Source organism: Parasteatoda tepidariorum, chromosome 11 (genome assembly GCF_982258835.1).
Source record: "Parasteatoda tepidariorum strain Cologne lab strain chromosome 11, Ptep-v5.0, whole genome shotgun sequence".
In the NCBI taxonomy this organism is placed as follows: Eukaryota; Metazoa; Arthropoda; class Arachnida; order Araneae; family Theridiidae; genus Parasteatoda; species Parasteatoda tepidariorum.
Window position 1 is genome coordinate 44,247,343 of NC_141765.1, and position 72,089 is coordinate 44,319,431.

Here is a 72,089-nt window from a genome sequence, read left to right on the forward strand (position 1 = left end):
ACATTAAAATGAATCTAGAATATTGGATCAATAAGTAGAAAATACTTTTCAAAAATTTCGAGTAAAACGGATGCATAAACTTGCTCGAAATAATTGGCTTTATAATCATTTAACTTTGATTTTTTAGGGCTAGAAGTCATTCTATTGCCTCATTTGAATTTTTAAATTTCAATTGCAGGCATTTTTTGACGTCCTTAAAAACTTTCTAAGGCTAGCAGTCAAAAATAAAAAAAATGTTAGGCATTGAATTTTTAGAAATTTGTGATAAATTATCGGTAATATTTCAATCCAGGAACCTTTACCATTATCTTACGTATTTAAATATCGCGTTAGGTATTTTAATTTAATATACTGTGTTACTAAATAAATAATCTCAAGAAATTGAAAGACAAAAACTTCATTGGCTATAGAAAAAATATCAATGGGGTAAAAAAAAAATTCGACATGTTTCGAGCACAAAAGAATTTTAGTCACAAGTCATTTACGCGTGGCGAGTCTTCAGAATGGGCGCCTCTTTTCAAGTGCTGGAAACATGTAGACTTTTTTTTACCATCTGTATATTTTTGAAGCAAATATTTCGTGTCTGTCAATAATTTTTATAATAAATAAAATTTAGTCTGGAACACTATAGATATGTCCGTTATCAAGAATACTATAAAGCATCTATTACCACATATTGTTGGAATCTTCAATATAAATTCAATTTCAATATTGTCACATCATCTTGATGCCCTGGAATCTTGCAGATTCCAGGGCATTTACACTAGTTCCTCACCATCATTCCATAGCGCATGGAAATGCAAGTTGCCCTGATTTTCAGTATTATGCTTCAGTTTTATTTTATGCTCGTAGAGCAAAGATCTGCATTTTAATATTTTAACAGTGTTCAGGTGGTCTTTAAAAAAGGGGGGGAAACATCATCATCATCAAAACCATAGCATCAATATTGTAATTATCTTTAATTTTAAAACTAAACATTTTGTTACCAGATATCTGGAGCTATTGAAATAGAATGGTGTGATGAATATGAATGTAATAAAATGCATTTATTTTCTTAGTTTTGCTTCAACTATTTCAGTTTCTTAAGGCCCTAATGAACATATATATATATATAGTGATGTTAAGCGATGGCTTAGTTTGTAAATAAAAGAAAATAAACAAAAAAATTATAATAGCAATATTTGGTGATAAAGGAAGCTGATCGCAATTGAAGAACATGTTAAGCGACATTTTACGGTGAATTTGAGAAAATCAGTTTCAGAATGTATGGCAACATCAAAGAGCTATTCATCTTTATCCAAAAAGAAGAGAAAGAAATCAACAGCAGGAACCTTCTGCAATGTGGCTGCAAACAACAGTGTCATTGTAAGAAGCTCTCCAATAAAGTATTGCTTTTTCTTGTCAACTGTGATTATGCATGATTATAAGGGGATGACCGTCCTTGAAATAAGTGGCGAAAAATTCTTACCTCATACATAAACACAAAGAAAAAGTCGAAATTCGTTGAATAGCCTATAATAAAATGACCGTTTGAACAAAATCATATGTTTTTGCAAAAATTTAATCTTGTAAAAAATATTTCTAATTAGATATATACGATAGAACTTTGATTAAGTAATTGAGATCAAGATAAATCAAAATATTATTTACTGCTTTTATCAATAAACTATAAAAAAACAGCTTAGTTTTTAATAATAGCACTATCTTTGAAATTTTAATATTATAATCATTTAATTTATGTCTCCCTGTAAAATAGATAAAGATACGTTTTTAAAAACTTAATTTTACAATAGACTTTTACAGTAGTAAAAAATCGATTTTAACTAGCAAAATATCTTTTAATTTTAAAGTTAAGGAGTACAAAAAATGTTTTTTATTATCAAGTCGCATTTAAATATTTTGTTTCCATGTTATTATGTGGGATGCAATATTTACGTACTATTAAATAATGAAAAAACTACATAGGACTATAAATGTAAAACAATATTTATCAAATCTTAATCAAATGGTTTTATTTTTTAAAAAACAAAGTATATTTATTCAAACAGAGTGTAGAAGCATTTTTATCCACACAAAATAAAATTCTAAATATTTTCCGAAATAATTATAATAAATATAAATATTAACAATAGGCAGTCAAACTTAGTTACATAATGCACTACAAAAATTATGATATATGTACATGTATGAACAGTTATAAGTAAATTATTATGAAATTCACAAAAATATACATTTTTCTACAGAGATCAAAAAGTTTTAAAAATAGTGCTTAAAAACATTTACACATACACATATAATAGAGTGTGATATCTAAGCATTGGTCTTTCAAAATGTTACAAAACACAAACATTAACTTAGACATAAATACAGAGCTACTTGTATTGTAACAAAAATTCATAATGTATAAACATAAATAAATGAGGATTACAATTTAAATATAAATTTCAAGAATTCAAAATCAAGTTCATTTGAAGCTAAGGAAAACTTAATACTTTATAAAAGACATAGTATTCATAGCATTACAAAAAATATTAAAACACATTTTTTAAATGGCAAGTATTTACAAGATTCAAGAGGGTGAAAGGAATTTTTAAATATCACAATTCCAGCTTAAACACGGAAAAAAAATTTAAGTACATTCAATTTTGAACATTTTTGAAAAGTCTTCAAATAGTGATAAAATACAATTTTAAGTTAAATATCAAATATAAATAAGTTATGAATGACAGCAATGCACATAAAAAAAACTAAGTGGGAAATTAAAACATAAGAGAATGGTCTCAATCAAAATGACCTTTTGGAAGAAATCAAGTCAAGTTAATTTTTAAATGTTTACACAACATTTAAAAATTAATATATTTATATGTTTTTTTTAGTAATTTTAGAAGCAAAATGCCCTAGTAACTGAATTTAAAATTGTTACTTACTGAATCAAAAAATATATATATAAGCTACAGCTCTATCTAATAAGTTGAAGTAAAAATTAGTGTAAATTAAACAAGTTTCAAAAATAGTTGAAAAATTTAAGGGAAAAGTATCTGATATACGGCAAAAGTAACAACCATTTTTAATTAAAAATCATCCTATCTAACAAAATTAGCAACTGCTTCCACTGGTTCAAAAGCAGATGTGTTGTATCCACAAAAAACTCCTATGAAAATATATCACACTTTTCCTTGATATTAAAAAATACTATAAATCATTCCAGTAGTTTAAAATCATAATGGATAGATAGTAAAAGCAACCAAGAAAAGTTCAAAACAAGAAGTAAAAAGATAAACCAAACAGCAAGTTTTAGAAGAATTTCATAATATGAGAAGAAAAAAAACATTTATACTTAGTATTATGAATTTCTAGAGAGTTTTAATGTTTTACATGTGTGTGTGAGTGTGTGATTATTATTAAATCAAAAAACAAATCCATTAATTTTTCTCATAATTGGTCATAAGCCTCATAAAGTCATTTTCCGCTGTAACAGAAAACCTAAAAAAAGGGAGAAAAAAATAGCTACAATTAATAACAATGAATGTCATTACTACAGTATTATTTTTAATTAACAATTCAGTGCATAGAGAGGATAGGCATAGAGCTTGATAAGTGAAGCCAAAGTCGACACTGCCGAAATCAACTTCAGTGCTTTAAGAACATTTATTTTTGCTTTTGGAGCATCTCGCAGCTCACCAAAATCAAGAAAAAGAAATTATTACCTGACCAGTTATTTAGTGTAATATCTTTAAATGATCGGATGATTTCAAGATTCAAATGTTTGTTTCATGGAAAAAAATTAAACTCGCAAATTTTACAATTTAGGTTCCCATACTTCCTTTAACCATCCATCCTCCCCTGCTCTGCCCATGCCACCACCAATCTGATTTTGTCTCAAAAAGGAAATCCTCTCTCAGACAAAAAGACAGAATAGAAGGAATGTCACAAAAGCTACAAACAGCAACTAAATAGGTCACTTTAAAAAAACATAGAAAAAGTTTGTGTGAGCTTTATAGAGAATAAAATTATCCTTATCTGCTAGAAAAACATATAATGCGAGATTTTCTTTAAAAGGACAGCTTAAAATCTGGGATAATTTAACATTATCGATATTGGCAATTTTCACAGACCAGCAGAAAATTATGGAAGAAGCAGGATAACATATTAAACAGACAACGCAAAACCGAGGTTCCACTATATATATTATATATATATATATATATATTTATATATATATTATATATATATATATAAGAGAGTTAAGTGAGATAAATAAACACACAATAAATACATAAATAACTTATTTGTATTACTTTCTAAGAACGATCAGATTTATCTTCTTTTTCTTGCTCTTCTTTTATTTTTTGCCATTTTTCAACAAGTAATGGTATATTCTTCCTTTTCAAGGCCAAAACTGACAACAATTTTGTCTGAAAATAAAAAAATTAAAAGATTTACAATAAATAAGTATATTGAGAACAAAATGTAAACACGATAATAATAATCTATAAGTGCAATTAATAAGTGTTGTAGATTCAAATTACGACCCAATTAATAAATTTGAGTAATAAAATAATCTCAGATAATATGTATATATATTTAATTGTAAAACAATTAAATATATATTTATACATATGTTACCTGAGATTATTTTATTACTTAAATTTATTAATTGGGTCACAATTTAAATCTGTGTCACCCGGAATGTTTAGAAAGAAAATTCTGAAATTTACTTGAGTACACAAAAAAAATCACTCGAATGCAGTGGACAAAAATAAATGCTTCGTCATCTTAATTTTTTGCTGAAATAAAATTCTTGAAATGAATTTTAACTTTTTAAATAGAAAATTATTTTTTCACGGAAAATTTACATTATGTCTTTAGATGATTATATTCTGTTGGGCTGAATTTTGCATTGATTTCTTCACAAATCGACATGTTTTTTCAGCAATTATTGTTTCAGATTTCAACATGGTTTTTGAAATCCTGATTTTTTTTAATCGGATATTATCATGGCTGGTGAACTTCAAGTCGTATTTGACTATCATAATTTTTCACATACATACACATTCAATTTGTGCCGCTTTCATAGTAAAATCACATGGTTCAATATTTTTTTCCGTACTTATGTCAATGGATTTCTACATTATATTTAAAATTCAAATATTTTTAATGGAAAACTAATATGACTCATAAATCTCGAATTGCTCAGGTAAGCTAGCGCCCATCAATTTTCAATCCCATTCATTAGATTTTGTGCATATTTCATCATAATTCTTGTGGTTTTCAGCAATTATTGTAACAAATTTTTACATAGTTTTATGAAATTCAAATAATCCTAAATTGGATATTATTATGGCTAGTGAACTTTGAATTGTGCATTTTAATACCAAATTTTTCACACATATATTCGATCACTCCTTTTATCGTAAATTCAAGTTCTTCGAATTGCTTTTTTAGCGATTATGCTTATGCATTTCTAAAGAATTTTTAAAATCCGGATATTTTTAATACAAAACTATTATACTAATAAATCTCGAATCCTGTATGAGTTATGATCTATCGATATTTAAATATGTTAGTTCGATTTCATCCTAAATCCTTGTGGTTTTTGAATGATATTTGAATACTTTTATTGATTTTTTCAAATTTCTATTTTTTTTTTAACAAGATATCATTAAAAAACATACAATCTGAAAATTGATGAATACAAATGTGAGAGAAAAGATATGAAAAAAGTTAGATTTTTTTTCTCATTGTATTATTCTCATTATTCTTATTGTATTATTCTCATTATTATTATTCATATTGTATTATCCTCATTATCATTATTCTTATTTTATTATTCTCATATTGGAATTATTAAAAACACAAATGAGAACTGGAAAAAATATCATCATTCTAGATTAATTCTCAAACCAATTTTATCACCTAAATATTAAAATACTAAAATTGTTAATCATATTTAAAAAACAAAATATAGTCACCAGTCAAAATTTATTGGTTGCCATTGGCAACCAGGTGACTATTTTGCAAGCTCTGAAAATTCATATGTAACATTTTTAACCACATTCAAAACAACATTTATGATTTTTTTTTTAAAAAAAAGAGGGAAAAAAAAAAACAAAATTTAAAGTTGAAAAATCTTATTCAATGTACATTTTGCATTCAATGACAAGTGTGATGTATTCTGACTTCATCTAGCAAAAGAGCATAAAAACTGATCGTTGGTGGCTCTTATTTTGGACAGTTTCTTTCCTCTGATTCAAAGTTTTGACAACAGTGGTCAGGGTATTAGAGGGAATTTGTCAACCTAAAAATTCTTTCTCCAAGAAGTGTAACAATAACTGAATGTGTTTCAACACACATTTCTGGTTATCGACTGTCTAAAAAAAATTTAACATTTGTTTTTAGTACGTACTTATTATTCTTGCAAGTTAACACTATTATATTAATACTTTTAATATGTTATGTAAATTTTTACCTTAGAAAAATAAATTGATAATTAATTACAAATTAATTAAATTTTGTAAATAAATTACTTTTTTTAGAATAGGTATTAATAGACATTTTTGTCTATTTCATGATCAACTACTAAATTAAAAAAAATAATGAAGTCAGAATTATTTGACAATATTTGAAATAACAACTAGTGAGTCTAAATTTTTGACCGGTACTGAATGTAAACAAAAAAAATGGCACTCACTTTCTTTTTTTCCTTTTTTGGAGCAGAATTTTTAGAGGTAGTTAAAGTTACTTTTCCTTTATCCTCAGATAAATTAGACTGTATTGAACTGCTTGAACTTTGGCACACATCAAGATTGTTATCAGACTGCAAACAAACAGGCGTTGCAATAGTTCTATAATTTTCTACTTCCTCATTTGTAGTTTTAGATGAAAGTACTTCCGAAGGAAGAGCAAACGTTTCATTAATCGAACAACTTGAAGAAAGAGAGAAAATTTGTGAGTTATCAGAAATTACATTTGAATCACTACAAGAAGTTTGTAATGTTGAAGTAATGCTATCTACTGCAGTCTCAAGATGTTGATTCTCTATGTTATAAGATGAAGATACAGCCTAGGGGAAAAATTGTGGCTGGTAAATGGTATTAATCATGAAAGAAAAGTCTACAAAATGAAATAAATAATATTTCAATAAATATAATTATATGCACAGTAAAAGTCTGTTATGATGACTATCCACAGAAACAGATGGAATTATTATTATAGCGAGCTTGTTGCTCTAAGCAAATACAGTAATGTTCAGTAGATAGGCTGCGGCCTACATGTGTTTAAAAGTTGTGTTGTCATGATGTGCAAATAGGGTCCGATTGCCACTAAAAATGTCACATGAGCTACATGTGACATTTTTAGCGGCATATATATTAGAGCTGCCTGTGTGTCAATGCAGCCTATATGAAGTTGGCCCAAGTTGGTTCTATCGTTTTATGAAAAGGAAAAAAATATCTGTTAGAACAAGGACCACTGCTGGGCATAAACTTTCAGAAAATTGGGAAGAGCAGGGGTGGGGTGATTGTGAGCCCAACTCAAAAATCCTGAAAATTTCTCCAATAAAATCATTAATTACGTATTGCAAAAAATTAACGTCTTTATAAATTTAAATCATTGATATTTTCAAAACATGAAATTCTACATAAACTATATGCAGCATAATTTAAATGAATAATTATGCATAAGTTTACTTTTATTTCTAATCACATTTAATTATGCATAAGTTTACTTTTATCTCTAATCACATTTATTATTCCACTAGAAAAAATATTTACAAATGAAAAAGATGCCAAGTATAAATTTGAGTTCTAATATTTCTAAATGAAACATAAAATTTTTTTTAATACTTAAATGTGATCAATAATTTCTTGAAATTTTTGGACCTCGGATTTCCGGAAACTTCCGCATCGCGTTTACAGAAAAATCCGGAAATCCGGATTTTTTCCAGAGCACAATCATCTCTGGAAGAGAAAAAAAATTACTTCTTGATCTAATTCTATGAGATTAAAATTGAAATTTTTGGCGATGTGTTTACGGGTTCAGCCTGTATGGCGGTGCAGCTTGTCCACGGGATATTACTATACACATATCTCATGTTGAAAAAGAAATAAAAAAGACTGGAATGTAATTGGTCAACAAAAAGCACAAGAACTATGCAGGAAAAGCCCTAAAAATAGCAAAATATTTTTTCTTTTGTAAGAAAGGAGATAACTTGGCCTCTGGTTGCCCACATAAGTTTATTTATTAACATAATGAATTTAAATTGGAAATGAAAATAAGACTAGATATAATGTAGAGTTCCTCACTTTTTTGCATTTGTACTAGTCATAAATAAAATATCTTTTCTTTCATCCTTTTTGCATAATTTTGCTCACTTAAACAGCAAATTAAAGAAAATAAAAAATTTGCAATAGTTAGTAATTAGTAATAGTTGGTTAGTAATTTTTAACTCAATATGAGCATATAATTTCTGTATCTTTAATATTAGCATCTTAACAGTGACTTAGAAACTTGTCATAATAGCAGACTTCTCATAATATACCGTACTTGTTATATCAAGCTTTTACTGTAAACATATAAAAGTTTTATTTTAGAATATAGAATGCTATTTCATAATCATGTCTCAGAAATTTTTTCTTTGTTGACATTTCATTTAAGACAAACAATTAAAATTAATAAAAATTTCAATTTCATGGATTTTTGAAGTTTAAATTTTTTGCGTAAAGGTAAAATATTTTACATAAATTGTGAGAGATTTATACATTATTAATAATCTATTACAAAAATTTAACATTATAAAATATTACATAGAATATTACAAAGAAATTTTTCTCCTATGCTAACACTCAAATTTGTTGAGCAGTGTTGGAAAAAATTAATTATGTGCATGATTGTGCTAAACAATTGTGGCGTGTTCTTAAAAAGATATAACTAACTTTAATATTGTTAAAATGTTAGATTTTACGATTACCTCTAAAATGGTATAAAAATGACTTGGTATATGCAAAACTAACGCTTGATTTATGCATTGATACTAGTTAATTTATTCGACAAAGATAAACTTGGTGACTAAACAAAATATATAAATAGAAAATTTTACTAAGAATATTAAAAAGAAGTTGGGTTCAGTACAATCAAGATGAAACTCAAATCTAGTTAACTTTAAAATTAAGTAATATGACTAACAAAAAACAGACATTACTAAAAGCATAATTTTATGTTAGCTACAATTAAACAAAAAAGAATATAAGGATAGAGCAAAAATTTACTATGGCATGCTTTATGGATTAAAATAAGTTGAATTTTCAAACAAAAAAAGTATTTATTAATGTTTTTGCCATTCTTAAAATAAAAATATAGAAATAATTTGTGTATAAAATTTACTACTATGTTTAAAATCTACCATACATGTAAAAACTTTGTATAAAACTTTTCTCAAAGTATTTTTTTTACTTTGCTAATTATATGTGAATCTTTTGAAAACAAAACATATAACAGTTGGGCTGAAAAGTTCGTAGGCTGACACATAGATGGCACTACTATTATTAAATCCATATGATATTTAGTTAGTTCTAACCTTCGTAAGACACTTGTGTAAATTTGACAGCTATTATTAGTTTACAACCGACTTTTAGTTTGTGAGATATAGTATTTTTAGTGGAGCAACTTTTGTTAGTTTAAAAACAATGGATAAAAAGGAATTTCGGTGTTAATAAAGCATTGCTTTTTAGCAACAAAAAATATACTGTTGAAGCCAAGGCTTGGCTTGATAAACATTATTCGGACTCTGCACCAGGAAAATAAACTGTTGAGAAGTAGTTTTGCAAGTTTAAACGAGGCGAAATGAGCACCGACGACGATTCACATAGTGGATGCCCTAAAGAGGCTGCTGCCAATGAAAACATTAAAAAAGTCCACAAAATAATTTTAGATTGCAGAGATATCTGAGACTTTAAAGATATCAAAGAAATGTATTGGACATATCGTGAATGAATATTTGGGTATGCGAAAGCTCTCTGCAAAGTAGGTGCCGTGCGAGCTCGCAATCGACCAAAAACAACAACAAACTGATGATTCTGAGCTGTGTTTGAAGCTGTTTAATCGTAATAAACCCGAATTTATGCGTCAATATGTGATGAAACATGGCTTCATCATTTCACACCAGAGTTCAATCGACAGTCAGCCGAGTGGACTGCACGAGATGAACCAACTCCAAAGCATGGAAAGACACAACAGTCAGTTGGCAAAGTTATGGCATCAATATTTTGGGATGCGCATGGTATAATATTTGACTATCTTGAAAAGGGAAAAACCATCAACAGCGACTATTACATAGCGTTAGAGAGTTTGAATGACGAAATAGCAGAAAAATGGTCCCATTTGAAGAAGAAGAAAGTGCTGTTCCATCGAGACAATGTACCGTGTCACAAGTTAATGAAAACGATGGCAAAATTATATGAATTGGGCTTCTAATTGCTTCCGCATCCACCGTATTCTCCAGATCTGGCCCCCAGCGACTTTTTCCTGTTCTCAGATCTCAAGAGAATGCTCGCTGGAAAGAAATTTAGCGCCGGTGAAGAAGTAATCGCCGAAACTAAGGCCAATTTTGAGGCTAAAGACAAATCATACAATAAAAATGGTATAGAAGAATTATATGACCACTATAACCGTTGTATCGCCCTTGAAGGCAACTTTATTGAATAATAAAATCAAATTTCATAAAAAAAAAAAATAATTTCTATGTTAGCCTATGAACTTTTCAGTCCAACTGTTGTATGCAAGTACCACATCAGCTGATTAAGCAATTTTAAAAGTGCAATCAGGAGTAAATGTGTAGCTTTAACCATTTAAAAAATGCAAAATAAAACAGTAAATATAAAAACATTAAGTTTGCAAACTGAAAGAACTAATAAAAATTAAATCTTTCAATATAAGATCTGAAGATTATTTTTCAAAAATAATGTCTTTTAGGTTCCCACCATTGATTTAAAAGTGATCTGTAGGTCTTCTACTATAACATCACCCATTACCTGTTGCAGGAATTCATAACTGTTGCAGGTTTTATAAAACGCTTTCAAAGCATACTCATACTGTGCTCCCATCCAGGAGTGCAATACGGAAATATTGCACTTCTAGCCACTAAAAGTTCTCATCAAAGTATTTCTACAAAATTATAATGGAAAATCTATGTAATGCAATTCTATAAATCATAATTCTCCATAAACCACAATAACTTTACAATCTCTAAGACAAACCAAAACTGATAAATTTGTCCGTATTTAGTTCTAATTTTCTTGATAAAAAATTTTTTTCAGCAAAAAAAAACAAATACTTTAGTGCATATAATTGTCTTTTAAACTATTTCTATTTAAAAAGTATTTCAAAGCATAAGTATAGTAATAGGTAAGTGTAATGATACATAAAATAATCTAAATAACATAAAATTCTATATAATGCAAAACCTCCCCTTTCTGGATTTGCTTTATAATGATTCTCTATTGTATTAGAGCTAAAAAAAATTTCAGGGCAAGTGTATATTTTTTCAGGTGTATTTTTATTTATAAGTGTACATTTTTTTATTAACTATATAAAGGCATATTTAATATTTAACAAACATAAATATCCTCATTTATAAATTAGAACATACCATTGATGAATACTTTATCTGATTAACTTCATAAGTTGGGTCATTAGAAATTATGGGGTGGATAATGGAATCATTTGAATTTTCAAGATCCATATCTTCTTGTAAATCATAAACATCTTCTGTGCTGTCTGGAGGAGGAGGAGGAGGGGTATAAGGTGGTGGGCTGTAAGGTGGAGGTGGTGGAGGAGTATCCACTCCTGGAGGAGGAGGCGGTGGGGAAGCATCACGGAATGAGTTGGCAGAAACTTTTAACTCATCTAAAATGAAAAGTAAGAAAAATATTAAAGTTCAGCATGCAAGAGAGTTGTTATACTATTTTTCTTTAAGAAAATGTAATAAAGAGTTGGCAACAGAATCTCCAATAAAAATAGTAGTTACATAAAATTCTTTATAGAAAGTAAATTAAAAATTATATCATAAATACTAAATAATACTTACAAACATTAAATAACTATGTCTGATATATAGGAAATTACTAAAGTTGAAATAGATAAATTTCAATTATTAACAAATATTGCTTAAAATGTCAAATTATCTTATTTTGGTTCAATAAATTAACTAAATGAATAATCCTAAAAACTGAAGCGGAAAAATATACTTGATGATATAAAACTTCATTTGTTTCAAAAGTGGTAATAAAAGACGCCTTTTTCTCGTCACTCAAAATTAGGCACCCATTCTTGACAGGCTAGACATAAATGAGGAAAACAAAATTTATTTGAAGCAGGAAACATAAAGTTACCAATAAAAAAATGGAAAATAAAGGTGAAAAACAAAACTAGAAACACCACAATAGCTGAGAGTGAAACAGAAAAGGAAAAATATTAGGTGGACAGGAAAGTAATGTAGTTTTGGTGGAATTGATATTTGTTATCAAGATTTTATTTTTAATCAATAATGTATTCATTCTCATTCACAAAAACCTTTCAATGCTGGATCAAAAATTAATCGAAAAAATGAATTGGTTTTTAAGACTAAAAAATGTTTAATGTGTCGAAACAACAATACCTTCTGGTTCACCTAATAAATAAAGCAGAAAAGAGAGAAAACAAAATTAAGAAAAACTGCAGTAGAAACAAGGGAACCAGCATTCCTATGAATGAAAAGGCATCCAGATGAGAGGAGGTGGAAGGGTGGAAATGCCAAAATTTTTCCACTTCTGTCATATCAACTCCTCTTGATGCCCTAGAATATTTTTCATTCATATGAATGCAGATTAACTAGTTAACAACATGAATACCTGACCACCTCTAAATAGCGTGTGAGAATGAATTCCGCCTTGATTTGCCTGCCCCTGCTATTTTCTAGTTTTGTTTTTTCACTTTTACTTATTATTCATTTTCTTGTTTCAGTCTCAGCTACTGCAGTTTCTCTAGTTTTGTTTTTCACCTATATTTCCCATCACTGACATTGCAATGCAGTTTATTGTATTGTATACTTGTTATAAATTAATCATATTGACTATCTGGTTGCTTCACGAACAGACAGCAAATTTGGAAGAAAAAGTTTTCTCCCCATATACTATTTTCTTGTATATAAACATGGGGAAACTAATAATGCTATGCAGAGAAGAATTAAGGTCGAGATTTGATTTTTAAGTATAGACTACACTGTGTAGTATCATTAATACAAAAAAAAAATGTGCTGTATCCTTGATGGGCCAATAAATACAAAAATATATAATAATTTTTCCTGATTATCAACTATCATACTGTGATGTATTTCACACATAGAGTTTTTATTTGGAATAAAAATTTCGGAATAGAATTTTTATTATAAATTTTGAAGATTTAATTAACATTTTTCCACATTATTTAATAGCAATACTCCTTTATAGCAATACTCCTTACCTTTTTAAAAAGTATAAGACCTTAATTCAAGGTAAACATTTTAATTCACTTTTATTTTTAATTACTTTAATTTATATTTTTTATTACTTCAATTTTTTTATTCACTGGAAAACCCATTAATGAGCATGCAATATTGTTTACTTTAAAGAAATGGGATACTTCTGAGAAACAAAAGTCACACTCACCTCTGAAAGGAGGGTAGAATGCTTGATACAGAATGTTTAAATAAGGGAGCAATAAATCAAAGAGATAATTTGTATTGTAGTCAGATGTACCTATTCTATGCCAAATTTAGAATAATAAGGGCATAAAGTGGCAAAAGTAAACAGTGCTAGAAACCATGTCTACCCTCTCCCTACCAAAAAAAAAAAAATAACAAAGGGAAAATATGTTTGTTGGGATCATGAAACTCATTCTAATCTATAAAAAAAAAATTAATGGCCTGAACAGCTGCATTTTATGGAAAAGATTGCATTACATACAACTTTTATACAGTTGGATTATATAGAACTCTTTTTACTTTGAACACAATTGGAAGTACATGTAAAAATTGAACAATAAAAATAACTTTGATCAAACAACAAATGATTGTCATAAAGAGTTAATTGCACCAATAACAAAAGTTCTTTGCCAAAATTGTTTAAAAAGAACAAAGCATCGACCAACTGCTTTCTTGAGTTTCTCTAATCTGCTATAAACGCTGGTTAAGTAGTCAAATTAACGTATCATTTGAATTAACTTCCATCCTAAATTCAATGCTTAAGCAGTAGTGATGAAACTCCTGCATAGTGTTAGCTATACTCCTACACCAAAAATCACTTCAATTTTTTTCTAATCATATAAATTATAGAGGCAGCATAAAGAGGAATTTTATTGCTTTATGTTCATAATGGCTGAGTAAGTATATTTTATTATATTATATTTGATTATATTATGGTTATTAAAGTATCTGAAATGATGGATTGATCATTCATCTTAGTGCGATACTTCAATTACAGATTGTTCTCCCTCATTTTTCTTTCTAATTTTATTATATTTGTAACATGGTACCTGAAGTAAGAAATTTTCAAGATTTGAATGATAATTTGAAATTGTAAAATGCTAACAAAAATTAAGTCTAAGAGTTAAAATGGGAAGAAAAAGGTTTTTCAATCTCTTTCTCTCTCTTAAAATTCTCTTGAATAATTATTTATGATGGTACGAGCAGTTGGAAGTTTTTTGAAAATTAGCTTAAAAGGATTAAATAATCTTTCTAAAAATGAAAAGGTATAATCAAAACAATTTTAATAAATTGAAAAATACAAAGACTAAGATTATGTATTAGGTTACTAATTTTAATGTATTTAAGTTACTATTGATGTTTTAGGAGGGAGGTTAACCAATTACAATGCTTTTAATGTGAATTGCTGTACACAAATTTACAGAAATTTAACATTAGATGGTTAACACTTTTCAAAGCAGTAAATTACAAACAATAAAGAGATTGCTTCAAATAATTACAGTAAGTGTTACATTTTATAGATATTAAAATAGTAGTAACAATATAAAAATATCTATCATTAATAGTTAGTGTCCTTTTACTTGACAAGTCGGTCAATGTTCTTCATTCGAAAATAGCAGTTTCAGTAGGCAGCTTAAAATATATTCTTAAGAAAATTAAAAAAACATAAGAGCAAAATTATACTTATAAGAATGTAAGTTTCAATTTCAAAAGTAAATTCTGTTAGAGGTTATGAAAAAAACATAATAGTTGACATCCTCCTTACAATAACTAAAAAGTAGCATAATAGTTAACAACTTTAGTTATCTAACATTTTGTAAAGAGTATAGTAACTATTATTAACGTGAAAATGTCAGTGTGCCAATTTATAGTTAATATTAAAATAGTAATAATAAAATTAAAATGTAATTCTATTTGTTATAGTACTTTATAGTAAGTATCACTAAGAAAATACAATTAGTATTATATGGCTATTATAAAGGAAAATATAAAAACTTCATAAAATTTTATTTCACGCAAAATTTTACAGAACACTATAATAATATTGAATTTAATATCTTTCAATTCCAACAAAGCTGTCAGTACAGCAAATGCATTTTTTTATAGCTGCACATATGTGGTCCCTTTTTCCATTTAAAAACTAAGATCTTATTTTACCTTTATATTTGTTTAAGATAATTTTTTTTTCCTTTTTACCCTAATATTTTTAATCTTTCAATTTTAAAATATTAATCAGGATATATATATATTAACAAAACTTAACTAATATCTGATATATTACAATTGTTAATAATAGTTTATGCACATCTCTCCAATATATATTGCCTACATATGTTAATAAGTTAAAATATTTAAAAAAAAATAGTTATAGCATACCTGGAAAAAATTAAAGCGATGTGAATAATAAAGTTTGATTAGATCCAATCAATTATGCCAAATAAGCAACTCTCTAAAATCTAATTTCAACATTTTAAAATTCTGTTATTTTAATTGACTATTCATAAAAGCAAAAATAAATTTAATAATAATTATAAATAATTTAAAAAACTATTCATAAAAGCAAAAATAAATGTATTAAAACTAAAATAGTTTGACTTAAGGTTACAAAACAAACAAAGAAACACAAAAAATAAGCAACAGCTACTTTAGATGCTTTTTGAAGAAAACAAGAGCAGCAAGATATGAAAAAAATTGCTAGAATACTAGCAGGGCTGTAATGCTTTACATTAAAATGATACAAACAACAACTTAATAGCAAGACAATATACAGCAAGTATAAAGCATGCAATGTGATATAGGAGTGGTATAATATTATATTTTCCTAAAAAACTTAATAGAACAGGATTTGGACTGAACCAAAGTCAGGGAAAAATTGCATCATTACCAGACTTCTTTTGGGACAAACAATTCCATACAAAATTTCCCGGTGTTGTGGTAACCACAAACAAATAAGTTATTAACATATTTTAACATAACCTCCACCACTCATCCATCATATATAAACATTTGTATCTTAGGTCACACTTACCACGAACATTAGAAATATGAATTTGAAAGTTCTCAGAGGGTAGAATGTTCGACATAGAAGAGGAAACAGTAGGAACATTATTATTCAGAACTTCACTTGCTTGTGGCCCAGGGATTTTTGTTTCGACTTGATCACTTGGAGTACATTCCGGAAAAGTTTCTCTGGTGAGTCCTGTTTTTCTATTGAGGAAATAGTATCTTTCATGATAACTAAAAATAAAAGAAAAAAGAAAAATATAATAAAAATATTAAAAGATATTTTAATTATAAGTATTAAATAATTATAAATTATGTTTATATAAATGCAAATTAAGCTATATCATTTGCTTGCAAAATAAAATCTTAGAGTCTATGATTATACAACAATTACATAACCATTAGATCACAGTGCTAAAAATTTTACTACATGAAGGGAACTTAGAAAACACAAGACAACAGAACAGTAAACCTTTACTATATAGTAAAATGTCGTTACTTTTTTTAGTAGAATTTATTTATAGAATAATAAATTTTCATACCTACAAAATGCAATAATATATACTTAATCAAAATATAATCAAGATATCATTTTATTACTTTTACTATTTCAGCAGATACAGTTTTTTAGAAGCAGCGAGGAGTAGGAAAAAAATTAAAGAGGGGGGGAAATATATTTTCAATATTTTTTTTCCTTTAAAAAAGTTGCAGTCTTCCAATCCTCCTCCCTGAAAATAACCTGAAAAGTTCCAATTATTACTTGTTCGTAATAATTTGAAACCTATTACTAATCTTACTTCTACTTGAATGGATATTTTAACACTGATGCAAAGTATTCGGATTTTTTAAAGTTTTAATAGTATAGCTATTAAGTTTTAATACTTAAAACTCTAATAATTCTTTTCTGCATTTTTTAAAGATTAATATCTATTTGAATCAGCAAAATTTTATTGCACTTTGCTACAAATATACAAAACACATTAATTAATCAATTCATATTTTTCCACATTTTGTAGAGTTGATAAAAAATGCAGATTTTTTTCGAGTACAAAACTGATTTTCATAATTGATAAAATATAAGATTCAAATTATACATAAATGGGTGCTCACTTTTCCTCATATATTACTACAAATATCTCATAATTAAAAAAAAAAAGAAATATGAAAGTTCAAAAATTATTTGAATCATTAAATATATAAATAAATAAAAAATATATAGATTATTAATTTAAAGCTAATTAAACTTTTTTAGATGTCTATAAATATGCAATCTTATCAAGAAGCTATATAGAGCATTAAAAAAATAAGCACACTTTTCAAAACATTATTATAATAAAAAAATTGCAAGCAAATATACTTAACATAACATTACTATAAATAAGAATAGCCAATAATACTTAAGAAGCAACAAATTGATTAAACTTCATAATTGAATGTATTTAAAATAAAGAATATGAAAATGTTTAAGCAACACTTCATTATTACAAAAACACATTCAAATTCACTCCTTTTTTCAGCTTTAAAGACCAACTCAGCATCTTTGAAGATATACTTCAGAGTTAACAACTGCATTAGGTTTTTGGTAGACAATGATGCTGTCTCAGATGCTTGATATTATTTCACCTATATTTTCCAAAAGAATTCACAGCTATTTTCTTTATTCTTAACTGCAAGACAAAACAAATAAATATTAGAAAAATATGTTATTCTTATTTTAACAGTAAAGTAGAAAAGCATATTGATTCCATCTCTATATTAATATCTCTATAAATGTAACTTTAAATGTAAATTGAAAAATTTTTTTGATGTTTTTTGCCTTTGATTTTGTCATTCTTTTTTGCCAAAGTAATCATAATTAGTTTAAAAATTTCCAATTGTAGCATTACAGGGCAGTGAAATGATGGGTACTATTATTAGAGCAGAAAACTAAAAAATTTAAAATTTATCATGCTGTTTAAGAAATTAAAGACACTAGAGTGAGATTTTAGACATGTTAAAGTAAAGGATTAAGAAAAATATAACTAATTTTTATTTAGAGATAAATAAGGTATAAATTTATTCTAAAAATCTTATAACAAATTGATGATTCCTAAAAGATTGCTGAAGGTAAATTTTAAAATTGATACCACATAAATAAAATTGCTTTATTTGATTGAATAAAAAGAAAAAGCTTTAGCTGCTCTTATATAAAATGTTTCTCAAAAAAAAGAGAGAACATAAATAGGAAATAATGCTGAAATTTGATAAAATGATAAAATATTCTCTAAAAACTGAATTTTTAATATCTATTTTAAGACGAAAGACCAATGTCAACTGATTGAATATTTGTGGAGTTGTTTCTCCCCTTATAATTAAATTTGAAAATAGTGTATAGAGGACTAATCTCTAGAGAGTAGTAATCTCTATACAAACTTGCCCAAATATGAAATGCTTGTTAAGCTTAGTAATACATTTCATTTGCAATTCAATTAATGTTTATAAGGTAAGGCGAAGTCTCAAAAGCTTTTAAATTGGAAATTTCTAAGCTACTCACATATTATTACTTTTATTATTAAATTAAAAGACAAGCAATATTGCATTGCTTCTTATTTTTCTTCATTGGATTAACTGAAAAGTCATTAGCCAGAGAACGTATTCTCATCAAATATTTTTATTTAAAACCCTTTTACCTGTATATTTTGATTTACATAAATTTAGGCTATGAAAATATCTATGAGACTTCATATGACTAAATCTGTGCTTTTAAATTGTTCTGACTTCACTCTTTTGACTCTTAACTCTGAAGCCAGATGAAGAATCAGACGTTAAAAGAAATTGGCATTATTTACATATTCAATAGAGAAACACTATTTGGCTTACTCTTACATCAAATAAGTCATGCAGTTTGATAAATAATGAGATGTGAAATAAGAATTTCTCACTAAAAGTTTATTTTGTCAAAAGTAATTATATCATTTACGGATGAGATGACACACTTGAAACTGTTCTTAAACTTTTTTTATGAGTAAATCATTAAAAAAAAACCATGGCAAAAAAAATTACCCCGGCAAAAATATTTATATGAATCATAAATAAAAATAGTTAAAACATACAGTTAATTCAATTTAATAAATGAGTATTTTTGTCAGTGCTAATGGACAAAATTAAGATCAAGACATGATAAATTACATTACAATGTAAGATAATGAAAAATAAAAAAAAACTTGGAGGGAGAGAGTGAATTGAAAAATGAACAAATGAAGGGGAAGGTAAATTAAATATCATAGTACAGATGATATTAGTTTATAGTATTAAAAGAGTGCCTTATCTTTAAATGCATTTCATCATTGTTTACAGTATCTGCTTTTGGGTGCACAAACAGTCAGAACCATGAAATTGTGAGTAACATGATTCTTTATAATTTAAGAGCTGAATGACGAAAAGTTTTATCTGGCATTTTAACTTTAAAGTCTATATGTATTTTTTCTTTTTCTCTTTTTGCTTCACTAAATCACTTCACTAAAGCTTGCTTCACTGTTTTTTATATATTTGTGAATATTTTATACATTTTCACACCAAAAACATTATTAATAGTTTCACTTAATACCTTTATCTGCTGAGTTCCTCAAAATATTAAGACATGGCAGCGAAATAAAAAAATAATTGCAAGTCACTTGACCAAAAACACACTGGGAATTTAAAACAAACTGAAATATGGTTTGTTAGTATCATGGTATGGTAGGTACAGATTCTCTCTGAAAGTTAGAACAGTAAGAGATCACAAGTTTGAAGTACACAACGTAGTTGAAACATAGTTCATCAGACTTTATGGTTGCTGATCAAAACAAATAAGCCCTCAAATCCTTACCATACAGTAAACCATACAAATCCTTACTTTGTTGTATGATAGCACAGACTTCCAGAGAATGTCTTACAATAGCTGCAGGAACAAGATTTAAAAGTATTTACCATTTTTTATTTCCCAAATCTGTCAGATCTTTGTTTATATTAAATGCTATAAGCAAAGATGAAAGCATCACTCCAAGTAGTCATACTAAGTTTCAGATCGGGTATTTCTAGATCAAGTACATGTCTGCTAACTTGTTCTGATTAATCAGAACATTTTAATTTTAATATTTAGAGCGGTAATAAATTTTATGAGTTACACATTATTATTGATTTACTTTAAAATGATTTTGTCCATCACTACATACTAAAACTTAAACATATTTATAAGACCTATTAATAGTGCTGTGATTTTTTTAAAAGCAGGCAAAGTTTAACATATTAAGTTTACTTTAACTTGTTATTTGAATATTCTGGGAAGTTAGCACTTGACAGCTATGCAAGTACATAGAAGCTGACCTCAGATAAAATGTCAGGTGTCCATTCAAACTTATTTTAACCCTCACCAGCAGGGTTCCAACGCAAGTGAGGAATTCTAAATTACTAGTCTGCTTACAAAAGGAACAAGAGGAAGAGAAAAAGAGCTCAATATCAGCAAGTATTTGGCCTATCACCAATTTCACAAGGCAACAACAAATGCATAGAAATTAGTTATAATAACTTACTTAAAATTACAAATATATGCTAAATTATAACTCGACATTTAAAGCTAAAACTATGCTCTCTGACAAGTAACCACACACCTACCAAAAGAACTATAAACACAAGATCCCAAAAATACAAACATCAAATTTTGATAAGTTAAATTGGTTGAGCGACCCTTTTGAGTTCATCGATCAATGGAATAGATATGCTACTAGAGATTAAGATTTAAGCATGTTATAAAGTTAAATATCGCAACAAGAATGTATTCCTCTGAAAGTTACATTATTTACTTTGCATTTGATACTTTAGAATTATATGATACAAAAAAAAAAAATAAATAAATAAATACAGTGTTAATGCTACATGGGCATCTCATGCATCCAATTTTCGAGAAGAATGAGCTGCAATATTTATTAAAGTTTGGTATTCAAAAATAAAAGATTGTTTCCATCAACTAAATATAGATAAAGTGATTAATTTGTTTTTGTTTTTTTAAATTCCTTGCTTTCTATTAATATAAATAACTATAAGTCAATGATGATTCATGAATTTGTTTAGTTTGTCTGAAATATTAGGAGGAACTTTTTGAGATTTTCTATTTTTAAGCAGGACTGATACAATAATAATCGATAAAACAATATCCTTCATGGCAACAGCATATATGAATACTATAGAGGCTTTAAACAAAGTCAGTGAGTCAAAATTAACATGAAAATATGAAGTTCAATTGTGAAAAGAACTTTTACAGTTAAATACTTTTAGGGTTGCTAACAGATTTAAAAACAAAAAAATAAATAATTTGAATAAAACTTTACATATTACAGAAAAACGACTAAAGTAATGCAGTAAAGTAATTTAAGAAAAATCTTAGGCATTAGAAAATAGGTATAAGGTATTAGAAAAGTAGAATATTCAAAACTAAATTAAAATGAAAAAAGTAACATACCAAGAATAAAAAGGAAGGAAGAGAGAAAGATACAATACAAGTGGTGAAGACTTTGACTTCTTATTTGTAATGTCAAATATTAGATTTTGTGAGCAAATAAGTATCATTGAATAAGGATAAAAGCATGGGAGTTTCACTGCAATGTGAAAATATTAGAATTATTTATCTTGAATCTCAATAACTGATCACTGTTACTGACATTTCGGAGACTAGTTATTTTCTAGGCATGATGTAGGAGTTTCCCAGTTTTTTTTTCTTAAGTTGCAATTTTACCTGACTATTCGCTACTTTTTAGAAGCAAAAAAAATATTTCCTGACAGTATTCTAGGTTTTCCTGATCCGTGGAAACCCTGGAAATGTCGCAAATTGACATTCATCACTTAATAATTTTACATATATATACATATACATACATATATATATATATATACATACATATACATACATATATATATACATATATATACATATATATATATATACATATACATATATATATACACATATATATATATATATATTGATATAACATTAGATCATATTATATTTACCTAGAAGTTCAATCTTGAAAAAACGAATACATTAGTTGAATTACAGGATTCAGGATTCAATTTCTGCACTGCATCAAACAAAAGAAAATTAGAATGTTTAATTTATATTTAATAATAAAACTTTATATTTAATAATAAAAATATGCTTTATTTAATTTATTAAATAATTCTTACTAACTAGTATTTATATTGTTGTACAGTACGGAACCCGTTATCCGGAAATCAGAAAACTGGAAAACCAAAAAACCGGAACGAATTTTGATAAATTTTCTCGCCATTTTTAAAAAAAAAATTTTTTTTTTCCTCATAAGATTTTAGGATTTTTCGTTCTTTTTTGAAAGATGTTTACCTTACCATCATCTTGAAAATAATCATTAGTGTATTACTTCATCGTTTTTTCTTCTTTTTAAGATTATTTCCAAATATTATTTTTTTAGTTTCGTTAAACAATAAATAAAAAAAAACGGCTTTTTGTAGCGATTCAGAAAACCGGAAAAATCAGTTATCCGGAATAGTGATGGTCCCGATCGTTCCGGATAATCGGTTCCCTAGTGTATATTTAAACTGACATAAATATGCTAAGCTGTGCAGACACATTAATTAAAGGCACTGAGCTGTCATTGTAAAGCATTCATGTTCAATCCTCAGAGGTAGATTGAAGTTCGCCCAGATGCACATAGTGAATGATCTCATTGTCATGAGAATGGTCACAAAATTGAGGGATCTGGGCCTTAATCTCCATGATCCTTTTTTTCCCACAATGGGATGATGCAAGAACTGTCATTTTTTTTTAAAAAAAAATATGCTATTCTTAAAAGCATACCAATTAAAACAATTATTGAGAAACTTCTACACTCTTAAGATTATATTCATTTTATTAAGATATATCTTAAAAAATGAAAATAATGAAGGTCAAAAATTTGCTGAAGATAGAATCACAGATAAATCAAGAGATGGAATTTTTTTTCTTTTTAGTGTAAATAAAAACAATAAAAGATAGGTCATTTTTAAATACTTTCTAGTCAGGTTTTTTAAGCACTATAACTTATATTTCTGACGATTTCCAAACTCATAAAAAATGAGCACTCAAGATTAGTGAGCATATTATTTTGGCCTTCATTTATTTGTAATAAACAAATTTGGCTGTGTGTGCATGTAGACAACCAGAGTGTATATTTCATTTTTAGAAAAAATTCCACTGATTATCTAGAACAACAATTTTTAAAAAAATAGTACACACAACACAATACAACAGTTAAAAAGCAAGAGAATAATATTTTCAGTTTTCCTTAAGTTTTTAATCCAATTTTAAATTCTTAGAATTTAATAGTTTCTACAGGTTTTTCCTGAGACATATGAAGCCTAAAAACAAATTATATGTAAATCTAATGACATTTATTGTTTGTTAAAAATATTCTTAATACTGCTTGATAAACAATATTTAATTACGACAGAAATAAATACTACTGAGATAAAAACTACTTAATACTACATGATACTTTCTTTACTTGATAAAATAAATTGCTTATGATATTCCAACAAACAAATTAGCAAGCATTTATCTTTAAACTTTATGGCTTTTACTTTAAAAATTTCATAGATATAAATGGCAAAAGCAATTGTTTATAAGGTTCCTATTAATAGCTAATCTGAACTTTTAAATTTAAAACACAGAGACATGTCTACCATAAACACTATTCGTCTTCCATAACAATTGATAAAGAACTACTTTATACAGTCTAAAATTAAGTTTATAACAGAAAAGAAAGATAAATATTTAAAATATCTTACCTAATAAAAGTAGAAACTTGACTTGCTCTCAACTTGTATCTTCAAGTAACTATTTAACTAAACAGTTAAAGGATATCAGAGCCCCATGCTTAAGAAATACATAGTAAGTGGTAGACAATTTGAAATAAATTGTCCATGTTCATAAAATTATCAAAAATGCTGAAGAAATATTTGAGTAAAGCATAAATTTCTATTAGAATGTTTAAATAATCATGATTAAAATTACACTAAATTACTAGCATTTTTATTAACGATGTAATGTATTTGTACCTGTCCCAATTGCAGGCCCAATCTTGATTGGAGATACTATTTTCATATTGACATATATAACGGTTAACTTCCTGGAGTCTATCCAAAAAATACATTTCATTGAGGGCTCCGCATTTCCAATCAGAAATACGTGTCTAAAAAGATATAAATACAAAATTAATAAGGTCTCTATAGCACCAAAACGCAAGCTTTAGAAGCCTTGAGTTAAAAATATTATGAGACATTGAAATACAGGCTGTGTTTGAGGATCTTAGAAAAGTCCCCCCTTGTTGGTTTTCCTAGAAAACACAACACTTATTTTTCACCAAGTAAACCCAGGTTCCAACTCCTGTGATGGTTGCTCAATTTGTTTAATGTTACTGCCTTACACAGACCATAGTGCGATAGAATGTAAAATGGATAGACAGATTATGGTTTAGTGTTAAACCGTAACTTTCATTCCCTTTATATTTAGGCTGATAAGTTAAAATTAAAATATATTCCAGAGAAATGAGTTTGTCTGAATGCTTAACACAGATTCCTTGTCTTCTGGGTTAGGCATAGATACATTTTAGCTTTTAATTCAATTTCAATACATCAAATCACAGAAGATTCAGTTTAAGAATGCAGTGTCAATTAAGTTTTATATGAAAAAAACTCATGTTTTAAAGCCTAAAAAACAGTCATGAAATTAAAATTTCTCAATTGTGAGGCTACATTTCTTTGGCACTACTGATTATGCTGTGTTATCCACCAAGCTTGTGATAAATAATAGCAATGAAAAATATTTTCCTTTAGTGCATAAATGTTAGATATTTTCTGGAATATTACAGATATAAAACTAATTTGCAGATATAAGTTATTTTGAATTATAGAAAACTTATTCCTGGACCTCTCAAGCGAAATATTTAATAATAAAAAACACACTTTATTACACACTAAATTTTTTTTAAATAAGTTTTTGTACTACTATATATTTAAACTTAAATATTTAAATGAACATTTCCTTGAAGCATATATACTACAAAAAGTTTATTGAGATACCTTTACACTCTCTTTCATGAGTAGTTATACATATTCCAACATTTACATGATAATTTTAATTACATTGTGGCTCAAAGCAATTTTGTGTTGAATATGAGTCAAAAATTTAAATATATCCAGATGATCTCAATTTATTACGAGCCCCAATTTAACATGATCCGGAATGAAGTGAAAGTATTTTTAAAAAATGATTTATAAGAGACATTTTAAAAATTCTTTTATTGAAGCTGAATGTGAAAAAAGTATGTGCTATTCTTGGCTTCCTTGCTACCCGTTAATATCGTTTAAGAAATTGACATTTGCTTAAATTGTATAAAAAAAAATTCATTAATTAAAAAAAACTGTAATAAGCAAAATACATGAAAAGTTCTAACATTTAAAAATTTCTATCAGATAACAAATGCATCAATAAAAAGATCTTATAAACAAAAACTAAATAGACATTAATATAAGATGAGAAAATAATTAATAAAATTTCACTTTAATATTATAGTTACCTGAGACTGAATAAGAAGATAATTTAATTCAGTTAAACTTGGATAGACATTACATATGAATCTTAATTTATTCATCAAAGTAACAGCTTCTTCTATGGTTCGTTCTCGATCCTAGCAAAAAAGAGAAATACATTTTTTTAAAAAAACTCAACAATTCACAGCATTGAGAGGCCCCTTTTCTTTGTTAATATAAATATGTATATATATGTGTATGTATATACATACATGTATGTATATACATACATACACATATACATATATATATATATATATATACATATACATATACATACACATATATATATATATAATTTATATACATAATTTCAAAGTTAATTTTATACATAAACATTTTAGCATCCATAAGAATCAGGGAAACCATACTTCAGATAAAACCAAAATCACTAGGATTCCCAGAGCAAAATTTGTAAACATTTTACAGGATTTTGTAATATAAGTTTAAAATTTAATAATTTGCATACATGTTCATTAAGAATTATCAATAAATGCATAATCATATCTTCAATTTGAATTTACTCATTGTGTCGCACATAAAAGTTACACTAAAAAAATTTTTTAAAAAAAGGGTAAATGATTACCAATTCTAATTTATGTTTCATAAATCCAATGTTTAATTTTATTAAAATTACTATATAGGTATGAATGGATTTAAAAAAAAAAAAATTTCTATGGAAAATTAAAACAGCGCTGATAACAAGAAAACAAATTAGAACAATGTTGTATAAGTTTTTATACGATGATGATTAGTCAGAAAAAAAAGTCTTAGTGGGTAGTAAATACTAGATTAAAACACACTAATTGTTAACTTGTCTGTAATTATTATTAATTGCTGATACTCTGAGAATGTCAAAGGGTTAACTGTTTGTTTCTCTGAGAATTCCAGGTTTTCCAGTCATATATTAAAATTTCTTGAGAATTCCAGGTTTTTCCTGTTTCTTAAGAGAGTTGCCACCTTTAGCCTAGTTTTTTGATTAAAATCTCTTTGTTGTATAAAAAATTCTATACATAACGTACAAACTGAAAACTTTTCAGGCAAAACCACTGTGTAACATCTATCTAAGTACTATACTGAAATGAACAACATGAAATTAGAAACTAAACAAATAAAATTTCATACCATGGATGAAAGACCAATTTCACAGGAAATATCTGAAAATTATAAATTCAATTTATGAGTTTTAAAAGACAAATGAAAAAAAATTAAATATAGCGGTAGGTTTATTTAACATTACTAAAAAATATTTACACAAAAATGAAGAAAATTACAAGAAAAGAAAAAGTAAACGAAAGCTTTATATTGATATAGGTAAGACAAACTTTTCTGCATGCATTCACAGAATACCCACATCAAATTGCATCAATCCACTGAAGTTACTAGCCAAAGTTCACCTTATTGACATGGGATAGGGATAATCTTTTATATTGTTCATGGTTAGTTTATGGTGCATTGCAAGATGGAGATAACATCAATGCAACGTCACAGTCACTCTTTTGCATTTATTTTACTTATAAATTGTCTACAGTTGAATTTTTAAGATGATGAATAATTATAACTTTTGATACCACAAAAGTGTGGTAGTTTATCAGCTAATGTGCTTGTTAGTATATATACCTCTGTCAGTCACACTATTTTTCTATCTCTGCTGCTTCTATTTCTTGCTGCTGTTGCTATTCCCATGCATCATGAACAGTGCGCCAAAAAAATGGATCACACAGAATAACTTTCGATCTAATGATCGGATCTTCATGTTCTACTCATTCTTAATGGTTTGAAGAGGTGACCTCAAATATGCTAATTACTTGATGCAGATGATAAAGTTACGAAGTCAGAAGAAAAACATACTTTCTCTAAATAATCATACCTTATTTTCGATGAATTCGGATTTCTAACCCCCAAAATATAAGGGGCAGCCGCAATCTGGGAAATATGGTCCCCATAGTTTGATCAGGAGAGCAATCCAAAGTTAATGTTAATTATCCTTTGTGCATATTTCGCCACATCTCGAGAAATTTTTAAGCGGATTGAAAAAAAAATTTCCACACAATTATAAAATTCATTTATCCAAAGATAATTTCATGTGAAAAATAAATTTTGGTAAATACCCATTATTTTGTATTATTTTATTCAATAATTGTCAAAACAATTTTGAATAGTAAGGTAGACAACATTTTACATAATTTTACATGGTAAAATACAAAATTTGAGTGAAATTGGTTGAATAGTTCTGGAGAAATTGAAATTTAAATAAAAGACTTTTTCAAAATTTGACTTCTCAGGAACTATTTGCCGATTTCTCTCATATTGTATTTTTTTGATAAATTTTTTAAATTGTGTAATACAGCACAAAGTTACATAGCTCGACATATGTTTACTGGAAACGTCTATTTCCGAAGACTTTTTTTACAATTAAAATAAACAAATCACTTTTCCTTTTTATAAAAAAATAATAATTTTCAACATTTGAATCTTTTAAAAAAGATATAGTACATATTTTTTTCTTTTTTCATGCAGCTTTACTGATATCTAAATATTTATTCTGCTTCAATAAGCAAACTAAAAGATTTGTTAAAAAGATGAGAGCTGTTAAAAAAAAATAAACTTGGCTAGAAAAAGTTCAAATTTTCCGTCTGCTCTTTACTTATTTTTTAACTTATAAGAAAACTTTAATATATGAAATTAACTTAATTATTATCGATCTATTTTCTTTATTGAATAAAACATGTTATGATGCTTGCTTACCTTTAAGACTTATCATAAGAAAAACTCTTTTTTGGACTCCCAACAATTTTGGATATAGAACTTTTCACTGCATATTAAATTTTATCCACCACTATACTTTACATTTAATACCAAGATTGCAGATTTTAAATGACTTTCTATACTGATATTTCCATTCCTTGTTGGGCCAATTTTTTTTAGATCATTTAAATTTCTCGTTGAACATCTGGTACTAAGGTATCTGTATTTTATAATTCAATGAAATCATATAAAATTGATCACCCTTATTTAACCATTAATTTACAAATAAAATTTTAAAATAACAATAATTAAATTAAACGGTAGTAATAATCAATTTAATACAAAAAACAAATTCAAAATTACACATGTGACTAGCAATGCAATGTGTTTAGAAATATTAGTCAAGCAGAAGGTGACACATTTTTATTTCCATTCCTGGAACTGTTGTTCATTCTATGAATGGAATTTATGTTTCAAAGTTTCTTTACACATCATGAGTACACGATTTCAAATACATTTCATTTACATTTTTAAATGCATATTTACCATACAAAATATATAAATATACAACCCTGGTAGCAGAATTCATGGAGTGAATCTGCAGCACTATCTTCATAAATCTAAATTTGCCTTCAATGCAGTTACAGATTATTATCGTAAAAAAAAAATCTTACATACATGAAGCAAAATTTGCAAATATAAAGTACCTATACATAAAAATTTAATGTTGCTTAGGTTTTATACAATGATACTGAGAAAAAAAAGAAATATGCTAAATCTGTAATCAAGTAAACAAAAGAGAAATCCTTTTGCTCTTTGCAATGTCGTTTCAATTCAGCTTTTAAATTTTTATTTGAAGCAAGTTTAAAGATGTTTTAAAAAAGAGTATTTATTTTACTCAGCAATTTTATCTTAATTGTTTGTTGGCTTTTTAAAAATAAAAATTAAATAAAAAAAAAGCTGCAGATGCTGCAATGAACTGCTGTGCTGGAGCGTTTATACCACAAGATAAGCAATTATAATAAAATTGAAACAAAATTATGGTTTACAAAGCTATTGTCAGAGCATTACTTCCATACAGTATGAAAACTAGAAGATGAAAAAAAATAAAAACCTTTTATAGAATATTTAAGAAATATTCTATAATTCTTATTAAGAATATTTAAGAAATATTATAATATTCTATTCCTTTGGACCCACAAAACATTTCACTTGAGATGAATACAAATAAAAAAGCTCACCTGAATCATTTGCACCTGTCTCCTTCAAAGGTGATGCCGCTGGTTCAGAAATAGTGATTTTTTCAGCATTTTTCTAAAATGTTTTCAAAAAATGTTTTATGCAAATATATACTCAAATTATAAAAATTCATAGGAAAAAATATAGTTCAGCAAATGTAAGCAATCAAAATAATTTTTTAAGGCTGGGGAGGTAGAAAAAGTGATTAACTTTTAGGCTTGCTTTTTGACATTATTTTTGAAAAGGTGCTGAGAGACTCAGATGTAAACTTGAGAGAAAATATTTTCTCCAAGTCTATTCAGATTTTAGTCAATGCTGAGGCTGTTATTAGCATTGTAAGATCTTTTACTCATTTGGGGAAGGCTTTTCAGGTTTTTAAATAGCTGCAAAGGCTTTACAACTAAACATAAATAAGGAACAAACAAAACATATAATTTCCTTATTTGTCTAGATACTTCCAATCTTTCCTTAGACACTTACACTTTTGAATATGTTCTTAGCTTTAAATACTTATGGTCAGAAATTAATAGACAAAATAGCATTTTATCTGAAATAAGAAAAAAATATCAGCCAATAAAACCTTTTACAGTCTAAGAAATATTTTTAAGCCACAATTAATTCATGGAAAACTAGAATTTTTGTTATATCAAACTCTTATTATACCTATTTTGATCTATGGCTCTGAAACATAGACATTGACTTGATCTGAAAAGTTCTATTTGGGTATTTTGTAGTAAAAGTTCTATTTTAGGAGGACAAAGAGAAAATGACTTCGGAAAAAGATTTTATGATACAGAAATTTATAAATACCTTAAATACCCAGATATGAAATTTATCAAAATCAATGAGCTAAACTAGACTGCAAATGTTTTGGAATAAATTATTAAAACCCTGCAAAAAGGCTCATTTTGGCAAAGCTGCTGGGTTAAAGAAGAAGAGGACAAGCCATACTTTAATGGTTTGATGCAGTTGACTGAAGGACCGTTGTCACCATAAGGGCTGCTTGGAAATATATATTGATAATTTAAAATAACATTTCGCTAAAGCAATTATCACAGCTACTATTCTACTATTCATTTTTCAGTAATAGAACAATTTTGTATCACCGCAAATGAGTAGTAGTATGCATGTTACTTGTACATAAAAAAGAATTTAAAAATGAGGAAATAATAAATTACAAAATGTACAACAATTGTGCTTCCATAAAGAAATATAAATGAATATTGCAAATAATAATAACAGCTAACATACAAAATCACTAAGTTTTAAATTTTTATACAGAATAAATGTTAAGTAAGTTCTTATGAAAGTATGAAGAAAAGTTCAGTTCTCATGAAAAATATTATTCAAAGTCTCAATACATTTTCCTATGAAAATTTTGATTCCAGCAATAGCTTCATCAGGTATATTCAAAGTTATTTTATTAGAAAATTAATTCTATTTTTATGTTTATTAACTTATAAATATGCATAATTTATTAAAAAGTCCAAATATTGTATATGAAATTGAATGAAATTATTCATTGAAAAGTATTCCACAGAAAGAATAAATTATGTATCAGTAATATATATATTCTTGACATCAATTATGTTTAGCTTTTTTAAATAAATAAACGTTAAAAGCAAATTTTTTTTAATTAACTAGATGCTAGTTAAATTAAAAAACTAAGTTTAAAACATTCTAAATTATCAGAAGTTATATTATTATGGGTGAAATAAAAATAACTTTCACTTCAAACAATATTTTTAAAATTAAAACAAAATGAAAAGAGGATTTAAATGTCTCCAAAATTAAAAACAAGGAAAAAATTATGTGATAGTGAGTAAAAGGAAATTTTCTATTTTTTTAATCCATCTATAAGTATGCACATTTATAACTGCTCCATTTATTGATGGACAAAACAAATACTTTCAAAATAAGAAAGGAGTTGAGCTGTTAAAAGTTTTAATTACAAATGAACAAACATCTGCATCAAGGGAAAGCCAGCAGTGTAATTTGATACTCTTCCAAACTCAATATGTGGAAAAAATTTATAACACTGTTGTTACTTTAAATAAATTACCTTTATCAGTTAATATTCCACTGAACTAATACTAATTCGAAATATATAATCAAGCTTGAGAATATCTTAATAAAATAGTTTTTAATAGAGTTTCAACAATCTTGAAATGAAAACATAATGAATAGGCTGCTTAACATTATTGTGCAAAAGCAATTTAAAGGATAATCCCTCGATTCACAAATTAATAACTCATTTATCTGATTACAGTATTGTAGATTACATTCGATAATTTTTTATATCAAATGAAAGAGATGATTTAACAGTTTTGAAACTACAAAACTCTACTCTATAAGATTTGTTACTGCATTTGCTGAAAATAAGTAAACAAATAATTCTTGAATTTATCCCCATAAAAATTTAATAATGTAAAATTGTTGATTAAATTTCCTTTTTCATAATGAAACTGTATTGTCCCTAAGATTGAAAAAATGAATCCTGCAAGTAAATTTATATGTCTGAACCATAAACATCATCAATAGGTTATCCCTCAGTTTGAACTATCAAATTTGTCATCTTTACTACCATTATTAATTCAAACAAAACATGTTGGATCGAAATCCAAGTATTTTGATTCTTTAAATCAATTGTTTAAAAATATGCATTTGTAAAATTGGATGCTCTAAACACACAAAAATCAGGAATATCAGGACAGAAAGCTAAAAATTAGGACAAAATATTTTTCATCAGAAAAAATTAGAAATTTCAGGGCAACTAAAAACAACCTTGTTAAACTTGGACTGCAATGAAGAACTGATTTAAATTTTCAGCATTTGAATAAATTATAGTATTATTACTTACTATAATAACTATCATATTTAATGTATAGATTTCTAAAAGCAAATCAAATACAGCACATATTATATAGCTCTTTTAATGCTTAAGATTAAAATGTCCATTAAGTTTTTTAAACATCACAATTCTGGGAAATACTTTATTGCTTCTGAAGGAAAGAGGAAAAATATAAATTACCTTAGCTTCTAAAGCTTCACATAATGCTCTGTCTATTTGTTCAATACTATCCTCATCATAATCAAAGGAAGAAACACTTGATTCTTTACTTTCTGCATCGTTAGAAGAGGTACATTTTTTATCACAGGTTGAACTTTCTTTCACTTGATTATCAGAATTTCCAGAACCTGGAGACACAATATTTTGTGAGGAAACTTCATCAAAACTATTTTTATTTGATAACTCAGTTTTATTTTCTCCTAATAATGATGTACTCAGTTCAAGAACATGTTCGGATTTTATGAAGCTTAAAGATTTGTAATCCTTATTTGGTAAATATTTTTTTAAACCATTTGAATAAGGTGAACGACGTTTTTCAGATAAGTCCTCATTCAAATTTTCTTTTCTAAAACCCAAGCCTTCTTGGGCACTATAAGCATGACTTTCTTTAAAAATTGGTAAAATGTTTTCAATGCGATCAGAAAGTTTCACTTTTTTAGATCCTGTAGCAAGATCATTTTGAAAGTCTTGGTGTAATTCTTCAGTATCAGGAATTTTACGCTTCACATTAACAGTGACATTCATTGGTAAATATAATTCTGACAGAGGTAGATCTTCACTCATGCCTAACTTATCAGATGATTGCTCAATTGGTGAATTATCTCGGTTAGCACCATCCTCAAAACCTACGTTTGAGTTCACAAGTTGGCTATTTTTATTCTTCACACATACAGCAGATGCCTCAATGAATGCAACATCTGGTTTTTTGTTTGGAACATCAGATAGACTACTAACTCCATCCTCATCATCTGTGGAGCTATCATAGTCAACAACAGTGGATAAAATATCAGGCACATTATTTACTTCCTCTTCATCTGTACAGCTATCATAATCAACAACAGGCCTGGGACCCTATAAACGTAACAGAAAGGAAAAGCATTTTAACAAAATAAATATTTTAAAAATAAATCTTGTGAGAACTAGCTTTTAACAAATAAATATATAAATCAATCATATTTGTATAAAAAAAATTGTTTTTCATCCCTTGTCATTCATATTTGAAAATGCCATATTTTAGAGACAAATGAATTTGTAAGATATTTTTAGTAGTTCATTACTAAAGTACAATTCAACATGTGATTTATATAATCCTAAATTGAATCATTTCACGCAGAATGGCCACAAAACATTGTATCTAAGTTTTTCTTATTGTAACAAGATGATTAATAATAACATAGTTGTAAAATTTTATTATTCAATATGCATTTATATATTTTAAGGTTGATGTGATTCAAAATGTTTTTGTAAGGACAGAAGCAAAAACTGTTTAAAACTAACAGAATAAAAGATCAATGCAAATAACTTCTATTTGAAATAAATTGATTGTAAGAAATGCTTCAAAAATTTACATATTGTTATATTGAAAAGATATGATTATTACATTATGGTATTCATGAACTTTTTATTTAATTAACATAGTCAAAAATTAAAGTTGTAAGCAACCACGGTGCCATCTGTGAGTAGATGCTCAGACTTTGGATAGAGCAAACTTTCCTTTTACTCCTCGCAATTATTCCAATGTATGTTTGTCCGTGTGCTATTTGATAGTAATAAAAATATTTGTCACTAAGCTTTTCTTGATTTCAACCCCCTGAGATCCAGATTGTGTATATAAGGCCACTAATAAAATTGCTTTTATATACTTTTGCATCTTTAAATAATCGATTGCATTATACTGATATTTCTTATTTGAAAAGTGGTTAGCTTTAGATTTTTTTAATGATAACTTATTGTAACATAAAAAATTAGTAACTAAAAATTTTTAATAAAAATTTGAATCTAATAAACTAACTTGTAACATCTTATAAATTAGAAATACGCATACACTCAAAAAAATTGCCACATAAAACAGGAATAAACAAGTTTTTGTCATATTAGAGGGCAAAACTTAGCCAATCCTGAATATTCTAATTAAAAATTAAATATCTTTAAATCCATCCTGATATGAGATTCATTCCATAAAAAACTTAAGTTAAGTAATAAATAATGAAAATAATAGAGGGATCCTATGAAAATTTGTGGATTTTACAAAAGTTTATTAAGTGATAATAGATTCCTTGAAAAGTGACCACCTAGTCTTTGACAGAGTAATTGAAATATGACTGATAGAATAATTGAAATTAAAGCAGTTTCTTTTAATGTTCATAAAGTGCAAGCATACTAATATAATGCATAAAAGGTTAAAAATACAAAAAAAAAAATTTTTAAATAAAATCTTTTAATATTATGCATATTTTTTAGGAAGTCATTCAGTGCTTTTTCTAAATTTTGAAATTTTCTTTCACAAGAACGATGGTGTGAAATTGGAACACCTTGTTCTATCTTCAGATTTACATCATGATTTTTTATTATTATAAAAAAAGAACTTTCCAGGATTTTAAATATTTTAAGCAATTTGTGGTTTTTGACGTAAATCTTGTATCCACTTCCTCCAAAGTTTTCAATTTCTGTAGCTTTAATCTGCTAACAAGCAACCAATTTCACTAAAACTCATCATACGTCCAGAGAACTGTTAAGTTTAAGCAAAAATAATATCAAGAAGAATGTAAATACCAATTTATTAATTCTAAAATAAACCACTTCTTTCAGCACTTCACAAAATGAGAAAATGCAGTTTTTAAACAAAAAAATATGATTGATGAATTTAAAAGGAAAAAAAAACTTAAAATAGTTAAATATGTAACTTAAAATAGTTAAATAAATTACTAAGACAAACTAAGTAAAAATATCATAACTAAGATAAAAATAAAATAAAAGATTTTTAAAAACTTACAATGGTCAATTTTTCTCCCATACTACTAGAATCAGGATTTTCTTTGGTCTTATTAGAAAAGGCAACATCTTTACAGTCTTTTGATTTTGGTTGTAGAATTTCACATGATGTTGATGCACGTGGTGATTCTTCACTTTGAATGGACTCAGAATTAGTAATAGAGACCTTTACCGAAGCTTCATTATCCGGCAGATCAAAACAGCTATCAGAACCAGCAGACTCTTTTATAGAATTCTGAGAAGTTGAGTTATTTTCTAAAATAAACTTAGTTTCTGAATTTTCAACTGAAGATGAAACCTCTTGTGGAAATTGGAAGTCAGGTGGGAGTAAAGGTCCAATGATACCAGATACTGCTTCCTCAGCATGTCTGTTACTTTTGAGAGATGCTTGAGATAAGCTATCATCACTAGCAGATTCATCAGAGGATGATCCTCCATAGTATGAAATAGGGATGATTGAACTGAAACAGAGACTAAAAATAAGATCATTCCTCGAGAAACGTCAATTTTTATAAAACTGTCAATTGGAACCTTCCTTTACAGAAACCTTGAATAAATTCTGATTCTTTAAAAGTGAGGTATCATTTGCAAGTTTTGCTTGATGTGAAATCACATCTGCTTTCATTAAAAATCATCTGCTTTTATAAAAAAAATAAAAGGAGAAGTTTGCTTATTAATCTAAGCTTACAATTATTAATTACTAACAACAGACGATTATTTTATGAAGCAGATTGCATTTTTCTCGTTTTTAAAGTGATACATTTCTGATTCCACTATATTTTGAATTTCTTTTAAACCGTTCACAATAAATTTTGTTCTTAATAAATTCATTCTTTTTGTTTATTTGATTATCAGTTTTTTTTTTTAAATTTAGTTGATCTTATAATATCCTGCCTCGTCCCATGTCAGATCATCTGCTACATAAAATAAAAATCATCTGCTTTTATAAAAAAAATAAAAGGAGAAGTTTGCTTATTAATCTAAGTTTACAATTATTTATTACTAACAACAGACGATTATTTTATGAAGCAGATTGCATTTTTCTCATTTTAAAAGTGATACATTTCTGATTCCACTATATTTTGAATTTTTTTAAACCGTTCACAATAAATTTTGTTCTTAATAAATTCATTCTTTTTGTTTATTTGATTATCAGTTTTTTTTTAAAAATTTAGTTGATCTTATAATATTCTGCCTCGTCCCGGGTTATAATATTTATGTTAGAGCCTTTTTTAACTATCGTTTAAGTTAGGAAATTTTCAAATGTTTTTATTTAATTTCATTAATAAGATTTCCTTGTATCTTATTGTTTTCTTTTTTCCTTATAATTACGTATGAAATATAATGATTTGTTTAATAATTAATTTCGTTTTACATTAGCTAATTTGGTGTTTTTAATTAATTTTCAAAAAATAAATATGAGAATTTTGTATTTTTTAAACTTGTTTTTCTTGTCTAAATTTGTAAATGTTTTTACTCTTTGAATTTCACTTTTCTACCACTTTTTTTTAATTTGAAACTTCCTTTTTCTTATTTTAAAATGTATTACTGTTTTTCATTGTAATTTGGGTTTGATAAAACAATGATAAATGACACTTTATGGCCGATCCAAAAAAAACCAGGAAATTCAGACATCCGGGATAGTGATGGTCTCGAGCATCCAGCATAATTGGTTCTCTACTGCATAATGCATAAACAAGATTAAAAGTTAGTCAAGACGGTTTTTTTTTTCATTTCCCAACTGTATCATAGATAAATTATAATATTTCTGTCAAACATTCAAAACTTACCCTTCCTTAATTTGGGATGTTTTCTTTTTCTGTAGAGTTTTTAGACTTTCCTCTTTATTTTCCTCTTGCTCTCTTACATTAGTATCAAACTTACTAACATTTAGCAACCTTTTGTAATCAGAATACTCTTCAGGAACTTCCCATGTGACCTCATTAGTTTTTACGTTCCAATAGTAACTATAGCCTGTTGAATCATCTTTTATTTCTTGCCAAGTGCAATAGGCTACAAAAAAAAAAGATATAAGCACCAATATGCTGTTCTTTTCAGAAATATAACCATAAACATATACTAATGAAAATAATTACCCTTTTAAAGAATAATCATTTGCAGTTTCATTTAATATTATAAATAAAAATAATTATAGTATTAAAAATAAATAAGTAACTGATTAAAAACAACTTATAAATATTTCAAATTTTTTTTAAAAAAATATAATACCCTTATTTAAGCTTGTACATAAGTATGATAGGCATAACTTCACTAACTATTATATAAACAGGGAGCGTAGCCAAATTTTTTGACAAAAAATAAGCACCACTAAACACTATATATTTTAAGGCACTTTTTATTACAAAAAAAAATGCAATTACAGTGAAACACTAATAAAAAAAATTTCTTCATGTTTAAAATTTTTTACATTATATTCATATACAGTCAAACCCCGTATAGTGAACTTTCAAGGGACAGAAATTTCGGTTCACTATATCCATACTGCAAACAATTTTAACAATTTTTTTCCGAACTGCTCCCTTTTATTACACAATATTTAAATAAAAGACCAATTAAAAGAAATACAAAAATTATTAAAAAACAATATGTAGTAACAAAAAATTTGTCAACTTTTATTTTTAATTACTCTTCGTCTTGCGTACAAAAAATTTAGGGATGGGAAACTGAAATAGAAGAAGCAAACAAGAAAAAATGCTTATGGCTACATTCCACTCATAAAAATCGGTATATGTATTTTGTGTAGAAATTTCAAAATTACCAGAAAATGAAATGGGAAAAAAATCAGTCTCGAAGACAGAAAAAAGTTCGTAATATTTAATTTCCTCTCTTATTTTGGTTAACTATATCCACAAAAAATAATATTATATGTGTATAGTAAGGCGCGGGAGCGAACATTTTATCCATTATATCCGGGATTTCACTTTAAACCATGTTCACAATAGCGAGGTTCGACTGTATATATATAAATATATATACATATATATATACATATATATATATTTATATATATATACATATATATATATATATACATTTATATATATATATATATATATACATTTATATATATATATATATATATATATATATATATATATATATATATATATATATATATATATATATATATATACATTTATATATATATATATATATATATATACATATATATATATATACATATATATATATATATATATACATTTATATATATATATATATATATATACATATATATATATATACATAGATATAGATATATACATATGTATACATATATATATATATATATACATATATATATTTATATATACATATATATATATATATACATATGTATACATATATATATATATAAACATATATATATATATACATATATATATAGATAAATACATAGGATATATAGATATTTGAGAAAAAATATTTTAAGATGAAATAAAATAAGTTATTACTCCATAAGAGAACTAAAATGATCAATGCAGCAGAAGAAAACCAAATCATTAACACGAAATAACATTAAATGACATACTAAGCATCACCTTGTGAAAGCACTACAGGAAATAAGACTTACTATCAAAAAGTAAAAATATTAAACAGAAATTAAAGTGGAGGAGAGTTTGTCAGTGCATCCACTTTAACTTCTTAATATTTTTCCTTTTTGTTAGTTAGGTTGTTATTTCCTGTAGTGCTTTCATAAGGTGACATTTAGTATGACATTTAATGTCATTCCGTATTAATGATATTGATTTTCTCCTGCTATGTTTATCATTTTAGTTCTCTTATAAGGTAATGACATTTTTTTTATTTAATCTTAAAATGTTTTTCTTAAAATTTTAAATGTTTGCTAATTTGTTTCATTATCCATCATAAGCACCATGTATCTACTTAGCATACTTTTAACAACAATAAATTTATTAATTCAAAATACAAAAAGTAAAAATAAGAAACAAACAAGGAAGAAATAAAGTAAATGTTGTTTATATATTATGACAAATAAATGGAGACAATTAAAAAAAACTCCTACACAGGAATGGAAAGACAAAAAGTTTACAAATGCAAATATAAAATTAAATTTTGAAGAGTGACAAACAGAATTGTTTGGTTTAAAGAAAGTTAAAATATTCAGTAATAAAATCTCAACATTATAAATTTAGAGCTATCAAAAAGTGTTACATTAGGAAGAGAAAAAAAAATTTATAAGAGTTTTTTTAATCATTTAAGCAATAAAGTATTTTGGGGATAAATGCTAAAAATTTTTGCCAAAAATGTTCTTGATAGGCTTGGGTATAAAATAAATTTAATTAGGTCTTCTCATGCTAGATGTGTCTTTTTTGTTACAAGTGTTTGGGTTTTTCAAAAGATGTAAACATAATTTATAAAATAATAAATTACAAATTGGTAATATGCAGAGCAACTGGTAGTGGATTTGGTTAATTCATTCATTCTTATTTAACAAGAACTTAATGAATTTGTCTTGAATATTATGTTGTTTAATAATAGTAGTTATATAATTTCCGCCCCAAACTGATTAGCCATAATAAATATATCCTTGTACTGCCACATAACATAAAATTAAAAAAAAACTTATTATTCACTTTAAATAGAACATGCTCAAAATAAATCTTAATATTTATTATGGAATTACATGTGTTTCACAATCTAAAGTTTGAATCAATTTGCACACACTACTGAAGTTTGAATCAATACGTCATCCAAGTATTTTATCATGGTCACAGATTTTATTTTTTTACATCTGCAGCTTAATTCATTAACCCACGTGTTTGAGTGATAAGTTATATTGAGCTATTTGTAAGGTGGAATATCATACACTTTGTTTTGTTACTATTTAAGTTAAAAGAATTTGTATCAATAAACAATTCTTGGATTTTATGAAGATTATCACTAAAATCGCTTTAAAGCTTTTTTAAATTGTTTGATGAGTTTAAAGGTGTTGTGTTATTTGCAAAAGATATTTTAGCATTTAATTTTAAGTTACATAAATTGTTAATATTTTAAAATTTACTAATTTTACACACACAAATTTTAATGCCTTAAAAATTCATAAAATTAAAAAAAATTTGGCAAAAACAATTTTTAAAAAATGCATACTTTCTTTATTCACTTCTAGTTCAACTTCAGAAACTGAATCAGCCACAGATTCATCATTATGTGATAATTTTGATTCAGTAGGAACTGCTACTTCCTTTTTTTTATCTTCTTCAATTTGCAAAACATTTTCTTCACTGACTGATTCTTCATTTACCGTCAAAGCATCTATTTCCTAGTTATTGAATAAATAATAATAAACAATACTGAACCATAAATAGTTTAACATACATGAGAATCAATCACAAAAACAATTTTAATATGATTAGTGTCAGGTTTGGCAGTTAAGCATTTTCTTCATTCCTCACTTTCAATTTACTTCACTTAAGTAGCATTTTTATTGTTCATTATATATATTAACATATTTACTAATTTTTTTATTTTCAATAATAAGGTAAAACAATAGTTCTTCCTCTTTCCTCTTTTTTAAAAAATATATTAAAGAATTTTGTCATTATTACATAAAATATAGTATGCAAAAAAAAAAAAAGATATCACTCTAAATAACTTTTGTTCTGATGATAGGACTTGCTCCAGTTAAGTACCAACCTTCATGGTTCAAGAGGTGACCTCAAATATGCTAATTAGTTAGTATAGAGGATAACTTAACCCTTACCGGACAAATGACTACATATTAATGTCATGGCATCATTATTTATCAGGTCCAATGCTGCATATATGATGGCTAAAATAATTTTATTATTTGTTTACGTCGCAACTTGGTGAGGGATGTAAACCTGAAATACTTCTGGACCATTCTGGGTTAAGTAACGAAAGCAGATACAAAAACGTACTTTCTTTGAATAAAACATACATTTTAGACGATTTTTGACAAATAAAATACGGGTGGTAGCCACATTCTTGAAATTATGATCTCAATAGTTTAGAGTTCGAACGCCTTAATTTTAATTTCCCTTGTTGCATATTTTGCCATATTTTAGGAAGTTTTTCAGTGAGACAAAAAACATTTTGTAACATATTTATAAAATTCCTTTATTCTAAGATAATTTTATGTAAAAATATATTTCAATATTTAATTTTATAATGGTAAAACAATGAAATTGTAAGGTAAAAAAGCTTTTACACATTCTTGTAAAAAAATAAAATACATACTAAAAAATATTAGAAATTAGATAAATTTTCAAACAGAAAGCTACACAAAATGTTAAAACCGAACTATGAAAAGACACGTTTCCTTAATTTAAATTTTTGACAATATACAAAAACTTGTCTACACTTTAAACTTATATATATATATATATATATGGGACATTCTGAGGATAAAAGTTTAGGTTTTATGTTATTTTCTGACATACTTATAGATCTACAGCAAGTAAACTTATGAGTAAATTCTAATGAGGTCTGAATACTTAAACTGTAAGTGGAATTAAGCAAAAATTTATAAACAGCTATTCAAGGCTATCATTAAAATCAATCGCTTTCAAAATATTATACATACTTTAAAAAAATCTGCAACTTCAGAATCTAAAGGCGTGGCTTCCTTTGTTCCTTTGGCGGAGATTTCTGAATCATCTGAAACAAAGAAAAATTGATCAATTTTTTTTTAAATATAATATGTGAAAATCTGATACCAATTAATAGGGGCTATAAGATAAAAGTTATAATTCAAAATACAAGAATTATTTATCAACGATATATTTATATACTATCAAGAAATTTTGTATTAAAAAAAAAAAGAAACTCAGGCAGCCCGGACAGTGACGTGGGCTTAGTCTTTGCCTAAAATGGTTAAAGGTTCAATTCCCTTTGATAAAGACTAGGTATCTGTTTGGACTGCACTTTCTCTAATGTAATGTCCCAGGTGATTTCAAAGCAGAATATCAAGTCCAGACAAAGATGGATATTTGAGGAGTGTGATACAGAGACTGGGCGGTTAGGGAGTGCAGTATAGAGGCTGGGCGAAAACAGCCACCATTTCAGCGATCTATGATCCAAATTGTGAGCATGCACTAGTATTGTCTTAGGATCATTATTAAGGATAAACCATCTTCTGCTTGAGAGTGACACAATTTTTAGGAATGTATGCGTAAAATGATGCCAGCATTATGTTTGTTCTGGTTTCAAATTCTTTTTTGAAACTGACTTCCTCACTAAAAACTTCAGCAACTTTACGAAAGGCAAAGATTTTCCAGCATTATATTTTAACAATTGTAATCTAAGCATGCTCAGCATTTAATTGTTTGTGGTACATATTAGCTTGGGCTGCAATAATTTTTGATCTAAGGTGAAAGGTTCTGATCATCATTGATGAATCCATTTAATCATTGCTTTATCAATATAAATGCATTTTGAGGGGTCTTTGGCTTTGCCATCAATTTGTAAGAATGGCTGCCTCAATAAACTTATAAAATCTTATATCCCAGCTTCAAAAAGCTTTTAAAATCTTCTGTTGCTGCTTTGAAATACTTTAAGGATCTCCTCTTGCGGCTTCCAAATACTTTAAAGATCTTCCCTTGCTGCTTCCAAATATTGTAAACTGTTAAAGTATCAATATTGAACTCAGAGCAAATGTTTTTAACAGACGTAGCAGAATAATTTTTTAAGTAATTTAACTTTATCGCTAATTGTGAGGCGAGAATGTTTACATTTTAATTGGTTTTGACATAATTCTATCAACGAAAAAGAAAATCTGACAAAATTATAATGAAACCATTCAAGTAAAGCTCAATAACAAAGTGAACAAAGCAAATTTAATGAAATTTCAAGATAGTTATTTTTCCACTTGCCACATGATTGGTTCAGTAGCCAGTAATTGTTTTTCTCTTTGCTGCTATGAAAACAGAAAAGGAATGCTCCAAATCTAGCTGCCAGGCTTGTGAGACAACTCCTTTAAATCATTTTACAAGAATCTTTGCTACTAATGTTCATTCTGAAACAAATGTTTACACACTTCTGCTCTCTTAACATGTGAAGGTTAGCTGAAAGACGAGGGAAATGGGGGAGGGTAGATTGCAGAGTTTTGCAGAAAGGCATTACGGATAGGTAAGTAAATTGGAAAACTCATCTGTAATGAGGTTTGAGTTGTGCTTGTTTATTTATAAATATCGGCACTTTAAAGTTATTAACATATTTGAAAGAAGGAAAAAGAAATCATGTGGTGCCATATTTTGACTTCATAAAGGAAGAAGAAAAATAATTACAAAAACTAAAAAAAATTTAAGTAATTTTATGATTATTCTGGATTTTAAGCCTTTCAGAAAGTTGAATTTTTTACTGTCTATAGTTTTTAATGAAATGTAAGCATTTCTTAAAAGCTTAAAATGTTTGGGGAAAAAATGGAAAAAAAAAATAGTGTCAAATGTTTAATAACAAATTAAAAACTATAGACAAGTTAATATCTTCAAATGCAACTTTACTTTTAATAAAACATTTAGCATTTGTTATAATAATTAAAGTGAATAATATATAAAAATTGCCAAAAAAAACTTTTTTAAAAAATTTTTTCCTTGAAAATGCATGAAAATTTAAAAAAAAAAAAAAAAAAAAAAAAAAAAAAAAACATTCATGGTAATTTGAAGTAAGTTATGCCAAGTACTAATTCATGTACCACAAAATACTGATTAAGCCCCCACTCATATTTTGATGAAATCACTGCTAAGTGGGAGGTAGAGAACAAATAATTGGAAGAAAAAATTCAATTTTTTTTAAAAAATCTAACATTTCAATGAAGCGCAAATGTTACTGCATTTAATTAAGTATAAAACTGAACTTAAGCATGAAACTAAAATTAAATACAGTGAAACCTCCTGTTATGGACACTCCTGCAAAACGGACGCCTCTAAATACGGACATATTTTTAATTCCCCGGGAATCTTCTATGAATAAACCATTACATACATTCTCCGCAAAGCGGACACTCCCGTAACCGGACGCGGACAGTCATTTTGGTCCTGAAACGTTGTTTTTAATCTCTACAAACCGGACACTACTTTTTCTAAATAAATTGCAAGCTAAAAAAATTCAAATTTTTCACCATTTTTAAAGCATGTAAATAAAACTTTATGCCTTATCCATAACTAAAAATATTGTTAAGCTATTTCACCACCGAAAAATCAATCTTTCTCCTGTCACCTTGCCTTATCTTTGTAAAGAAAGGAGAAGAGAAAATGGTACTGCACTCCTGAAATAATTCTGACATCGGCATCTTTTGATCTTTTCATCTGGACCACACAGGTTATGAGACCCCTCAAGTTGAAATGACTTTTCTCAATGCTTCTTCCCCATTGAAAATTTCTTTAATTTTCTTATCAATTTGAAGACTGTATTTAACACAACTGGGGTAAAAAAAAAGAGAACAGAAGTATAATCTTTGAGGAGTTTATATAAATGAAACATTTATTCATACACTTGATTGATCAATTGTGAATAATCATCTCCATAGGTCCTCATGACTTACAGGTATGCATTACTTTTTTTTCTGCGAATCAAGGGAGGTTTATTTTCCAAGAAGGTATTAACCATGTTCCCTATCAAATGATAAGTAGGTGTAAGGGGATGTGAACCTAATAATTGAAACGGACTGAGGACAGTACGCTCCTATTTGGTATCATATGTCTAACTTGAGTATCTATGTTAATAGGAAAATTATATTTATTTATCTGTAGCTACATCCAGAATTATGTATTTATACAAAACTTCTTTATATATTCTTTTTTATCTTTCTTATTGTTTAAATAAATATTCTTGTAGATATTTACAGTATCCTTGTAGATATTATTTAATTGTTTCTACATTTTTGAGAATATTCTAAAAACAATTTACGGTGTTAAATTTCGTTATTAGGGTACCCTTCCCGTAAACGGACAACTCTCATAAACGGACAAATTTTTTGGTCCCATGAATGTCCGCTTAACGGAGGTTTCACTGTAATTAAAATAAGTACATTGTATTTTAAATTACTTACCTTTCACCTTTACTCTTCTTTTTCAAATTATTACGATTGCATCATCAAAAGCAATTAGCATCAAAGTATCAGCAAAAGCGAAAAAGTAAAACTTTGTTCATAAAGAATAAACACAAAGAATGAAAGATTTAATTTAAATATATTTATTTACAACCATTTCTAATCGGACCTGAAAAAGCCTTCAAATGATGCATTTGAAATCGCGTGAATACGATGTTTGATTTTAAATCGTGTGAAAAGAAATTACGATGTTTGTTTTTTAAATGGCATAAAAACAAATAGTGATGCTTGATTTTAACATTGCGTGAATACAAATCTTAATGCATATTTCGTAGTTGTTAAAATAAAAATCAGGGCAGTATTTCATACAAAAATTCAAGACATTTTTGTTGAAATAAATAAGGGTAAGTGGGTGTTTAACCTAGAAACGACTAGATTTAATCAAGATGTTTATTGTTTAATTGTGTATAATATATCATTCTTAAAAAGTCATTAATTTTCCAATTTTTTAATAAATGATTTTTTTCTTTCTAAAAAAAAGTCAAAACACCTGGTTTTACCCCACTAATGGGTAACATGTTAACTCTATGATAAATTTAGAAAAACTGGAATTGCAGTGAAAAAGTAGCAGACATTTCAATTTTATATGGCAATTTGTTGTGTTGTTGTTGTTGTTAACTTACGTCGCACTAGAGCTGCACAATGCAATTTAAGAAAATTATACATGTAATTAACATGTGATGTAGCCAAGGCCATACTCTAGGATGGGGGCGCAATTGTCCAAGAGCCCGGACTGCTGACGGCCTGACCAAAACTCCTTACAAAAAATATTGTCCTAATAAATTAGGAATTTTTTTTTCTTGAAAATTGCAGCGAACCTTTTTATATCTATATATTCTACAAATTATGAAAATAGGACTTTTTGTGTTTAGAAGAAAAAGTTTGAAATAAATTTTGTCCCGGGGCCAGTAAAATCTCTGTTTAGCCTTGGATATAGTTGTCTTCTTACTTTGCTGCTCCGCAGCTTTCGAGGGCCCAGCATAGGCACACATCAAGGAAGCCTTGGTCGTACGTCTCACCCCAAGCGCAAAGGTTATCAAAACAAAACAGTGCTACTATTGGACGAAATCCTTATTGTTTGTTAAGGTATGAATCATTAGTAAACTAAGCTGAACTAAAAATAATTCTTATAACTCTAATCCCCAATAAATAAGGATTGCTTGAAAACAAGAGAACATTAGAGAGTTGACATAACAAAACAAACTTATCTACAGAGGCCGTAAATTAATCAACAACAACACACCAAAATAGTAGGTCTTTCTTCTTGAGTAGTAAAGTGTAAGTCTGAATTTGTCGTCTAGAAAACAGAACTAATTTCCACACAAACAAAGTATCTGGTCTTACACCACTCTCCCCTATAAACTAGACTATTTTTATGAAGGGGAAATAAAGAGCAAAAAACATAGTATAATGCACTGCTATAAAAATTTTGTTTTATGCAGTATATTTATTTAATTTTCCACATTTTTTCAAAAAATAACAATTTTAAAACGAAACGATTTCTAATAAAAAAATAAGAATGACCAAAATAAATTGACCAAAAAATCCAAAGGATTATTTTAAAATCATATGTTTAACAAAATGGTATGTTCTGAATGAACAAACAAAAAAAATCAGGAATATCAGGACAAAACACTAAAAATCAGGACATATAAAGACAGAAAATTTTTTTATCATGAAAACCAGGAATATTAGGCCAACTACAAACCCTGTGTAAAGTTCGATTTCAAAATTTCATGTATATGAATAGCGGTGTTTCATTTTAAAATCCTGAATATGAAATGCAATGCTTGATTTTAAAATCCTGTAATCATGAATCACGATATTGAATTTTAAAGAGGCATGAATATGAATTGTGATATTAAACTTTAAAGAAGCATAAACACAAATCCCGCCTTTTGATTTTTAAACTGGAAATATCATTTTTGAATCTTGTGAATAGGAAACGCAATGATTAACTTTAATACACTTAAATGGATATTAAAATTGTGTGAATATGAATCACGATACTGGATTTTAAAAACACTTCAATACAAATCCTGAAATACGATTCTGAAATCGTATTCATACGAATAGCGATATGTGATTATGTAACTGGGAGAATACGAATCACAACATTTAATTTTTGATTCCCTCGCATATGAATCGTGATGTGAAATTTTTGAATCACAGGAATCAAAACAGGAATGATTTTTTTTTTAAATCGCGTGGATTTAATTTTAAAAAAGTATCCACAAAATTTAAGAAGTTCTGTAGTAAGAATACGCACAAGGTGTATGTCTATGTTATCAAACACTGGATTTGGGAGGTGGATGGGGTTTATTCGATTCAAATTGCTAGTCAATATTTGTAAGAAACTATGTAGAGTTATTGTTACATAAATGACATGTTCATCCATTGTCAATACACCACAAGTTTCACATCTTACGGAACATTTAAGTTGAGATCAGAAAATTATATCAGTAAAACATGTTTTTAAAATACATTTTTATGCATAAAAATGTCCTTTTGAGTTCATTAATTTAAAGAAGAAAAAAATCCTAAGGTATACACTTCTCCTTAAAATAATAGAAATCTTATTTAATCCTTAGTGTATAAGCCTTAGAAAAAGCTTACTAGATTTTTTTGAATCATCATCACTGTCACTATGAATTAAATTCTTCACCCGTGAAGTGGTACCTAAAAATAAATTTTAATGAGATAACCTGATAATTAAAAAAAAAAACAAATACAAATTATTTAAAGTAATCAACATTGACAAATATACATACTTGACATACGAAATATAAATATGACAAATATACATAGAAATACTTTAATATTAAATTAAATTGAAATACTACTGAATTAATAGAATTAATGTTTAAATACTGCATTTGTCTAATTATAAATTAATTTAAAGCAGAGTTAAATTTTATGATCACCAGCTGATTTTTTTTTTTTTATCGAATGTAAAGAATATCAAAAGTAAGATCTTTAATGGTTTATGCACTAAAGATGGGGTTGTATCAATGAATCTGATATTTCGTACTAAATGCTCTTAAGTACCTAGTGCTTTAAATGAAGACATCATGAAAATAACAAGTACATTTTGTATCAATTCATTTTTAAAATATAAAGTTAAATAAAATATAACTCCTTAAAAATTACTTTTGAATCTTATATAAGTTATTAGATGGCAGCACCGTGTAAAAATCCTTTATTCATTGTAAAATCATATCATTTAAGACAAACTATAAATATCAATATCAACAACGAGCAAGTACCTACGTGAACCATGAATGGACTCATATAATTTTGTATCTACTTGAATCATGCATCAACTTGGATAAGTTTGTATCTACCTACTTGCATCATTTTATTACTTTGGCAAAATGAATACTCTCTGGACCTGGGTACATTCAGTAGCTACGGATTTGTTATTTTGAGCTTGATACAAGGAAATTAATATTTTTAATTCGTTACAAAATTTAATTCATCACAGATTTACAAAATGATTATATTTTCATGCAATATTAAATTAATTCTACAATATTTTAATTTTCTTTAAACTTACAAAATTAAAAAAGAACTTAATTAAATATTTATTACAGAGCTAATTATTATAATTATTTTTAAATGTTTGTTTTTACAATGATTTCTCTTTTGTCTACCATATCTGTTTTTTTTCACTACTTCCGCTATGATTCATGTGTTAACAATGATTTTCATATGAAATTTGTAGAAGTAATTAACTTCATTTTGATTTGCAAGATGTTTTCGCGTAAGTTGAAGGAATTTCAGCTGATTGAATTATCAGGAAATAAATAAATCTAAAATCTTTGTTTAGTAATATACAATTAGTTTATTTTTGTTATTATTAGTATATAAATTGTGGTTATTATATCTGTGGATTTATTATATTTTTACAACTTCATCGAAAGTAACAATAATGAATACCTGTTAAACATGTTTATTCTTAAATAAAATATTTGTAATTTTATATTCGATTTAAATCAACTTTCATGTTATTCTACATCCAAAAAATTTTTAAGTCTGCAAATTAAGCAAACTAAAATTAAAGATAAGGAAATTAAATGCAGATTTTTTGCTTCAATAGAAATTTTACTTAATATTTGTTCACCGTCTAATTTATTTAGGATCTTAATTAAGTGTAAATCTGATAGTATCTGATACTTAAAGTAGCAGATAATTGTAGCTGCTTTATATTAGCATCTCAGTAGAAACTTTAAAACAGCTTTAAGTTTAGAGAGAAATGAAGGAGACAGTACTGAAAATTTGCTATATTGAATGCTAGTGCAGAATATTTAAGCATGGCTTAAATTTGAAATCTTTCACGGTGCTCTGCTAAGATTATTACAAAGGAACTTATAAAAAAGGAATGGTGATTCTTTTTCCAAAATACATAATCATTTCAATATAAACTTCATGATATTTAAATGAACAACATTTGAACTTTTCCAATGGGAGAGGAAAGAAGTCTAAGGGTTTCAGGAATCGTAAAATGTTTATGATTAAGATCAATTCTGAAACATATAAACCAACATCTCATAAAAGAGAAACTAAATGATGTATAGATATATACAGTATATTCTGTTGCATAAGTTGACTTTTCAAACTTTAACATTTGAACTATTCCAATGGGAGAGGAAAGAAGTCCAAGGGTTTCAGGAATCGTAAAGTGTTCATGATTAAGGTCAATTCTGAAACATATAAACCAACATCTCACAAAAGAGAAACTAAACGATGTATAGATATATACTGCATATTCTGTTGTATAAGTTGACTTTTCAAACTCCCGAAATTTCAGGAAAATAAGGAGGCTGACAATGGTAATAAAGTTTGACAATGGTTGATTGTGAAAAATTAGATGTAAATTAGATTCAAATTATTATATTCAATTACAAAATAAGAAAAGTGACGATAATTTATTCAAGATAAGAAAAGTGAAGATAATTTATTAAAAAAATATAACACTGTTCTCACATAATAAATAATGAATGCTCACTTAAATCAACAGTAATGGACTTTGGCTCATTTTATTGTTGCTTTTAATATTAGTAACTGAATATCCTATGCTCTCGGAAACATTGCTACATTCTCACAATCCAACTACTAGTCAGGGTCAGTTTCATCATTACACAATGACCACATACCATACTTGCTACATGAGGGCACTACTAGAACAGCGCTTGTAGTTAGGAACAAACACTGAGAAAACTTTTAAAACATACCATAAATCTACAATTTTAAAGATTAGGGAACATCATCTATGTTGGATTCAATGATGTTAGCAGTGTCATCACATGCCTCTCAGCACTTATTAAAGCATCTTTATTTGAAGAGATACATCATTATTTTAGGGCAAAAATTTGATATCCAGAAAGAATAATATGAAATATTTTTAACACAAGAAAATTTCATAGTCTAAATACATTTTTGTTAATATTTTAAAAATTTTCATATTTATTTTTTTTTAAGCAGTTGATTTATACACCTGACATGCCAAAAATTTGCTATCTCGTAATCAAAGATGGAGGGTCGACTTGTTCACCAGGTTATACAGTTCTTTCATAAATTTAAGCAATAGTAGCATTATTTATTGTAAAATATTAACATCAGTAGATTTTCAAAAGTCTAAACTTCTTATTTATTGATAATATTGATTTATTAATAAATTATAAATCAACTTTAGGATATAAAAATAAAATGAAAATACCCTTTTTCCTGTTGCTGCTTTACCTGGTATTTTTGTTTTTACCACTTGAAAATTCGTATAAATCAAAAATATTTGTTCCTTTAATTTGTAAAGTACATCTGTCAAAAGATTACATAATATTACATGCAGTAATTTATATTTTTGTCTTTTTCATGAAAAAATCAATATCTACAAGACTTCAAAATAGTGATGACATTAATTTACGAAAACCTGAGGAATTAGCTTCAATTTAAACTTGCTTAACAGATATCAATAAATCAGTCTTGATCAAGATATCAATAATAAATCTTGTTTGTTAGATATCAATAAATCAGTGTTACTTTATGACTCAGAAACAATGAATTAAAAAAACTTTTACTTTTATGTATCTTTTATTTTTACTAAACCAATTAGTGCAGCTTAAGGGACATGCATTTTTTTTAAAAAATGTAGATAAAATTTAATAACTGAAAACTTTGAGATGTTTAAGTGTTAGAGTAATAACTTCGATTCTCAAAGCTAGCAAAAGTCATTAGTTTATTACATGAATGTCTTATTTTACCCTGTTTTTAAACAGAACAAAATCCTAGAAAGTGATTTACGGTTAAATCCTTGGGGGTGAAGAGGCGTTAACAGTTTTCCATTTAGTTTTTAAAAAAAATTCATCTTATATTTCAGGATTCAACAAAAAAGCAAAGAGATCAATGAAAAATTGCAATGTTAATAAAAACTACTCCAAATTTTTATAAAATAGGTGAGTATAAAATGGTAAAAATAAAATTTATGTAACTTACTTTTAACTTTTTTCTTTTCTTCTAGTTGAAGAATTTGCTTCCGTCCTCCTTTTGGCTTTTTACCCATGATAATTTGCACTAAAATATACAAAAAGCTAAGAATTAAATAAGGAAATGGAATTGAAATATTTTATAAATTATACATTGTATTATAAAAATTACTATCAAATACTTCCAAAAAATAATATTTTAACTATTAAATCAGTATTTGCCACATTAAGCCCAATCCAAAAAGAAAAGAAGAAAAAAAAAACTATTGAATTTTTCGCATGAGCCCACATGAAAAACCCCATCTTTATACCCACCAATTGGGTTTTTTTGTTACTTTTATTATTAATAATTAATTATCTTTCAATTTATCAAATTAAATTTTTCTTTGAAATTAGCAACTTATAGTTTTATAAATTTAGCTTTGTAACTTGTTATACAATATTATATGAAGTAAAACATATATCGGTGCAAAACTAGATATCAGGATACCTACTATACATGTTTATTATAATTAAATTATTTTATGATTAAATTATTATTATTAATTACATTACAAAGATTTATAATTAAATTACTTACCAATAAAAAGTATCACACCTTTACAGTAATTAATTAAAGAAAAACTTAGTTCATATAAGAATTGAGTTAGTGGATTACAAAATCATGATGCATGATTTTTAGATTATGTGAATATAAATTTCAATGTGTAACTTTTAAATTAAGTGTTTTGATATACTATTGGCTTGACGTGTTTAAATCGATGTTTTGAACATGAATAGCGACATTTGATTTTAAACATGCATAAATACTAATTGCAATATTGATTTTAAAAACAAATGTAAATAAAAATCACGAAATTGGATTTTGAAATCACTTAAGTACGAATCGCCACATACAATTCTTAAATAGCGTGAATATGATTCAAAGTGCATAACTTTTAAATCAAATTAATTTGAATATCAATGTTTGATATTAAAATCACGTGAATATGTATCACGATATTAGCGGATTTCGGTGTAGCTTCAAATATTAAAAAAGTCAAAAATCCAACAATCCTAATAAACAATAAACAAATTGGCGGGAGAATAATATTATTAATAAGTCTCTTAGGCACGATTTAACGAAAGTTTCGAATTTTAAATTTTAGATTGTGAAACTTAATTGAATCAATGGCTTTAAAATACACAAAATTTGTGGAAAAATCCCATGCTCTGCTTTCAGTTTTTAGACCTAAAAGGATTATACAAAAAACCCATAATTCCAGGGTACATCCAGAATATTATCACCCCTGACAAAATCTGCATCCTTTACATTGTGTAATAAAGGGTTTATTCTAGGTGAAGCTTGCGAAACACCATTCTGTTTAAACTTATGGAAAGAAAAATTTTGTCTGCGAGTACTTTGACCTAGATTAGGCACCTCAATGTACATATATATATATATATATATACAAGAAAAATAATCTATTTCCATAAAATCCCCCAAAATTAAGTCACTTTTTTGCCATTTCTATTTTATTATATATTTTAATACGATGAAAAGGAATGGTGTTTATATGATAGGGGTGCTCAACCTGCGGCCCGCCAACCCTCGATGTGTGGCCCGCGGCCGCAATCTGAACAAAATGAAAAAAAAATTAAATATTTGTTTTTGAAAAATAATAAAAAAAATTCGGTAATTTAAATTTACACTTTTAAGTTTTTGACGCACCCAATCTCAATCAATGTAGTTTTTCGATGGTTAACGCTACGGATTTCAGCATAGTTTTAAAAATCTCAATATTTTTAATACATCATTATTACGATTTACGAATTTTAATTACCACTTTTGACGCTTTTGGTATGTGCCGATTCCAATGACTTTTTGGTAGTTATTGCTACCCATTTTCAAGTAGTTTCTGAAATAGCGATTTTTGAAAGTTATGAAACGCTTTATTTGTGCAAACTTCATGGAAAATCTAAATGACTTTAGATCCTTTCTTCAACAGTTGTTGCTGCACATTTCCGCCCGGTTTTTAAAACTTCGATATTTTAGCACGATATTATTACGAATCGCAAGTAAAGAATCGCTCATTTAGATAACCATTTTTTGACATGGCTTATTTGTAACGATTTTATCGCAAATCAAATTATTTTTCGATCGTTATTTTAGAAACTATTGCTACACATTTCTACAAGGTTTTGAAAGTACCGATATTTTTTATACGCTATTGCGACATTTTAATTTCAAATCCCGCCTTTAAATTGCATAAAATTTTGATGGACTTTATTTACTCCAATTTCACATGAAATATAAAAGTATTTTGGTTAGTAGTTATTACGTTTTCCCCGTGATTTAAAAAGATTATGATATTTTTAAAACTATGGTTTGACAGCAAGCGAGTTTTGAATCAAATATTAAAATATTTATTTTTTACGTGCTCTGTTTGTGCCGATTTTATCATTTGCGTTGTACCGATTTTAACACGCATTTTTTAAGAGGCTTTTCGAACGTCTCTTTTCTTCTTTCCCGTTATTGCTGCATTTTTATTTGTGATTTAGAATATACCTGATATTTTCACACAACATTACAACTCATGAAATTCGATTCAGTTAAAAAAAAATTTCGTAACTTAAAAAGTAATTACGTATTTAAGCCAAATCAACACCTTCCCAGGAAAAAAAAACGAGATGTGTTCATATTAAACGCGGTCCGTTTTGCAAAAAAAATAATTCAAAACACGGCATAATTCTTTAGTCCCATGAACACGTGCAAGTTTAACAACACACATCGAACCTATTCTTTTTGTTGTCACATATTATTTAAAAGTCATGCATCGTAATTTGTATTTACGCTATCTGAAAATTGCGCATCGCATTTCGTATTAACATTTACGAGATTTAAAAATAATCCATCGCGTTTCGTATTTATGGGATTTAAAATCACATATCGCGACTCGTGTTCTGGCGTTTAAAATATCATCCGTTGCTACTTTTCTCGCAATTCATATGCACGCGTTTTCAAATCATATATCGCGATTCATATTCATGCATTTTAAAAATCAAGTGTTGTGAGTAGTCCTTTCACAATTTAAAAGCCACACGATTCGTATTCACGCGATTTGAAAAACAAGCATCAAGTTTTTTATTTACGCAATTTAAAAATCACACATGGCAATTCGTATTCAAGCAATTAAAAAGTAACACATCGCTATATGTATTTCCGCGATTTACAAACCCAGAAAGGAAGAACACCATCTAGGACAAATTCCAAAACTGATTATGTTATTTGCTCTAAATTTAATACTACCCACAACAACAGCTTCTGTCGAAAGACTGTTTTCCAGAATGAATTTGGCCTGTTCAAAATTACAGAGTAGTCTTTATATACAATCATTACATTTTCATTTAATGGCTCAAAAAATGTCACATGATCAAGTAGATAAAATTATCACAATATTCAAAAATTTTGCAAATTACAGTATAACCATTAAGAAATTTTTTAAACCATTTTCCACCTTCTTGGAGCATTTTATATCATTTATGATTATATGCTGGGAAATGATTTGTATATCATTAAATTTTAACTGTATAAAAAATTTAATCAAGATAAGTTTCGTAAAGTAATGTAAATTTTATTGATTGTGTATTAATTGCAAATAGTAAGTGTCATGTTAAAAATATATTCGTCATAAAAAGTTGTAAACAAGTATCTTAATAGTTTTTTATTATTAAGGAATATAGTTCCTTAAAATTTAATGTGTTTTCTTTCTTTCTTTTTCTTCCCTCTCAGCCTCTTATTATTAATTTAAAATAAAAATGTCTGAAAGTTAAAGTACATTCCCTAATAAATGCTAAATCTTATTTTCCACTTTTTGCTTTAATCATTTTTAACCCTATAAACTTTCTTTAAATCAAAGTATTTAACTTGAATTTATATTAATAACTAGAATATTTATTTATTTGAAATTTAATTCTATGGAGAAAAAAAAATTAACGTTAAAATTTATGTTTAAACGGACTTTTGTATTTTGTAATGTGATAAAAAAAATTTCAATTTTTTCATAGTTTTCTAATTATTTCAATTTATCTAAATTTTTTCTGATAAATTGATTCTGATTTTCGAACTCTGTTTTCCTTCTTAAGTAATCAGTTTTGCATTTTCTAATTTTAAACGTTTTAAAGTATTGTATTTCCTGCAAAGAGATTACAAGGTTAACCGACAAAAAGAATTTAGTGTTATATAAACAATGATGTTTATATAACAATCACCACCAACAATTGCTTTCAATATGTCGGTCTAAACACTTTGGCATGCGGCCCTTCATTGGTCAATCTGCTGTGCATGTGGCCCTTCACTGAAAAAGGTTGTGCACCCCTATTATGTGACATGAGTTTCGAACTTGATTACAACTTAAGAATTTTTTTTTTTTAGGCATTTAATTTGCAACAATTCAATAGTAATGGTAGATTGTTTTCTGCTCATTTTCAGCAATTATTTACAGTTTTTTCCTCTGTTCATAAAACTGTCATAAGCCAAAAAATATATTTTTCAAAGAATTTGAATACAGTGTACTATTGTTTACAGCGGGTATTGGGAGGTTCAGTAGAGCAGGGTTTGACTGTATCTATTTAATCTGATTATATATTTAGATTATTATTGATGGCTTGCCAAAAATAGCTCTTCTAAAATTGTTAGTGACTTTTCAAAAACTATTCTAGGATATAATTTAAAAATTATACTCATGATGCTGGGAAAGAAACATAATAAGAAATTTTACACAAAATAATATTTATTACACACCCAATCAGCTGTGTTTTGAAGTTGAAAAAAAAATTTATAACCTAATAAAACTAATGAAAAAAGATTTTTGAAAAGAGGAACATCAAAAGAGTTAGGACAAAAATGGCTAATGCTAGAAATTTATTATAAACTAAGTCACTTTATTTAAAAAACTGCTCACACAAAATAACATTTGGCAATAATTTTCATGGATTTCTAAAATAATCGGCCTTATTTTTGCTTTCGTAACAAGACTATACAAAATATTTTTCAGGTAAATTCTAATTTCTACTTACATCAATCAAAAAAAGCACAAGAATCTTCAATGGCAAAAACTTAACAAAAATTGGACCTTAAACTTATAGCGAACAAAAAACTTTTTCAAATGTAAACAGATCTGAAAACGAAATCTCGGAAGAATATGAGCGACTAGATCAAGCAGTGCTCCTGACACGCCTACTATTACGTTTCCGTAACGTCATCTAGAATTAGTGTAGTGCTGCCATCTTTAGATCGATTTCCTAATGACTATTAATTTCTTTTAATTTTAAAATCATAACTAGCCATAACTTTCTTTTTGTTCTGTTTAAAACTCTTTTTTTTCGCTATTTAGTTTATTTCCTTTTTAAAAAGAAAAAACAGTTATTTTCAGAACTAAACCACTTTTCACTAATTCAAATTTTTAAATTGTTTCTTTTCTTTACATAAGATAAAAAAATGTAAGGCTTATTATAATTTCAGCACAAAGCTGAACACATACAGTTATGTATTTTAGTGTAGATAACTGTCTAAACATGCACTTAAAATGTTGACTTTTTTTAATAAGTTCAAGGAGACAGATATTTAAGGAATATTTCTAGCTGAAATATTCTTATAATTATAGAAACAGGAAAGAAAAAAGGAAAGAAAGGAATTATTTATTTCTTGATGTAAGGTATGTTGGAAAGTTTGTTTAATAAGAATCTAAACAAAACGTTTCTTTAATAATGTTGAAACTAAACTAAAAAAAATAACATACTTTTAAATTATTCAGAATAAAATATTTTACAATTATATTAGTTAATTCTAACAACTTACCACTAGAAAATTATTAAAGTATGTACATATTTAATGAAATTTCTTATTTAAATATTCTTAGAATAAAAAAGATTGATATTTTTTTATGAAAATTCAAAAGTTGAAGGAAAACAATCTGTCCCTAATAAAAGTAGTAGGCTAGACTAAAATAAAGAAGAAAAATTTTAAATTTTTTTAATATCATAAAATATTCACTATGTAAAACTAAGAACATTTCTCTATATTTAAAAAAAGAAAATCTACAAAAAAAAAGGTTTCATTTTAACTGTAAATAAATTTTAAAATCGCACCAAACATGGTTGAATTCCAGAGTAAAAAAAAATTACATATGTTTTTTTAGTATAATATTGTTATCAAAATATATTTAGTATAATCTAACTCCTGAAGATGACAGCACTACACTAATTTTTGATGATGTCAATGAAACGTCGTAATGGGCGTGTCAGGTGTACCACTTGATGCACTTGATCTAGTCGCTTATCAGAAGACTAGAATATGTGCGACAAGCTATTCGTAAAGAAGTTTGCTTGAAGCTCTATTGATCCAAATAAATGTTCCAAATAAAAATAAATCATTCGCGATCGCAACACTCGAATACGCCATCTGGAGAGAGACCAGTTTCATGCCTTTAGCCCTTCTCCCTTCCCTCTCCTCCTCTTTTCAGTTGTATAGGAATGTACTACGATATTTTCCCTTTTCTTAATATTTTTCCTTTTCATTTAATAAGAATATTTTTTTAAATTTCCATAATACTTTTCCTTAGAACTATGTTTAATGTAGTTTTCAGTTCCATATAGTTTTTCAAATTAAAAGATTTCAATCTATATGAAAATCAAGAGAGAAACTAGCGTACTTCCTTCCTCTATGACTTTCCACAAGCTAATGGGGAAAGCATGTGAAGTGTTGCCATAGGAAAAGAGTTCTGCTCTACGCCACCTGCAGCCCATTTCGATCGCCAATTGTGTTTTGAGATTCTTACAAACAATGTATGTGATTACTTATTACTTGTGTTTACAATGATAAAACTGTTAACACTAACGTAAGATGGTGCACAGCTTGCAACAAGAACAAACAGTAATAAACTTATGGAAAGAGGCCATATCAAGACTGCCAAAAAAGCGAGTTATTCAAAATCTAGCAAACATGTCACCTTTTTTAACAATATATCTCTAAATAACTAAAACAAATTTTCACTTTAAACTCACCAGAATTACATAATAACATTAATATCTTATGAAATATGGCAGATTTGAGCTCAGAAATTATCTAATTTGTTTCTTTTATTGAAAACAAAATTATCCGTTCGAAAATATCGCCTCGCAGAATAACATGTAGTAAGCAACTGCAAACTTTCTAACCGGAACTAGAGGAGGTATATAGCTCGAGATTGTTATTGTTTACATTTCTACTGAAAACACCATCCATTCGCGGTTGATGTTGTAGTTCATTTGCTTCGCACTAGAGCTGCAGAATGGGCTATTGGCGATGGTCTGGGAAGCATCCCTGAGGATGATCCGAAGACATGCCATCACAATTTTGATCCTCTGCAGAGGAGATGGCACCCCTCTTCGATAGCCCAGTGACCTGCGCGTGAAGTCGAGCACTTTACGGTAGAACAGTTTAACGAGGACCCGTACCGCACACCCTCGGTACCGACGCAGACTGATCCAAATGGTCACCCACCCTTACACTGATCGCAGCCAGTGATGCTTGACTTTAGTAATCTGCTGGGAACCGTGTCTTAACGATCAGTCTACTGCGGGACTCCAACATTTGCACTGGTGACATTGGTTTGCCGCACCGACCGTTCCAATACTAAAACTGGTTACATTAGTTCACCGCACCGGTCGTTACTTTATGGATGGTGTTTTCTACGGCGCTAAAAGCTGTATACCGCTTATACCTCCGGGTTACTGTTCCCGGTGTATTTCAAAGCCATTTGACTCACAACGTGTCAATAATATATGCCATCTTTCAAATTTACACCTGAATTATAATGTATAAATTAATCTTGCTCCTCGAACAATATGATAACCCTAACATAAGATAGTGCACAGCTTGCAACACGAACAAACAGTAATAAACAAATGGAAAGAGGCCAAATCAAGAATGCCAAAAAAGCGAGTTATTCAAAATCTAGCAACCATGTCACCTTTTCTAACTATATATCTCTAAATAACTAAAAATAATTTTCAGTTAAAACTAACCAGAATTACATAATAACATTAATATCTTATGAAATACGGCATATTTGAGCTCAGAAATTATTTAATTTATTTATTTTATTGAAAGCAAAAGTATCCGTTTGAAAATATCGCCTCGAAGAATAACATGTAGTAAGCAGCTGCAAACTTTCTAACCGGAACTAGAGCAGGCATACAGCTCGAGATTGTTATTGTTTACATTTCTACTGATAACACCATCCATTCAAACTCGTGTCACCAGTTATGCTCGAAGTGCATCAGGTTTCTAGTCGGTTTGGTCAGTTCACGTGATTTCATTACCCTTATTTGCTTACAAATTTCATTTTACTGCTGTTGAGACCGTCATTATTCTATTGTATTGGCAATCGAAATTGGCTACTGGTGGAGTACAGTAGAGTTCTCTACCAACGGCAAAACTTTACATGCTTTCACCATTAGCGTGTGGAGGGTCATAGAGGAAAGTACGCTAGTTTCTGTTTTGATTTTCATATAGAATAAAATCTTTTGAGAAGCTACATGGAACTGAAAACTACATTAAACAAAATGCTTTTATTAATTAAAATTGAAAAATATTAAGAAAAGGAAAATATATCGTAGTACAATACTAAACAACTGAAAAGAAGAGGATAGAGAAGGGCCAAAGGCATAGAACCGGTCTTCTCCTCTAATGGCGTATTCAAGAGTAGCGATCGCCTATTTTTGAACGGATCTTATTATGAATTTGTAATTAAAACTTTTTTTAGCATTGAAAATAAGTTTTCTTCTATTAAATTTAACTATAATAATTATTATTATTATTGGAAATGTATTGTGTAGATGAATGTGCTTTCATCTTGACGCTATTTATTGCAATAGATATTGTTTATAAATATTAATGTTTTATTTCTGAGATTAGTTTGTGTTTGTTTTAGTTCAAATTTAGATGTTTGTTAAAATTGTGTTTGTTTCATTCAAATTTAGATTCGAGTGGTAATTAGTTTTACTTGATAGATTCACGTCGAAGGAATTTAGGCTTGCGATTTAGTTTAATAAACATATCGTTTTGTTACGGTAAAATTTTGATAAATCAAACAATTATCCAAAGCATTATTGTCAAATTTATAATAGAGTTTTCTGTATTCATGATAGAATTTTAGCATCAGTTAAAGATTTATTGTTTCATATGGAAAAGATCATGTTAATATATTTTTGTTGTTGTGATGACAGCTGACGTCACTTTCCGTCATTACTAAGAATCAATGACGACAGCCTGTTGTAGCTGTACAGCGGCGCTGCCTTACCTTTCCAGAGAGTATATAAACACGTTACTAATAGATGTCCATCGCTAATCTTTGTTACTTGTTGCTAGCATGTTATTTTTCTCTATTGGTTTATTAAATATATATTTTGAGTTATCATGTTCCTTAATTGGAATACTTCGTCGTGGATACTCACAGCACAACATTTGTATTCGTTACATTTTCACTTAAACATTTTCGTCCAATTTATATTGTTTTCAAAATAGACAAATCCAATCAATATTTGATTGTTTGTGGCGAGTGCTGTTCCAGTCAGAACTGCACTTAAGTGCGTGATGCATCTGCATTCCACAGCAATGCTGAACTGAAGTGAAGAGAGCAGTTGATCGATTGATTAAGCGTGTATGTTTGTTGTAGCTTCTCATCCAAATGTTAACTCCTTGTTTTTCATTTAATTACTCTTTTAAATGTGATTTAATAAAATGTGATTGTCCATATAATCTCTCATTCTTTTCTCAATGCAACCTATTCCTCAGTGGTGACCCATGGACTAAGAATGAGCTGATTTTTTGACCACGTTTTTTTAAGCCCACTGCTGTTCCAGATCTCTTTCAACTGCTTTTAACTATCCTACAAGATGCCTATTGATGAGCAACAGACTCAAGTTGCTAAAGTTGCTCTGCGTATTCCTCCTTTCTGGAAAGCGAACGTGCGATTGTGGATAGCACAATGTGACAATGCTTTTACATACAGTGGCATTTCCAGCGATCAAACAAAGTTTTCTGCCCTCATCGCTAACATCGATGGTGAGACGCTTGCCCATGTCTCTGATATTGTTCTCAATCCTCCGGACTCGGACAAATATAAGAAGCTGTGCGCCAGACTCGTTAGTGAGTTTGAGGATTCTGAGCAACTCAAAATTAAAAAACTTTTGACCGAGTTACAACTCGGTGATGAACGCCCCAGCCATCTTCTCCGCAAGATGAAAGAGCTCTCTGGAAATCAACTTAATGATGATTTTTTGCAAAACTTATGGATGCAGAGGATGCCGGCCCATATCCAAACTGTATTATCAGCTTCGTCTGAAAAACTTGATCAGCTTGCTGTCATAGCTGATAAAGTCGCTGAAGTCGTTCAGCCAGGTGTGATTTGTGCCACATCAAGTAATGTAACTTCACCTGATCACTCAGCAAGCATTACTACTGAAATGCTTGCGAAGCAAATTGAGGCACTTCAACTGCAAATTTCTGAGTTGTCTCACAGCCAAAGGGCGACCAGGTTCCGCCCCCGCTCAAGATCTCGCTCAAGTAAGGGTGAAGATTTAAACTTGTGCTTTTACCACAACCGGTTTGGGATTAAAGCCCGGAAGTGTCAAATGCCGTGTAATTTTAGACAGCAAAAAAACACCACACCCCCGTCATAGCTGGGTTGGCGGATGGTGTCAGAAAGCCCAGTCGCTTATTTATCCATGACCGAAAGACTGGCCAGAAGTTTTTGATAGATTCCGGGAGTGAGATTTCTGCATTACCTCCTTCCTCTTTTGATAAGAGAAAGTGTTGTGAGAAATTCTCACTTTTTGCTGCTAATAACAGTAAGATATCTGCTTATGGATTTGTCCACAGGCAATTAGATTTAGGTCTGAGGAAGCCTTTTCCTTGGACATTTGTGATTGCGGATGTAAGTTCTCCTATCATTGGTGCAGACTTTTTGCTACACTTTAATCTTCTTGTGGATCTGAAGCGTAAGTGTCTTGTCAATCCTGAAACTGCATTGTGTACTTATGGCAGTACTGTCCATAAAGGCCAACCATCTATTGTGACTCTTTCTGCTACCTCAAATTATGAGTCCCTATTATCCCAATTTCCAGATATAACAAATCCTACATTACTTAAGCAGGCTGTTCCTCATAATACTGTGCACCATATCTTGACTCGTGGACCACCTGTGACATCAAAACCTAGAAGGCTTCATCCCAAAATATATCAGGCAGTGAAATCTGAGTTTGAATTTCTTTTGGAGCAAGGTATAATTCGTCCATCAAAGAGCCCATGGAGTTCGCCTCTGCATGTTGTACCAAAACATGATTCTACAGTTCGTCCTGTGGGTGATTACCGAAAGCTCAACTCTGTTACTGAATTTGACAGTTATCCTATACCTTATTTGCAGGACTTTGCGCACTCACTATATGATAAGAAAATTTTTTCAAAACTTGATATTTTTAAGGCATTTCATCAGATTCCCATTGCAGAGGAGGACATTCACAAAACAGCAGTGACTACCCCATGGGGCCTTTATGAATACACTCGGTTGTGCTTTGGACTAGTGAATGCTCCACAAACATTTATGCGTTTTATGCATGAAGTTCTCAGGGGCCTTCCATTTTGTTATGTATATTTGGATGATATTCTAGTGTTTTCAAAAGATGCTGCAGAACATAAAGAGCATTTACACACAATCTTTCAACGCCTTAGTGCTTATGGCCTCAAGCTGAATATTTCAAAATGTGTATTTGGTGTTGGTGAACTTGAGTTCCTTGGGCATCTTATTTGTCCAAAAGGTTTGAAACCCTTACCAGATAAGGTTCAAGTAGTTCTAAATTTTAAATTGCCTGAAACTATTGGGAATCTTCGCAAATTCTTAGGCCTTGTAAATTTCTATCGGAGATTTTTGCCTAAAGCAGCTGATAGCCAAGCCATCTTAAGTGCACTTCTTAAAGGTTCCTCCGGCAAGAAAGATTCCAAGAAAAGAATGAGAGATTATATGGACAATCACATTTTATTAAATCACATTTAAAAGAGTAATTAAATTAAAAACAAGGAGTTAACATTTGGATGAGAAGCTACAACAAACATACACGCTTAATCAATCGATCAACTGCTCTCTTCACTTCAGTTCAGCATTGCTGTGGAATGCAGATGCATCACGCACTTAAGTGCAGTTCTGACTGGAACAGCACTCGCCACATACTCCCCCCTCAGTGTCAACGGTATCTCTTGGGGAAATGCACATGACGGCCAGAACGGGTTGTGGCTGTTGTAGACTGTGGGGCTTTATCTAAAACTGCGGATGGAGCTGGAGGTGTTAGGTTATGGCGAGAAACAGCATCACCCTGTTCACTGTTGTACAACATGTACCAGGCATTGAAAATATTCCTGCTGATGTAATGTCTCGCATTGATGCCTTGGATTTTCTTCCATCTATTGATTATTCTAAAATCGCTGCAGCTCAAGCAAATGATGTTGAGTTGAAATCTCTTTTATCAGCCGAGACATCTCTGCAATTCAAAATAATCACATTTCCAGAGTCAAATGTAGATTTGATGTGTGATGTTTCAACTGGAAGAGCTCGCCCATACGTTCCAGATGAGTTTCGTCGAAATGTTTTTTGCTCCCTACATAACATTGCCCATCCTGGTGTGCGAAAGACACAGCACCTGATCAAATCTAGATTTGTCTGGCCCAAAATGCTCTCAGACATTGCCAAATGGGCAAAATGTTGCATCGCATGTCAAAGGTGTAAGATTCATAGACACACTAAAGCACCATTGGCAAATTTTCAGGATCTTTCGCAACGATTTGACCATGTCCATTTGGACCTGATAGGCCCCCTACCTCTTTCTAATGGCTACTCTTATTGCCTGACCCTTATTGACAGATTTTCGAGATGGCCGGAGGCCCAACCTCTTAAAGATATCTCTGCGGAAACGATCGCTGAAGCATTCTTCACTTGTTGGGTGTCCCGATATGGTGTACCGTCTGTGGTAACCACCGACAGGGGACGGCAATTTGAAGCTTCTCTGTTTCGCTCTCTTACTCAGCACCTGGGGATACACAGATCCCGAACAACAAGTTACCATCCTCAATCTAATGGGTTAATAGAGGAACTACACCGTCCTCTTAAAACTGCCATCAAGTGTTTTGGCACTGAAAAATGGACTGAGGTGCTTCCGTTGATCCTTCTTGGTTTTCGTGCTGCCTTAAAGGAAGACATTGGTTGTACCCCTGCTGAGCTGGTTTTTGGAACCACAGTTCGTCTACCTGGTGAACTCCTTGTTCCAAACAACCAACCCTGTGATCCTACAGACTTTGTAAATAAGTTACGTCAGCACATGCAATCACTTCGTCCAACACCTCCAAAGCGTCATGGTGATGGCAAGGTCTTTGTCCATCCAGATTTAACAATTGCCAGTCATGTATTTCTACGACAGGATATGGTGAGGAGACCACTCCAGCCTCCTTATAGTGGCCCATTTAAAGTTCTTCGCAGATCGGAGAAAGTGTTTTACCTGGACATCAATGGAAAGACAGAATCTGTTTCGATTGATAGGGTGAAACCGGCGTACATTTTGTACAACAGTGAACAGGGTGATGCTGTTTCTCGCCATAACCTAACACCTCCAGCTCCATCCGCAGTTTTAGATAAAGCCCCACAGTCTACAACAGCCACAACCCGTTCTGGCCGTCATGTGCATTTCCCCAAGAGATACCGTTGACACTGAGGGGGGAGTATGTGGCGAGTGCTGTTCCAGTCAGAACTGCACTTAAGTGCGTGATGCATCTGCATTCCACAGCAATGCTGAACTGAAGTGAAGAGAGCAGTTGATCGATTGATTAAGCGTGTATGTTTGTTGTAGCTTCTCATCCAAATGTTAACTCCTTGTTTTTAATTTAATTACTCTTTTAAATGTGATTTAATAAAATGTGATTGTCCATATAATCTCTCATTCTTTTCTCAATGCAACCTATTCCTCATGTTAATTACATTTATTTTGTGTTATAAATTTTTTTCTTATATCCTCTCTATATTTCATAACATTATAACAGGCCTAGAACGATGAATATTGTCCTAGCTTAATAACAAATGATACTTTTAGTTTTCACTGTGTTATATTTTATATGAATTTCATTAAAGGGATTTCAAATATAAACCCTGCTAAACTAGCCGTTGATAGACCTGTGTTGTTAAAACTTGGCCTTCAATGCCTTCAGCTTAGGTCAAAATTTGTATTTGTTTTTTTTTATATTAAGTCATTTCTGACAACCACAACATAATAGTGATGATATGGAGATCTGTCCTAATCTGCACCCTTCAGCACACATGCAAATCAATGTCTTAGATTAATAACACATGATATTATATGAAAGTTAAGTTAGTGTAAAAGGATCTTAAATAAAACTCAATGGCAAAGGCCGTTGATTGGCCTGTGTTATTTCAACAAGGCTTTCGATGTCTTGAGCTTTTAGGTTAATATTTATATTCCTTTCATAAATTTTAACTAAAATAAGTTCTTGAAATCACAATATAATAAACATTCTAGTAATATATTATAGCATGATAATATTTCAATAATATGAAGATTTATTATCCTCTTTTTAAACTTTTAATTTAGGCTTTAGTTCTGTTTCAAATAAAATAAAAACAACTTCTATTTATGTTTCTTATTATTTCATTACTTCTTTGTTTCAAGATTTCTATTTCTTAATGATAATTTAATTCAAGGTATTCTTTACATCTATATGTAATATAAATAAATTTATGAAACACTTATTAATGACTGTTGTTTTAGATACTATTATTTATTATTATTATTATTATGACAACACTCACCTAAAGGTGTCTAAAAGAACATTCACACTGCAAAAATTCTAGCTTGCAACTCTGAATTCGCATATGCTATTTTATTTTTTCAAATGCAGTGTAAAGGTTGTGGTGATTAGATTAAATAATATTAAATAAATTGATTCAATAAAATTAATAATCACAACAGTTTAATAATAATTAAAAAAAAAAGAAATCATATTAAGTTACAATGTAAAAGACTGACAAAATTAACGACAGCAGCATTTTTAGAGAGGTAATGTTCACCGGCTAGCAAGCCCGAATGAATGTTTATCTTTGGCTGTTGCCAGATTCTGGAAACTAAAGTTTGTACACCAGGGATGTTGCCATCACATAAAAAAGGTTGAGGGAAATGTTTTGCACTGCCATCTGGCGAGCAGAGTTCATCGCCATCTGGTGAGAAGGTGGTTCACCACAGTACTCCCCCCCCCCAAGTGCCTTGGCACTGAGGTCACAGATATTTGGAGTTGAAACGGACCCTCCTCCCAGATCGAGTCACGTTTGTCTTTGGCAGAACAGTGTTCGTTTCAGCATTTACCATGCTGGAAGTTGACTCTGGGGAAGGAGGTCTCGAGATAGGAACGGATGCTTTGGAAACACTTTCTGTTGAGCTGGTTTTGTCGAAGTTCACAGAAAAACTGGGTTTTAAACGGTCAACACTAATAGTTGTCGGTTTGTTGTTGATGGAGATGGTTAAGAATTCTTCAGCTCTTTCTATGACTTGAAAAGGTCCGTCATAGGGAGTTTGGAGTGGTTTCTTAACACCACCATGACGGACAAAAACATGGGTGCAGCTCGCAAGGGAAGGGTGGACAAATGAGCCTGGCTCACTGTGTGATGATGCTGGGCTTGGAGCTAGAGACTGCATCATGTTCTTCAGTTGATTAACAAACTCGGACGGATGAGGTTCGTCGCTATTTGATGTAGGAGCTAGGAATTCACCTGGGAGACGAAGTGTCATACCGTAGACAAGTTCGGCAGAAGTGCACTTTAAGTCCTCTTTGAATGCAGAGCGTAGTCCCAGGAGAACTATAGGTAGGGATTCAGTCCATTTAAGTTTGTTGTGGCACTTGAGAGATTGCTTGAGCGAGCGATGAAAACGCTCTACCATGCCATTGCTGACAGGGTGGTAGGGGGTAGTTCTAATATGTTTAACCCCAAGCAATCTTGTTAAAGATGTAAAAAGGGAAGACTGGAATTGTCTCCCTTGGTCCGTTGTGATGATAGAGGGAACACCGAATCTGGACACCCACTGTGACACAAATGCGCGTGCCACAGTCTCAGCTGTTATGTCACCCACAGGAATGGCTTCTGCCCACCTTGAAAAACGGTCGATGCAGGTAAGAAGATATGCGAATCCTTCAGAAGGTGGCAGGGGTCCAACGAGGTCTACGTGGACGTGGTCGAATCGACGAGATGGCTGAACAAAAGGTTGTATCGGACTACGGGTGTGTTTGCAGACTTTAGATTTCTGGCAGTCCACACAAGCCCGAGTCCAAGTGACAACATCTTTTGCAATTGATGGCCACACGTAGCGATCTAGAATCAGCTTCTTGGTGGCTCGTATGCCAGGGTGAGACAGGTTATGCAGCTGGTCGAAGACTAATTTTCTGAAGGCAACAGGAACGAAGGGACGCAGCTTGTCTTTTTGAATGTTGCACCAAAGTTTCAATTGGTTTGGTATGGTGACGACTTTCAGCTGAAGCGAGTTTTCGCTGTTTTTCAACAAGTTTTGCAGCTCGGTGTCAGTTTCCTGCGCTATAGCTAGATCCTCAAATGTCAGGACTTTTAACTCATTGATTCGCGATAAAGCATCAGCAACGACATTTTCAGAACCGGATATATGCCGAATGTCTGTACAGAATTGAGAAATGAAATCGAGGTGTCTGAGCTGTCGTGGGGAGCAAGAGTCAGAATTTTTTGTAAATGCAAAAGTTAAGGGACGATGATCGGTAAATATAATAAAATTTTGTCCTTCTAGCTGGTGCCGAAAATGTTTAATTGAAGTGTAGATAGCTAGAAGTTCCCTGTCGTAAGTACTATATTTGGTTTCTGTTGCACTCAGTTTACGGGAGAAAAATGCTAACGGTTTGAACCTGTCGGGGGTTGAACAATTTAAAACTGCTCCAACTGCAGCGGAAGAAGCATCAACCATGAGACTAATTTGTTGGTCAGGAACGGGATACGCAAGAGTTGTAGCGTCAGCTAACGCGGATTTACATTTCGAAAATGCGAGTTCAGCTTCCTGATTCCAAGGTACGAGACGTTTATCGTTTTTCTTACAGTTTGAAAGCATTTTATTAAGAGGATCTTGAAGTTCAGCTACATTCGCTAAAAAACGCCTATAAAAGTTGAGCATTGCCAAGAAATGCCGAAGTTCCATAATGGTATCAGGTTTCGGAAAATTACATATTGATTCAACTTTATCGGGAAGTGGTTTAATGCCTTCAGCAGTAATAAGACAACCCAAAAACTTAACTGACGTTTTCCCTAACACGCATTTATCGGGATCAATGTGTTCAGTTTCGGAAGATGAAGCTATGAGTATATCGTCAAAGTATGGAAAACAAAAAGGGAGATTTGATAACACTTGATGAATGTGTCTCTGAAATGTTTGTCCGGCATTACGGAGTCCGAACGGCATAGCAGTGTATTCGAAAAGACCGAACGGTGTAGTTATCGCGGTTTTAGGGATGTCTGCTGGGTTGATTTTTATTTGATGGTAAGCCCTAGCGAGATCAACAGTGGAAAATATTGTTTTATCGTGAAGATTTTGTGTACAGTCTTGAATGTGAGGGACCGGGTAGCGATCAGGGACGGTTACTGAATTAAATTTCCGATAATCGCCGCAAGGTCGGAAATCTCCGTTTGGTTTTTTTACTACATGGAGGGGACTAGCCCAGGGGCTTTTTGATGCGCGAAGAACGCCAAGTGACATAAGATATTCGAATTCTTTACGAACTGCTTCTAAAATTTTTGGCGCGAGACGGCGGGGTTTTGAAAATACAGGGGGCCCTTTAGTTTCAATATGATGCAAAACTTGGTTTGAGAGATTAGTCGGGATTGGTTGTGAAGGATTAAGTAATTCGGGATATTGTTTTAAAATATTATGATACTGAGTTGTACCAATCAAAATGGATATATTGGATTCTAAGAAATTGATTTTGGGGGGTTGGCCGTTAGAACCTATCATAGTTTTCGCATCGATAATTCGGTGATTTTTACAGTCGACATATAAATCAAAATGCTCTAAAAAATCTTTGCCGATAATTGGTTGGCGTACGTCAGCAATTACAAAGGACCAAATGAATTGCCGTCGCAGATTAAAATCTAATGCTATCCGTTTCGTGCCGTAAGTTGGAATAATAGTGCCATTAGCGGCAAATAAAGTGATATCATTTTGTAATTTCGCGTTAGGAGCATAAGTTTTTGGCAAAACGGAAATATCTGCACCTGTGTCGATTAAGAAAGTCATATTTGAAGAAGAATCGGCCAACATAACGCGTTGCAAAAGGCGGTCGCCGTTTTGGCCGGTGGACGATCGCCGACCTAGTTTTCCGATGTGTGGAGAAAAGAACAAGGTGGGGTGCATTTTTTTGCTTTAATACCGAAATTGGTGTGATAAAAACACTGTCCATTTATTGGTTCTTTAAATTGTTTGAATCTTTGGGAATTGCTCCGCCTTCTAATATGTTTGTTGCGCTGGTTTTGGGTATCATTCTGCCGATGAACCAACGCTGTTAATTCACTAAGCTGCCTAGATAGCTGTGCTATTTGTGCCTCCATATCGCATGTAGTTTGGGGCTTAACGACGCTTGCTGCGTAAACGGAATGTGGGTTGCACGTTTCGTGAATCTTGTCGGCAACAACAGCCAACTGGCTAAGTTCTTGGTTCAGAGCCGCGAGAATTGATTGAGTGTTGTGGGGCAGTCTGCCCAACCAGAGCGATTTAAGTAATGGCTCACCAACAGATGATCCAGCTAAGGAACGCATGCGCGCAAGTAACTGTAAGGGACGCTGATCGCCCAATTTCAAACCTTGAAGCAATGTGCGGATTTTCGAAGATTCGCTCTCGGAATGCGAATCTATTAAGCGCTTTTTAATAGCAGAATACGGAAGATTGTCAGGTGGAGTAATTAGTATGTCACTGATAGAGGTTAGTACGTCAGCGTCAAGAGCTGCTACAACGTGATTAAATTTTGTTAGTTCAGTAGTTATATTAGCTAATGAAAATTGAGCCTCCAACCTAACAAACCATAGCGTTGGATTTGATTTCCAGAAGGGGGGTGGTTTTACAGAAACGTGTGCGATTTGTGCCTCTGGGGTGATAGCCATTATTACAAAATCAAGATTTGCCCAAAAAACAAATGAAAAAGAAATTTAGAATGTTGTTTTTATGGGTGAAAATGAAGAATTACGATCCGGAAATATTTTACGTGAATTTTGTACACATTTTTAAGCTAAATTCAGAATTTTACAGATAACACGGTAAGTAAACAATTATGCATGAACTGAGTGCAAGAGGAAACACAAATACACAGTATTTTTTAAAAAATCAAAGAGTAAAAATTAAATAAACATACCATTTTGAGGCAGCTCGAGGATCGATTTCACGTGCACATGCGATACATGAAGGAAAAAATAA

General features: G+C 29.2%; 3 protein-coding genes across 3 annotated transcripts; 1 reads left to right on the forward strand and 2 right to left on the reverse strand.

Annotated features, from left to right (window-relative positions):
• Positions 1 to 1,986: 1,986 nt before the first annotated feature.
• LOC107448531 (uncharacterized) lies at positions 1,987 to 58,869 on the reverse strand. Its single transcript, XM_021147919.3, has 17 exons — positions 57,603 to 58,869; positions 52,555 to 52,632; positions 48,679 to 48,741; positions 42,538 to 42,611; positions 41,082 to 41,253; positions 37,739 to 37,961; positions 35,950 to 36,409; positions 33,138 to 34,028; positions 30,109 to 30,181; positions 27,245 to 27,276; positions 26,107 to 26,217; positions 24,587 to 24,720; positions 16,524 to 16,732; positions 11,645 to 11,901; positions 6,692 to 7,063; positions 4,299 to 4,415; positions 1,987 to 3,483 (listed from the first exon to the last, which is right to left on the reverse strand). Exons 2-16 carry the CDS (start codon positions 52,619 to 52,621, stop codon positions 4,302 to 4,304), a joined length of 3,252 nt encoding a protein of 1,083 aa, XP_021003578.1. The 5' UTR covers positions 52,622 to 52,632; positions 57,603 to 58,869; the 3' UTR covers positions 1,987 to 3,483; positions 4,299 to 4,301.
• A 6,044-nt stretch (positions 58,870 to 64,913) lies between these two features.
• Positions 64,914 to 66,317, forward strand: LOC122272108 (retrovirus-related Pol polyprotein from transposon 412). The gene has a single exon (XM_043055220.3). The coding sequence runs from the start codon at positions 64,914 to 64,916 to the stop codon at positions 66,315 to 66,317; it is 1,404 nt and encodes a 467-aa protein (XP_042911154.3).
• A 4,676-nt stretch (positions 66,318 to 70,993) lies between these two features.
• LOC147801561 (uncharacterized) lies at positions 70,994 to 71,779 on the reverse strand. Its single transcript, XM_087154486.1, has one exon. The coding sequence runs from the start codon at positions 71,777 to 71,779 to the stop codon at positions 70,994 to 70,996; it is 786 nt and encodes a 261-aa protein (XP_087010612.1).
• Positions 71,780 to 72,089: the final 310 nt, after the last annotated feature.

Coding starts and splice junctions, on each gene's coding strand:
- LOC107448531 (XM_021147919.3), bottom strand. CDS start 52,621: ATGGGTAAAAAGCCAAAAGGAGGACGGAAGCAAATTCTTCAACTAGAA. Junction 34,029..35,949: donor TGGGAGAAAAATTGACCATT/GTAAGTTTTTAA, acceptor TTACGTTTATAG/GGTCCCAGGCCTGTTGTTGA. Junction 24,721..26,106: donor ATCTTCTTATTCAGTCTCAG/GTAACTATAATA, acceptor ATATCTTTTTAG/ACACGTATTTCTGATTGGAA.
- LOC122272108 (XM_043055220.3), top strand. CDS start 64,914: ATGGCGAGAAACAGCATCACCCTGTTCACTGTTGTACAACATGTACCA.
- LOC147801561 (XM_087154486.1), bottom strand. CDS start 71,779: ATGGCTATCACCCCAGAGGCACAAATCGCACACGTTTCTGTAAAACCA.